This window comes from Pan troglodytes, chromosome 20, assembly GCF_028858775.2.
Source record: "Pan troglodytes isolate AG18354 chromosome 20, NHGRI_mPanTro3-v2.0_pri, whole genome shotgun sequence".
Taxonomy (NCBI): Eukaryota; Metazoa; Chordata; class Mammalia; order Primates; family Hominidae; genus Pan; species Pan troglodytes.
The window spans coordinates 50,253,097-50,310,653 of record NC_072418.2 but is presented as its reverse complement, the minus strand read 5'-3'; the positions used below and the strand labels follow the sequence as shown (position 1 = coordinate 50,310,653).

Below are 57,557 nucleotides of genomic sequence, written 5' to 3'. Positions count from 1 at the left end.
CCAGCTAATTTTTTGTATTTTAATAGAGATGGGGTTTCACCGTGTTGCCCAGGCTGGTCTCAAACTCCTGAGCTCAGGCAAACCACCTGCCTCAGCCTGATTTTTTTTTTTTGAGACGGAGTTTCACTCTTGTCGCCCAGGCTGGAGTGCAATGGCATGATTTCAGCTCATTGCAACCTCTGCCTCCCAAGTTCAAGCGATTCCCCTGCCTCAGCCTCCCCAGTAGCTGGGATTAAAGATGCCCACCACCACACCCAGCTAAGTTTTTGTATTTCTAGTAGAGACAGGGTTTCACTATGTTGGCCAGGCTGGTCTCGAACTCCTGACCTCAGGCGATCCACCCGCCTCAGCCTCCCAAAGTGCTGGGATTACGGGAGTGAGCAACCATGCCCGGCTCGGCCTGTTCTTTTACTTTTTTTATTACAGGAGTGAGCAACCATGCCCGGCTCGGCCTGTTCTTTTATTTTTTTATTGTGAGTGGGTCTTATGGTGCAGCCTGTGGTCCCACGTGAACACCAGTGCTCCCAGCCCCCCTGCACAACTCTCAAAGTGACCCAGGTGGATGGGCAAATTCAGGGTCCCCCTACTTCAAGGGGAAGGAGAGACTGAGGATGGACTCAAGAGAGAGCGGCTGCGGAGGTGCTAAGAACCTGCACCTGGAATCTGGAGACATGGGAGGTCCCTGCTGGCTCTAACGCCCCTCCTACCCAGGACCCCTCAGGCAGCACCCTGCAGCAGGAAGAAGGAAAGCTAGACCCTGGGGAGGACTAACGGGGCAGCTGCTGCTTTCTGGATGGGCAGGTGCAGGCCTAACAGTGTGTGTCAGCATGTGAGGCTTTATTCACAATCCGTGCTCCAGGCCCTCTGCACTGGGACAGGACCACAGGGCTAAGCCCAGGCTGGGGGTTCAGGCAAGAGTCCTGCCCCTAGTCCTGGGCTGGAGAGCAGGCCAGCTGCGGGGAGGTGGGCAGGGCTCCTGGCCCAGCTCACACGTGCTGCTTCCGGTGGCGCAGCACCTCTGTGGGTGTAAAGAGGAAGTCCTTCCCGCAGGCCTCGCAGTGGTAGGGCCTCTGCAGGACAGATGTCTTCTGGAGGGTTTCGGGGGCAGCTTCCTCAGCCCCTAAGGGAGGAAAAGGAGGAGGTTGTGAGGGGCGTGTTCCAGTGCACAGGTCTACCCGCACCCAAATGCCAGGCACCCGTGGGGCTCAGGTTCTCTCCTGGCCTTTGGAGAACTCAGTTTTGCCTCCTCCAGGAAGCCCTCCCAGATTAATAAAAATACACAGGTCTGTCTTTACTCTGCATCCCTGCCAGTGAGAGAGACAGAGAGAAAGACACAAGGAGAGACATGGAGACTGAGAGGCAGACACAGCCAGCCGGGGATGGGGGCATGTGGCCCCAGTGCTGTCTCCCCCACTGAACCCCAGTGTGTGGCATCCCTGGGTGACAACAGGGTGGAGGTGACCAAGGCAGAGAGAGCTGCAGGACAGAGAAAAATAACAAGAGACATAGCCACAGAGAGACAGAAACAGAGAGACAAAGACAGCAACACAGAGACACCACAGGGGACAGGCAGACAGAAAGAGGTGGCGCTCCAGGCTCTCCCTGCCTTGGGCTCCTGATCTTCAGGACAAGGCCTGTGTGTGGCACCAGCCAGGGCCAGCGGGTGGAGGTCGTCAGTCCTCGAAGCTCTAGCAAGTGCCCACACGCACAGGAGACCATCATGGGATGGGCAGACGGCTGGGCAGAGGTGGCCGGGTCCCCACAGTCCTGTGCTTACCTGGGGGCCCATCCTGTGGGGCCTGGGGGCAGGTGTTCTCATGGGCGATGCGCTCCAGGGGTGTGAGGGGCGCATGCAGGCCACAGTGGGGGCAGGTCCAGAAGGTTCGGAGACAGTCGCTGTACAGGTCTGTGTCATTCTGTGGCAGGCCAGCTGTCAGGGCTGGGCCCCCGCCAAGTGCCACCCACCACCCAAGTGCCCCTCCGGGACCTTCCCAGAAGCCCTCAGGGCCACGGGCCCCACTTGGGAACTATGTCCCTGGACTAAGGTGAAACGGGGTGGTGGGGTCAGGGGTGGGGTCTTCCTGAAATCCCACCTTCAGGGAAGGAGGGTTCATGCTTACCGTGAGGCAGTTGTAGGTGAGGAAATCAGTGACTGCGTAGCCCCCCTTTGTGGGGTGGGGGGACAGGGTGGAGCTGCCAAAGAGGCCAGGAAGATGGGGGGTGGCTGGGATGGTCTGGGGTCCCACATACATGTTCTGGGCTTCTAGCCCTGTGAGCCGCCGCAGGCTGTAAGGAATCTAAGGAAGGAGAGACAGACTCAGGGAGATGCCGCCAAAGCACCTGCATCCAGCTGTGCCTGAAGCCCTCCCTCGGGCTTTGCAGTTACGGGAGCCAAGTGCTTAAGCCAATCACAATTTGGCTGCAGACACACATGACCAGGGGTCTGTCTAGAATATACCTGATAACCCACCCCCATCTAAATTGCCCTCCCCAGGCCCCTCTTCTGCCCCTGTCACTGGTGGGACCCCATTCAGACCTTGAGTCTAACCTTCAAGTCTGGCCACCTCCCCCCTCCTCCTCCTAGCATGTCAGGCTTGGTCCCCTCTCCATGGCTCACTGGGTTCCTGCTCCTTTGTCCTCAAGCCCTTCTACTCCAGGAAGTCAGCCTGGATTGTACCCTTCTCCCCACCCCACCCACATGAAGTAGAACCAGGAGCAATTTCCACTCCCCACCTAAGAGTCAGGGGCTGGTTTCAAGTCTGCTCAGTTCAGTTCTTCCCATCCACAAGCAGACGTCTACAGCTTCCCTCTCACACCCTGCCTGTCCTTGACTGTTAGCAAGAGGGGATCAGCCACGCTTGCAGAAGGTGCTTAGTAAACAAGGCAGCAGTGGGTAGTGTGGCCTCTGGAACCAGGCTCCTGGGATCAAATCCTGGCTCCACCCAGACCAGTGGAGTGACCTTGTGTAAGTGACTGAACCTCTGCGGCCTGAAAACCCCCAAATGTGCCCATGTGGAGTGAATGGGAAGCCAGGCCTTCCCGAGGCTCAAGCCCAGTGACGGACACCCCTTCTGGCCATAGGCAGGCACGGGCACCCTGGTGGAGGGTACCTTGGATGCCGTGAATTGCAGGAGTTCCTTGCTCAGGGTGGCCACCTCCTTGGGGCTGACTGGCGTATCCTGCTCCTCCTCCTCCAGCTGCTGCTGGGCCTGGTGCGCCAGCTGCCGGTCCAGGGCACTTTCCCAGCGGGCACGGAGCCGCAGGGAAGCCGCCAGGAGTCGGATGGCACTTTCACTGTCTGCTAGCTGCAGCTCCAGCCAGCCATCGGCCACCAGGCGGGAGCAGTCACCATTGGTGTCCAAAGACCGGCTAAAAAGCAGGAGGGACTGAAAGAAAGGGGGCAGAAGACAGGGAGTAGGTGTGAGGGGCAGGGCGCTGTTGGAGACAGGCCCTGCCCGGCTGGGCTCCTGCCCACCCACCAGCCCTGTCTATGCGAGGCATCCACCTACCCGCCATCTACCTGCTGTACCAGGCACCCCTGCGGGTGCTGGGGATACGGCATGAACAAGGCAGCCGCTGAGTCAGGGAAGGGGGCTGGGGTGGCGGGGCGGCAGATGGGAGCGTGCTGGGAGAGAGACAGCTGCATTCTCAGGCAGGGTGGCAGAGGGACAGCAGGCACTCAGACACACACGACGTGCAGGGAGAGCCCAGACCCTGAGCACACGCTCCTCTGTGAGGACGGAAGTCAGTGCTGTAATTACCAGTGCTGTGGCTCATAAGATATTGGGGAAAATCCTCAGGGCTGGGGCCAGGGCAGAGGAAAGGGCAGGACTGGCCATGCGTGGATGGTTTGGGGACCGGGGATGGTACAGGAGGGCTCCATATACTGTTCTGCCTGCTTATGTGAATGTGAAGTTTCTCCATCTTCTTTTTATTATTATTATTAATTTATTTATTTAATTTATTTATTTATTTGAGATGAGTCTCACTCTGTTGCCCAGGCTGGAATGCAATGGCACAATCTTGGCTCACTGCAACCTCCACCTCCCAGGTTCAAGCGATTTTCCTGCCTCAGCCTCCCGAGTAGCTGGGATTACAGGCACGTGCCACCCGCCCGGCTAATTTTTGTATTTTTAGTAGAGATGGGGTTTCACCACATTGGCTAGGCTGGTCCCAAACTCCTGGCCTCAACTGATCCACACACCTCGGCCTCCCAAAGTGCCGGGATTATAGGCGTGAGCCACCATGCCTGGCTTATTATTTTTTGAGACAGTGTCTCACTCTGTCACCCAGGCTGGAGTGCAGTGTCAACAATCACAGCTCACTGCAGCCTCAATCTCCCAGGCTCAAGCGATCCTCCTGCCTCAGCCTCCCGAGTAGCTGGGATTACAGGCACACAACACCACGCCCAGCTAACTTTTTAAAATTTTTTGTAGAGATAGAGTCTCCCTATGTTGCCTAGGCTGCCTTTGAACTCCTGGGCTCAAACAATCCTCCCACCTCAGCCTCCCAAGGTGCTGGGATTCCAGGTGTGAGCTGGCCAGATTCTCTCAACAAGCAGTCCAGTGCAGGGAGAGAGCGCCTCAGGTAGCAGGTCTGTTCCGCTTCCTGCGGCCCGGCTGGTCGCCAATCCTCTATCCCTCGGCCTGCATGCTGCCTGCTTTCCCATGCTCACATGAGCACCTGGCATCACCCTTTTGGTTTGCTGTCCGCCTCTACCATCCTATCTGAGCCCCATGAGGGTGGGGAGTTTGGTTGACATTGACCACAGCTGCACCCCCGGCCCCAGAACACTAACAGTGCCTGGCCCACCAGACGGGCTCAAGGGAGGTGTGGACACGCACAGAAGTGACTGAGCTGAGCTGGCTTTTGTGGTGTTGGTGGCAATCGCAGTGTCAACAAAACCCTGAGGCTCTAGGAGCCTGCAGGTTCCTCTCTCCCCTCCACGTTCCCTGGGACCCAAGCCGGGGAGTGCTGGTAGTGAGCCGGGAGGCAGGAGAGGGCAGTGTGACCCAGGAGCTCTGGCTTGGCCACCTGTTCGCTATGTGACTTAGGTGACGTATCCCCGCCCCTGCCTGAGCTTCAGTCCCCTCTATAAAGGGAGACCCACAGGGCTGCGTGAGGACTCCGAGGCCAGGCTTAGGATCACAAAGACGCTCGAGGAGCACTAGGGGCAGGGCAGTGGCTGCCGTGGGGCCCATGGCTCTGCTGCCGGTGCCCATGCAAGGGCATCCATGATCTGAGTTCGGCCTCAGCCTCCACCGGGGCAGCACCCTCCTCTCCCTCCTGGCAGCTGCCAGCCCTCCTGGCTGGGACCCTGTCCCAGCTCTGCTGAGAAGTCCCCAGGGTCCTGTCTCCCTCGCCTCTCTGGCCTCATCTCCACACGCTCTCCCTTGCTGACTGCACGCCAGGCACATGTCTGCCTCGGAGCCTCTGTGCAGGCCACCCCACTGCCTGGAACACTCTGCCCCGAGATCCACACGCTCTCCTCTTTGGGTCTCTGCCTGGGGACACCAGGTGGCCTTATCTTGTACCACACCCTGTGTCCACCCTCACCCCCACCCTACTCTCCATTGCCCAGCACCACCCTCCCACACATCGCTCAGGGCATCACTGTGCTACTGCTGTCACTGTCCCCTGCCACTGGAGCCCGAGAGGGCAGGGGCTGGGCTTCATGCCTGGTTCCCTGCTGCGCCCTTGGCACCTGGCACAGCACCTGGCACCCAGCAGGCACTCGGCAGGTTAACTGTTGAGCAAGTCCATGAATGAGAGAAAAAGCAGCCACAGAAACGGCCCAAGGCTGACGCCTGCGGCCAGCCCAGGTGCCAGGTGGCCCCTCCAAGCCCACGCGGTGCCCCCACCCACCACCCTGGGCAACGCAGCTCTCATATCTGGGCATGGGGGCGGGGTGGGGCAGAGGCCCACCTGGAGGGCAGGGATGCGGACGCAGTTCACCAGGTACGGCTTGTTGGTCTCCAGCAGGGACACGAAGCTGAGGAGCTGGTGTTTGCTGCTCATCTTGTCCTTGTCGTCTGAAAGGTTGAGGAGGACCGCTCAGGCCCACCCTGGCCCACCTAGGCCCATCAGAAGCCCGCCTGTCCCACCCGGTCAAAGTACACATCGATAGAAAGAGTATGCTTATGGCATGGCTTTGGTGGCCTGGCTCAGACAAGAAGGTCAGCCAAATCTGAATGTGACTCCCAGCACGCAGCCATGCCTGCAGCGAGACACCCTTCCATGCACATGGGTGCCAGGGGGGCCTCCCTCTGCAGGACCCAGCTGGGAGCTCAGAGTCCATAGGACAGGCCCCCTGACCGGTGCTCACTCTCTGGGCACAGCCACACTGGCTTAGGTTGACTATCACCACCATGCGGAAGGTGAGGCCCAGCAGGGGTGAGTCACCCAAGGCTACCCAGGGAGGCCTGGCCCTGGAACTTCCCCTCCTGTGGGCCCCCGTCAATACCAGCCTGGGCCGGTGTGGGAGCCCCAGCCAGAGGGGCCCGGGAGTTCACGGTATCCCTGCCCCTCACATCCCGGATGGGGGTTCCTTCCGCCTGGGCTCACTGTACCTCGGCTTCCGTCGCAGTTGCTGGCCTCCAGCTCCTGTGCGTGCAGCACCTCGGGGATGCCAGCGAAGACGCAGGTGGGGTGCAGCACGGCGCCCTGCTTGGCCTGCGTGTGGAAAATCTGCGGAGGACAGACAGAAAGCACAAGCCCTCCTATCTGCTCTCTCCTAGCCCTCCTATCTGCTCTCTCCTTTGCCCAGGATGCCTCTCCTCCACCCTCTGGCCCAGGTCCCCTCCTCCAGGAAGCCCTCCCTGACTCCTCCAAATCTGGGGCAGATGCCCCCTGTGGGCTCCTATAGTGCTCTTGACTCCCCAAGCCCTGCCCACTCTGGGTTGTCTGGGGATGGGTCTGTCCTCCCACTGGGTTGTGAGCCCCATGGGGACAGAACCAGGGTTGTTTCAGTCACCACTGCATTCCCGGCACAGGACAGGCACTCAGGGTTCGTGTGTTGGAGGACAAAACATAGGATGGGGCAGAACAGGCCCCACCTGGTCTGAGTCCTTTCGGCTGCTGTTGAAGGCGTCGGGGACGGCCAGCTGCGGGTACAGGCCCCGGCCCAGCACCAGCTTCAGCAGAGCCAGCTGCTCGCGGCTCAGGTCCTGGGCTGAGCTGGCGGCGGCCTGCAGCTGCGCCAGGTCATGCCGAAGCTTGAACTTCACATCCTGGGGGGAGCACGGGGAGGCAGAGTCTTAGGGGACCTGAGGGGCTCCTACCATGATCCGCAGACCCCCAGGCTCTGCAGATACCTGGGACCAAGCACCGTCCATGGAAACCCGGCTCCTGAAATGAGGACAGGGCCATGTCCCCTGGGACCCCCCAGGAGAGGCCAAGGCCCACCTTGGTAAACCCCACCCACCTACCCCCACACCCCACAGCCCATGGCGCCCACCTGGATGTCCACGCCATCACTGGCCCCTGGGGGGGCTGGGCCAGCCCTGTCCTCGTCACTGGAGCCGCCGTCCTGCTCCTCCTGCAGCCGCAGCACCTTGCGCCTGCGCCCCGCGCCCTCCTCGTGCTGGCGTTTCAGCTGGTGCAGGGCCCGGCGCTCCCGGCGCTGCTGCAGCCGACTGTAGCTGTCCCCTACCGGCGCGGCCTGGGCCCCAGCCAGCAGCCCGTGGTCCTCCAACAGCTCCTAGGGGCAGGTGGGTAGGGGTGAGGGCCTCAGGGCAGGCTCAGTGGGCTCTGGACTCATGGAAATGGGGACCCTCCCAGTGGCAGGGCTGCTAGTGCCCAAAGGGGGCTGAAAACAGCCCCTCGCATGGTGCTGGGCATGGATCGCTGCTCCAGAGAGAGAGCTGTCCTCGCTGGTCGGCGGAGGGAACACCGGGGCCAGGGGCAGGAGGAGGCAGGCGGGGGCATCCAGTGCCTTTTCCCATAGCTGGCTCCAGGCTCTGCTGACTGCCCCACCTGCCCCTTGGGTCTGGGGGGCCCTGCTTTCCCACACAGCCCTGGTGGGCGTCCTGCAATAGTGCTTCTGAGTGTAGCCCTGGGGCATCTGGGCACATGCTGGGAATGCCAAGTCCTGGGCCTCATCCCAGAACGACCAAGTGGAGAGAGGAGGGGGCTCGGCGGGGTTGGCCATCTGGACCCAACAGACCCTCCAGCTGCCTGTGACCCATAAATCTGAGACCCCTGCCCTCCCCGTGCCCACATCTTGTCAACATTCCTCAAGTGACCCAATTTGGTTGGACCTTCTGTTTCCTGCTGAGCCCTGACCGATGGAGGACACAGGAGATTGTGCGTGCATGTGTGTCTGTATGTGTGCATGTGGGTGCAAAGGGCTCACACTTTCCATTAGATTCTCAAAGCATCTGGGGACCAATGAAGCCTGAACACTGCTCTAGCAGCCAGAGAGAACTCGGGACCCATGCTCAGAGCAATCGGGGCACCTGTGGTCCCCAATACCGGGACCCCAGAAATGGTACAGGAGGTGTCGGCTGGGTGACTGCACCCTCTGGGCCTCAGCTTGCCCATCTCCAACCAAACAGAATGGATTACACCAGGAACCCTTTCATTCTATTCTCAATCCATGGATACAACCATGGAAAAGGACCTAACAGCAGGTCTGTCTGCACTCAGATGGAGAACAGTATCTATGAAACAAGCTGCAGAACTGTGTGGGCACAGGAGAAACCCAAATCTTTTTTTTTTTTGAGCGGAGTTTCGCTCTTGTTGCCCAGGCTGGAGTGCAATGGCTCAATCTTGGCTCACCACAACCTTCACCTCCTGGGTTCAAACGACTCTCCTGCTTCAGCCTCCCAAGTAGCTGGGATTACAGGCACGTGCCACCATGCCTGGCTAATTTTTGTATTTTTAGAAGAGACGGAGTTTTACCATGTTGTCCAGGATGGTCACGATCTCCTGACCTCGTGATCCACCCACCTCGCCCTCCCAAAGTGCTAGGATTATAGGCGTGAGCCACCACGCCAGGCTGGCAAGTGCTATTTTTATCCTCTCTTTTTATCGAGGGGAAGCTGAGGCCCAGAGACAAGCAGTAACACACCCGGGGCCACGCTGTCAGAAATGGCAGAGCTGGGATTCGTGGCTGAGGTGTCTGGCTCCAGATGTGCCAGCCAACCACAACCGTAGGCTGCCTCCAACACCATGCCCATGCAGCCAGCTCAGCATCCCCAGTCCGGAGGGCGAGCTCTTCCCGAGGATGCTGCATGTCCACTGACTCGGTCCACCCCTCCAGGAAGCCCTCCTGGATTTCTGCTCCCTTTGCTCTGCCCAGCTGCCCCAACACCTGGTCACCGGGTGGTGGGGGAGGTGGGTGCAGGGTGGGATTCTGGTCTGACCACTGTCCGGGAAGGGGAAGCAGTGTTCTGGAGTGTGCTTACACGCGTCTGCCTGGGTGGGGCCGGCCTTACCCCTCCTCCCGAGCCTCACCTTGAACTGGCGCCGAAGGTTGGCCATCTCGTACAGTCGATGCTCCTCTATGCCCCGGCGGCGGCACCACTTGCGAGAGTTTCTGCTCCGTTCAGATTTCACCTGGGTGGAGGAGCAGACGCCAGGGTGTCAGGGCCTGGCCAGTGCGGGGAGGGAGGGGCTGACCGAGCACCCAGAGCCCCAAAATGGGCATCCCTCAGGGACACCTGCTCTCCTGCTTCCAGATCTCAGCCCCAGTGCCCCCTCCTATGGGAAGCCCTCCCAGACTACCCACAAACTGGGTTAGACGCCCTGCTGGGTTCTCCCAGCCCCCTGGACTCCCCATTCCAGCCCTCTCTGGGTTGTCACTGTCACATCAGTGGTCTGTCTCCCTGCACTGGGCTGTGAGCCCCAGGAGGGCAGGGCCAGGGTAGTTTTGGCACTGATGGGCCCCCAGCACTACACTACAGGGCCAGGGTTAGGGTGAGGACTCAAGGGACATATACTGGATCTCCAGATGCCTCCCAAGGAGCCTGGACTTTCTCCAGGTGGCACAGGTTTTCATCAGTGCTTCAGAAACCCCAGGCTCCTCTCAGCCCCGGGCCTGGGCACATGCTGTCCTGAGCCGAAAGCATGGATGATGGAGACATGGCCCTCCCCAGGCAGGCCCAGTCTGTGGAGGGCTCAGTGGTCCTCCCAGGGTGGGGCTGAGGGTGGGACACGAGGAGGAGCCACAGCCACAGAAGGCCTTGGCCCTGAGCAGGGTGACAGAGGGTCCCCACCACCAGCCTCACCTGCACCCAGGCGTTGAAGACGTTGAAGAGCGTGAAGGGGTCACCCTGGTCGCTCTCCAGCGGCCGCCGTGCTGCCGCGCACTCTGGGCTGCTCTGGGCGCTGCGGGTGAAGGGCGACTGGACGCTAAGCGCGGCTGCGATGGTGAGCACAGGCTCCACCAGGCTGAACATGGAGCCCAGGATCAGCATCTTCCCTGCAGCGGCGGACACGGGGTTGAGGCTCCTGGGTGCCAGGACAGGAGCAGCGCTCGCCCCTCGGGGCCCCAGCCTGCCCTTCCGCCTGCCCTCCTGCTCCCACCCCCTCCATCTTGCCCACTAAGGGTCTCGTGACCCAGATGGAGATTCAAACCCACGCGCTGTGCTTTCTGCTCACGTGGCCATGGGCAAGGGCCTCAGTTTCCCCATCTGTAGATTGGAGATGGCCAGTCCCTGCCTCCTTGGACACACAGGAGACACTGTCTAAGCGCTGACTACTCCTGTCACCAAGTTCCCCACTTTGCTATTTACAACCCACTCCCCCAGCGCTCTGATGCTTCCCTGGCTTGGTCTTTGCTCTAGGAGCTCATTTTGACCCATTGCGGTGGACGTCTCTCCTCCGCGCTAGAGTGTCACCTGTAAGTGAGTCCCTCTCGCTCTGCCCTGGCACAGGCAGGCACTGACTCCTGTGCCTATCACAGGATGAATCTTCTCCTGCAGCCTTTGTTTAGGTCAAGGTGGAAGTGGAAGAGGAAGAGGGGACAGAAGGCGAAGACATGGAGAAACATGGGGCAGGGGCTGGGAGAGGTAGGGAAAGGGGAGGAAGGACAGAGGGGAGGCCACAGACAGGAAAAGTGGCAGGAACCGTCTCCCAGGGTGGCCGAGTCTCACCTGGAGACAGGTGAACCCTGTCTCCATCTGTGAGCGCTCCACAGCGGGCATCTAGACATCCCCTGGTTCTGGGCGCCCAAGCTGACGCTGGACTTCTGGGGACTCCCTTGCCCACCTGTCCTGTAACTAGTGGTCTGTGTCATGTGTCTGACCCGCCCCCACTGTTGACCTTCGCTGACTTTCCATAGTGCCTGTCACAAAACTGGACTCAAGCAGATCACCTGAGGTCAGGAGTTCGAGACCAGCCTGGCCACCATGGTGAAACCCCATCTGTACTAAAAATATAAAAGCTGGGCATGGTGGTGGGTGCCTGTAATCCCAGCTACTCGGAAGGCTGAGGCAGGAGAATCGCTTGAACCCGGGAGGCGGAAGATACAGTGAGCAGAGAGAGCACCACTGCACTCCAGCCTGGGTGACAAGAGTGAAACTCCATCTCAAAAAAAAAAAAAAAAAAAAAAAGGCCAGGCATGGTGGCCCTCGCCTGTAATCCCAGCACTTTGGGAGGCCAAGACGGGTGGATCACCTGAGGTCAGGAGTTCAAGACCAGCCTGGCAAACCTGGTGAAACTCTGTCTCTACTAAAAATACAAAAATTAGCTGGGTGTGGTGGCAGGCGCCTGTAATCCCAGCTACTTGGGAGGCTGAGGCAAGAGAATCACTTGAACCCTGGAGGCGGAGGCGGAGGCTGCAGTGAGCTGAGATCTTGCCATTACACTCTAGCCTGAGTGAACAGAGCAAGACTTCGTCTCAAAAACCAAACAAACAAAAAAAGCTGGCCTCATAAAACAAAGGTGGCAGTAAAGCAGGGCTTGGGGCTGTACTGTGCAGGCCCTTGTCCTATTCCAGGACACCCCAGCTCTGTCACCAGGGACAAGTGGCCCCACCTCGCCGTGACGCTGCTTCCCCATCTGTAAACGGGGGAACAACAGCATTGGCCTCTCCTCAGGCTGCCAAGAGGGTGCTTTGTGTTTCACCCTGTGAAGCGTTCAGAACTCCACCTGGCACAGAGGATGCCCAGCACAGGGTCATCCGTGCCTCTCAGTTCCCACTGTGACCCTGAGCAGCAGTTCTCTGAGCCTCGTTTTCCCCACCGGGAAAGTGGGGGCACCTGCCCCCAGCCCTCAGGGAGATAATGTGTGTGAGGCATTTAGCATCACCTCCGATCAAAGCCAGGCTTCCCCATGCCCTCAGGAGCCTCCTGGGCCCAGCCTCAGTTTCCCCATCTACACACTGGGGGCGATCAGAGGCCATGCCCTCAGGAGCCTCCTGGGCCCAGCCTCAGTTTCCCCATCTACACACTGGGGGCGATCAGAGGCCCTGCCCTCAGCAGGTAAGGATGAAATAATGGAAAGTCCACAGAGCCTTTCACCGGCACACAGCAAGTGCTCACAGAACATTCTTGTGCTTCTCAGTTCAGATTCTCCCTGCTCTAGCCCTGTTTCCTTCCAAAACAAAAATGAGGCCGGGCACAGGGGCTCATGCCTGTAATCCCAGCACTTAGGGATGCCGAGGCTGGTGGATCACTTGAGGTCGGGAGTTCAAGACTAGCCTGGCCAATGTGGTGAAACCCTGTTTCTACTAAAAAATACAAAAACTGAGTGTGGTGGCACATGCCTATAATCCCAGCTACTCAGGAGGTTGAGGTGGCAGGATCACTTGAACCCGGGAGGTGGAGGTTGCAGTGAGCCAAGATCATGCCAGCAGAGTGAAACTCCATCTCTAAATAAATAAATAAATAAATAAAACAAAAATGAACCATCTTCTTAGCCTGGGCAGCCCTCCAAGTCCAGCGGATCCAGCCGCCTGCCCACACTGAAGCCCTGCTGTGCTGCAAGGATGGGGGGCTTTAATGGTGTTAACACACACATGGGTGGTCCTGCCATGGTGGGCCTCAGGCTGCTGGAAATAGAAAGTCTTGAGTCAGGAGAATCGGGCAAGATGAACAAGCCTCAGTCAGTGAGCTCCCCGGGAGGGGCGAGCATGACTCAGGAATGAGGGAGAGGAAGAGTTTTGACATCCTTGAGCCCGCAAGAGAGGGGTGTGGGGCAGAGCTGGGGACACGCTGTGCAGAGGAGAGAGGTGGGAGGGGTCTGAGCTGTGGAAAAGCCAAGACTTCTTTCTGCGTTTGGGGGATCTTGGGTACTCCACCTGCCTGTGCCTCCCAAGGGAGGCCCTGTCATGACCCCAAGTGCTGGGGAATCCAAGCGAGAGAGCCTGTCTTTCCTGTCACTCACGCACAACCAGGGCACTTTGCGTCACATTCTCTGAAACAGCCTTGCAAGCCAGACACCACAGGCCACACCCAGCCTCTGGTGGTGGCATCTGCAGCGTCAGGTGAGTGCCTGAGACACTGACGGTGCACACAAGAACGACAGGGTCAGAGGGTCTGCTGGCCCCAAATCCCTCAAGATTAACGCCCTATTCCTGATGACACAGCATGGGGACGAGGAGCACCACATCTGCTTGTGACTGGCTACTGAAGACCTGAGATCAGGAGGGCTGGGAACTGAAAATGGTCTCCATCGACCTCTGTGGACCCGCCCTTTCCAGATCCTCACAGAACCGCCAGGTCAACTGATCAATTTTCTGGCCACCTTCAGCCACTTAGGACCCAGTTCCACTTAAACACTTCCCATTTAATTCAAAGCTCCTCACCTGACCCAGGGCCAGAGGGACAGCTGTCCCCTCCCCTCCTTCAGGCCTCTGCCCAGATGTCACTGTTCAGTGAGGCCTCCCAGGACAGCCAATTAACACTGCTCCCAGCCCCCACTGTGCCCACCGTGCCCTGCATCCACCTGAGCAGCAATCAGCGGCTGACATTCCGTGTTTTCCCTCATTTATCTGCCCCTGTCCATCTCCCGTTACATGTGAGCTCCGTGAGGGCAGGAGTTTTGTTTTATTCACTGTTGTATCTCTGGCATCTAGACTAGGACCTGGCACAGAGCAGGTGCTCAAAAATTATTTAATGAATGGGCCAGGAGCTGTGGCTCACACCTGTAATCCCAGCAGTTTGAAAGGCCGAAGTGGGCAGATCACTTAAAAGTCAGGAGTTCAAGACCAGCATGGCCGACATGGTGAAACCTTGACACTACTAAAAAAACAAATATTGCCCGGGCGCAGTGGCTCATGCCTGTAATCCCAGCACTTTGGGAGGCAGGCAGAACACTTGAGGTCAGTAGTTTGAGATCAGCCTGACCAACATGGTGAAACTCCTTCTCTACTGAAAAAACAAATACTGGCCGGGCACGGTGGCTCAAGTCTGCAATCCCAGCACTTTGGGAGGCTGAGGTGGGCAGATCACTTGAGGTCAGGAGTTCGAGACCAGCCTGGCCAACATGATGAAACCCCGTCTCTACTAAAAATACAAAAATTAGCCAGGCGTGGTGGCGTGAGCCTGTAATTTTAGCTACTCATGAAGCTGAGGCAGGAGAATTGCTTGAACACAGGAGGTGGCAGTTAGCTGAGATCACACCACTGCACTCCAGCCTAGGCAACAGAGCAAAAACACTGTCTCAAAACAAAACAAAACAAAAATTAGCCAGGTATGATGGCGGGCACCTACAGTCTCAGCTACTCAGGAGGCTGAGGCAGGAGAATTGCTTGAATCCAGGAGGCAGAAGTTCCAATGAGCTGGGATCGCACCACTGCACTTCAGCCTGGGCAACAGAGCGAGACTCCATCTCAAAAAGAAAAAAAAACATATATATATGTGTGTGTATATATATATGTGTATGTATATATATGTGTGTGTATATATATGTGTGTGTGTGTGTGTGTGTATATATATATATATACACACACACACACACACACACACACATTCAATGGACCGGGAGCAGTGGCTCAAGCCTGTAATCACAGCACTTTGGGAGGTCAAGGCGGGCAGATCACCTGAGGTGGGGAGTTCGAGACCAGCCTGACCAACATAGAGAAACCCCAGCTCTACTAAAAATACAAAATTAGCCGGGCATGGTGGCGCATGCCTGTAATCCCAGCTACTCGGGAGGCTGAGGCAGGAGAATCGCTTGAACTCAAGAGGTGGAGGTTGTGGTGAGCCGAGATGGCACCATTGCACTCCAGCCTGGGCAACAAGAGCGAAACTCAGTCTCAAAAAAAAAAAAAAAAAAAAAGGATTTAATGAATGAATGATGAGACTGTTGGTTACATCTCCCACCTTCTCCCTCTCACTCCACTGCAGCCACACGGGGCTCCTCACTGTTCCCGTAGCAGCAGGCACGTGCCCCCACAGGGCCTCTGTACTGGCTGTTCCCACTGCCCGAACACCCTCATGCACCATCTGCACTGTCCAATACGGCCGCCTCTGGCCACACATGGCTACTGAGCAGTTGAACATGGCTGGTCCAAACCAAGATTTCCAAGACGTCGTATGGTAAAAAATAACATAAAATCTTGCAAAAATGTTTATATTGATTATGTTAAAATTGTGATGTTTTAGGTATATTAGGTTAAATCAGCTATTTTATCAAAATGAATCTCACCTGTTTGTTTTTGCTTTTTTTTTTTTTTTTTTTTTGAGATGGAGTCTCACTCTGTTGCCCAGGCTAGAGTACAATGGCATGGTCTCGGCTCACTGCATCACTGCAACCTCTACCTCCCAGGTTCAAGCGATTCTCCTACCTAACCCTCCCAAGTGGCTGGGATTACAGGCGTGTGCCACCAGACCCAGCTAATTTTTGTATTTTTAGTAGAGACAGGGTTTCACCATGTTGGCCAGGCTGGTCTCGAACTGCTGACCTCGTGATCTACCTGCCTTGGCCTCCCAAAGTGCTGGGATTACAGGTGTGGGCCACTGTGCCGGCCATGTTTCTCAACTTCTGCTGGCAAGCATGTTCCAGTATTTGCATGGCTCCTAGCCCTCATCTCCATTTCTCTGCACAGATGTTACCTTCCCCATGAGGTCTGCCTTATACATGAGGCCTGTATTACAAACTGCAACTCCCCATTCCCCAACCCCGTTGTTTCTTCTCTCCAGAACACTAGGCACCATCTGATCTACTATGCCTTTTCCTTATTGTCCTAATTTATTGCTGGTCTTCTTCACCAAAATGTCAGCTCCCTGAGGTCAGAGATTTGTGTCTGTTCTGTCCACTGCTATATGCCCAGCACCTAGAACAGTGCCTGGCCCAGTGAAGAGTGAATAAATGAACTGGACCCAGGGAAGAAACAGACTTGCCCCCAGGCCACTCAGAGAGTGAGCTGTGCCCATACCCGCTCCTGGGGCCCTGAGTGATCACGAGGGGGGTGGGTACTCACCAATAACAACGTCCACAGGCAGCTGGGCCAGCAGGGACCCAATGGGTGTGAGGGCCTCTGAGCTGTCCAGGGCCCCCTGGTCCCGGAGGTAGAGGATGGCGGTTTCCAGGCTGGCTGGTGGTGGGGGCTCGATGAAGGGGAAGGTTCGGGGGTCCCCCACACTCATGCTCTTCATCTAGAATGAGAAGCAAAACCCCCAAGATTGGGGAACACAAGAGCCACCGTGCAGCACAGGGGGGCTCAGAGATCACAAATTCATGATCTCTGAATTCCTAGTGTTGGCCGGGTGTTGTGGCTCACGCCTGTAATCCCAGCACTTTGAAAGGCCAAGGCAAGCGGATCACTTGAGGTCAGGAGTTCAAGACCATCCTGGCCAACATGGTGAAACCCCGTCTCTACTAAAAATACAAAAATTAGTGGTGGTGCATGACTGTAATCCCAGCTACTCGGGAGGCTGAGGCAGAAGAATCGCTTGAACCCAGGAGGTGGAGATCGCAGTAAGCCGAGATCGCGCCTCTGCACTGCACTCCAGCCTGGCAATACACCGAGACTCCATCTCAAATTCCCAGTGTCAGCCAGGCACAGTGGCTCATGCCTGTAATCCTAGCACTTTGGGAGGCCGCAGCAGGTGGATCACTTGAGGTCAGGAGTTTGAGACCAGCCTGGCCAACATGGTGAAACCCCATCTCTACTAAAAATACAAAAATTAGCCGGGTGTGGTGGCGAGTGCCTGTAATCTCAACTACTTGGGAGGCTGAGGCAGGAGAATTGCTTGAACCTGGAAGGCGGAGGTTGCAGTGAGCCGAGATTGCACCACTGCACTCCAGCCTGGGCCACAGAGTGAGATTCTATCTGAAAAATAAAATAAAATTCCCAATGTCAAGATCCACTGTGCAGAGGCAGGCAAGGAGGGCTGCTGTCTCTGTATCTGTCTGCCTAGCACATCTTGCCCCAGACTCTGACCATGGAGGAGAGGCACGTGACCTGAGCTGGACCAATCAGAATCCTTCCATGAGACTGGAGCCAGGAAGAGCATTCCCAGCATCCTCTCTGGTTGTGGCCAGGATGGAAGCCTATCTTATTAACCCAGAACTGCTGTGACCTTTGACTTTGTCCATTTTTTGGAAATGGGCCCATCTACAGCAGATGGAGAAATTCTTGGATTGTTCCTAAGTTAGACATGCCGCCTCATGAATGCACAAAATGGTAAGATCCCCCTTTCTGCCTACAATAGTTTCAGTTGTATTTCTCTCACTTACAACCAAAAGAATCCCAATTAATGCAGCAGTCCAGGCAGGCAGTAGATGGTGGGAGAATTAAGTGACAGCATATGTCCACCCCGGGGTCTGGCGTGGCATACGTAAGCAAACAGCACCTCTCTGGTGACTGGAAGAAAGAGAGGCTGGCAAGGCAGCTCATGTGACAGCCAGAGAGCGAGAAGGAAGCTCAGAGAACTCTGTTTGCCTGGCTTTGATCCGAGGGCACTAGAAGTTCTGGCGTCCACCTGCAAGCAGCTGCTGCTCCTTCCTCCCTGCTGACCAAGCCTTGATGCCGTCTATGAGTTCACCCAATACTCATTTAAAAACCTTTATAGGCCGGGCGCGGTGGCTCATGCCTGTAATCCCAACACTTTGGGAGGCTAAGGCAGGCAGATCACCTGAGGTCAGAAGTTCAAGATCAGCCTGGCCAACATGGTGAAACTCCCTCTCTACTAAAATTACAAAAATTAGCTGGGCCTGGTGGCACCCATCTGTGGTCCCAGCTACTCGGGAGGCCAAGGTAGGAGAACCACTTGAGCCTGGGAGGTGGAGGTTGCAGTGAGCCGAGATAACACCACTGCACTCCAGGCTGGGTGACAGAGTGAGACTCTGTCCCAAAAATAAATAAATAAATAAATAAATAACCTTTACATTAGAAGCTCAATTTAAAGAGGCAGGGGGCAGGGCCTGGGGTTTTTTAAATTCTCCAGGTGTTTCTAGTATGCAGTTGGGGCTGAGACGCTGCTCTGATCAACTCAGGCAATGCCACAACCCTAGACAATTGCGGGGCATAGGGTGAACACATATGACCCGGTTCTGCTGACAAGAGAGGATGAGAGACTGGCCAGAGGAGTCTAGAAAATGTTCCTGTGGCCTTAAAAATTAGACCCACAGAGAAGGGCAGTTCCTTCCTTCTGCCTCCGGATGGTAAAGGAGGAGGAGGAGGTGACGCCCACTGTGCCTGGAGCCAGCGGCCACTCACGAAGCAGGCTCTGACACCTGGTGGCCTCGGATGGAGCCCTGACTCTACTACTTGCCAGCTGTGTGACCTGGGGCAATATTTTCTCTCTCTCTGCATCCTTCTTCTGGTCCAAAAATTAGGGTAAGACTACCTACCCCATGGACTTTGTTTTTTTATGAGACAGGGTCTTGCTCTATCACTCAGGCTGGAGTGCAGTGATGCAATCAAGGCTCACTGCAGCCTCGAACTCCTGGGCTCTAGCGATCCTCCTGCCTCAGCCTCCTGCGTGGGACCACAGGTGTGTGCCATCACACTGGGCTAATTTTTAAATTTTTTCTAGAGTCAGGGCCTCACCGTGTTGCCTAGGCTGGTCTCGACTTCCTGGCCTCAAGCAATCCTCCTGCCTCAGCCTCCCAAAGTGCTGGGATAACAGGCATGAGTCACTCATTGTGCCCGGCAGCACTAGTATTTTTTTTTTTTTAAAGATGAAATCAAACAGAATAGAAAATAGTGTGCACCTCCTGCAGGAAGGCCACTGGTTTGTGCTACACCCGCACGTGAGCCTGTGGCAGACACCATCAGCTGCTCCCAACTTTCCTTTTCCTTTTGTTCCTAGGCACAAGGACTACACTTCCCAGCCTCCTTCACGGTTGGGCGTGGCCACGAGACTGAGGACTGACCAGGAGTGGTGAGTGCAAGGCAAGTGCACCATTTGCAGGCTCGACCCGCAAACCCTCCTGTACTCACTTCCCACACCCTTGACCCTTTGGCTGGCTGGACACATATGCAGGAAAAGCCCCTGGGGAGATTATAGAGCCACAAGAGTGAAGGACCCTGGGTCCCTGAATAAAGAAAATTGCCTGCCAACCTGTAAACCACCATTCCGCTGTTGGCCATTCGTGACCATGTGTATTTGTCATGGCAGTCTAACCTATGCTAAATTAACAAATGAGATACAAATCATGACATAAAATGTATTGAGAAACCCTGGTTTTAAAAGCCCTTTCCTGCTAGGTTTCCTGTTACAGCTGAAAGCATTCTGATTGAGTCACTGGTTCTTCCTTTGACCCTATGGAAATTTTTTTTTTTTTTTTTTGAGATGGAGTCTTGTTCTGTCGCCCAGGCTGGAGTGCAGTGGCGTGATCTCGGCTCACCGCAACCTCCACCTCCCGGGTTCAAGCAATTCTCCTGCCTCAGCCTCCCGAATAGCCGGGCTTACAGGTGCACACCACCACACCCGGCTAATTTTTTGTATTTTTAATAGAGACTGGTTTCACCATGTTGGTCATGCTGGTCTCAAACTCCTGGTATCAAGTGATCCACCCGCCTTGGCCTCCCAAAGTGCTGGGATTACAGGTGTGAGCCACCATGCCCAGCTGACCCTATGGATTTAAGGAACAATTCTCCCCTCAACAAGGGTTTTGACATTTGGAAGGGATGGGTTCCCCTCAGTGGCTTGGCTAGCCCTGTCCTTCCTGACCCTGACACTCTGGGGTTGGGTCCTGTGTAAATGCTTCCTGGCTGGCTGGGCACAATGGCTCATGGCTGTAATCCCAGTACTTTGGAATGCCAAGGTGGGAAGATCACTTGAGCTCAGGAGTTTGAGACCAGCCTGGGCAACATAGCAAGACCTGATCTCTACTAAAAATAAAAAAAGTTAGGCCGGGCGCAGTGGCTCATGCCTGTAATCCCAGCACTTTGGGAGGCCGAGGAGGGTGGATTACAAGGTCAGGAAATCAAGACCATCCTGGCTAACATGGTGTAACCCCATCTCTACTAAAAAAAAATACAAAAAATTAGCTGGGCCTGGTGGCACCCATCTGTGGTCCCAGCTACTCGGAAGGCTGAGGCAGGAGAATCACTTAAACCTGGGAGGCGGAGGTTTCAGTGAGCCGAGATCGCACCACTGCACTCCAGCGTGGGCGACAGAGGGAGACTCCGTCTCAAAAATAAATAAATAAATAAAAATTTAAAAGTTAGCCAAGCGTGGTGGTGTGTGCCTGTGGTCCCAGCTACTTGGGAGGTGGAGGTAGGAGGATCATTTGAGCCTTTAATATGGAGGCTGCAGTGAGCCATGATCACAGCACTGCACTCTAGCCTGAGTGACAGAGCAAGACGCTATCTCAAAATAAAATAAAATAAAATAAAAAAGGCCTCCCAGGTTCCTCCCTGTGCCAGCAGTTAGGATATAGTCCCCTTTCTGCCCGTGCCTCACCTGCAGCACCAACGAGTCCAGGGCCACCCTCCGAATTTCCGGGACGGGGTAGGGGGCGAAGGCATCATAGTCCGATTCGGCATAGAGGCGGAAGCAGACTCCGGGGCCCGTGCGGCCCGCCCGGCCCTTCCGCTGCTCTGCGCTGGCCTGACTAATCCAGAACTCCTGCAGCCGCTGCAGCTTGGCCTGCGGATCGTAGCTCATCTCCTTCACCTTTCCTGGATGGGAGCAATGAGGAAAGGGAGTCTGTGTGTGGCAGCCACGTGCGGCCGGCCACGCGCCTGGCTCTTGTTACTCGCCAACACCCTCACTTACTCCTTTATTCTGTTAATGCTAACTGAGGGCTTATTCTGCACCCAACTCTGACATTTTGTTCATTTATTCTTTCATTTCCTCACACATCTTTTTTTTTTCTTTTTTTCTTTTTTTTTTTTTTTTTTTTGAGACAGGGTCTCACTGTCTCCCAGGCTGGAGTGCAGTGGCTCAGTCAGAGCTCACTGCAGTCTCAACCTCCCAGGCTCAAGCGATGATCCTACTAGCTCAGCCTCCCGAGTAGCTGGGACTAAAGGTGCACGCCAACACACCCGGCTAATTTTTTGCAGCGACGGGGTTTCACAGGCTGATCTCAAACTCCTGGGCTCAAGCAATCTGCCTGCCTCAGGCTCCCAAAGTGATGGGGTTACAAGCGTGGGCCACTGCACCCAGCCTTTCACTCACACATCTTTTCATTTATTTTCCCAAGTCTTTGTTTCTTCAGAGGTTCACTTATCCAATAAATACTTATTAAGCACCTACTATATACCAGGCACTGCACTAGGCACTAGGGGAACAGCAGTGAGCTAAACAAAGGTCCTAGTCTCACAGGACTGAACAGAGCACCATATTTCCTCCAGTGTCAGAACAACCTTTTTTTACATTTTCTTTCTTTTCTTTTTTTGAGATGGAGTTTCGCTCTTATTGCCCAGGCTGGAGTGCAATGGCACGATCTCGGCTCACTCTGCCTCCTGAGTTCAAGCGATTCTCCTGCCTCAGCCTCCTGAGTAGCTGGGATTACAGGAACCCGCCATCATGCCCGGGTCATTTTTGTATTTTTAGTAGAGACGGGGTTTCACCATGTTGGCCAGGCTGGTCTTGAACTCCTGACTTCAGGTGATCCACCTGCCTCAGCCTCCCAAAGTGCTGGGATTACAGGCATGAGCCACAGCACCTGGCAGACATTATTTTTTTAATTTCTCTCTCTCTCTTTTTTTTTTAAACAGGGTCTCGCTCTGTTGCCCAGGCTTGAGGGCAGTGGCACAATCACAGGTCACTGCAGCCTCGATTTCCTGGGCTCAGGTGATTCTCCCACTTCAGCCTCCTGAGCAACTGGGACTACAAGCACGCACTACCATGCCTGGCTAATTTTTGTATTTTTAGTAGGGGCGGAGTTTCACCATGTTGTCCAGGCTGGTCTCAAACTCCTAACTTCAAGTGACCTGCCTGCCTTGGCCTCCCAAAGTGCTGGTATTACATGTGTGAGCCACCGCACCCAGCCGGGACGGCCTGTCATTGTCATTTTTCAGATGAGCCAACCGATACATGAAGTGTCAGTCACATGACCCCAGCCACACAGCCAGCACTAAACCTGGCCAGGCAGGCTCCAGTGTCTCCAAACACTATGCTATGCTGACTTCCCAGAGAACATTCCAGTCAGGAAGACAGAAAGTGAGCAAACAGAGCAGCACATAAAATAGAATGCCGGGCTGGGCGTGGTGGCTCACGCCTGTAATCCCAGCACTTTGGGAGGCTGAGGCAGGCAGCACTTGAGGTCAGGAGTTCGAGACCAGCCTGGCCAACATGGTGAAACCCCATCTCTCCTAAAAATACAAAAATTAGCCGGGCGTGGTGATGCATGTCTGTAATCCCAGCTACTTGGGAGGCTGAAGCAGGAGAATCACTTGAACCCGGGAGGCAGAGCTTGCACCATTGCACTCCAGTCTGGCAACAGAGCAAGACTCCATCTCAAAACAACAACAACAACAACAAAAAACAGAATGTCAATCCCCCTCATATGACAAGCAACAGTGGATGGAGGAGGGGGATATCTCTTAGACAGAGTGGACAGTATGGGCCTCTCTGACGGGTGGACGTTTATGCGGGCCCTGAAATGAGGTGAGGGCGTCACCTGTGTGGATACCTGGAGAAAGACAGCTCTCAGCAGAGAGAACAGTACAAAGGCCCCACGGCAGAAGCAGGCTTGGAAGGTGTGAGAAAAATTAAGATGTTGCCATTGGTCCATGGCCCCACACATCGTCTTCCAGCATCCCAATTCTGGAAATCCAAAATCTGAACTGCTCGAAAATCTGAAATGTTTTCACCACTAACGTGACCCTCCAATGAAATGCTCACTGGAGGATTTCAGATTTCTGGATTTGACATACTCAAATAATAAAATCGATACAAATATTCCAAATTCAAAAAAACCCGAAATTCCAAACACTTCTGGTTGCAAGCATTTTGGATATGGGAAAGTCAACTGTACTTCCCAATCCAAGCTGGTGCGCCCCTGCCACACACACACACCTCCGGACCCCATGCTCCTAAGTCCTTGGGGGTGGTGGGTAGGGGCTCATGGTGGTCCTTACCGGAATCTACTACGAAGCGGATCCCGTCAATGGTGACTGAGGTCTCAGCAATGTTGGTGGAGAGGATGCATTTCCGGACTCCAGGGGGTGCCACATCAAATACCTGGGAGGAAGGGAGGGGGTGGTGTCAGGAACTAACTCAGCCCCGACTAACCTATGTGTCCAATTTCTTGCCCACCCCCGTGTCAGCAGCTTCCCTGGAACCCTTTCCTCCTTCAGAGACCTCCCTTTTGGAGATGGCTCACCATCCACCCCATCACCTGGGCCATCCTGGGCCCTCCCCCACCCTCAGACGGAGTCTTGCTCTGTCGCCCAGGCTGGAGTGCAGTGGCGTGATCTCGGCTCACTGCAACCTCTGCCTCCCGGGTTCAAGCAATTATCTTGCCTCAGCCTCCTGAGCAGCTGGGATTTACAGGTGCCCGCCACCATGCCCGGCTAATTTTTGTATTTTAAGTAGAGACGGGGGTCTCACCATGTCAGCCAGGCTGGTCTTGAACTCTTGACCTCAGGTGATCTGCCTGCCTTGGCCTCCCAATGTGCTGGGATTACAGGCATGAGCCACCACACCTGCTCCCCCGACCTGAACATCTTGAACTTTTTTTTTTTTTTTGAGACAGGATCCCACTCTGTGGCCTACACTGGAGTGCAGTGGCATGATCACAGCTCACTGCAGCCCTGACCTCCCGAGCTCATGCGATCCTCCTACATCAGCCTCCCAAGTAGCCGGGATTATAGGCACATGCCACCATGCCCAGCTAGTTCTCTTTCGTTTTGTAGAGACAAGGTCTCACTGTGTTGCCTAGGATGGTCTCTAACTCCTGAGCTCAAGTGATCCTCCTGTCTCAGCTTCCTGTGCTGGGATTATAGGCGTGAGCCAACGTACCAGGCCATCTGGAACTTTTCTTGAAATCCTTTCCTCCTCCGACAGCCCAGCCCCTGCCCTGGTCCAGGCCTCTCCTCGCCCACTCTGATCCTACTCCAGCTTCCCCTCAGATCTCTGGCCTGTAGACTCACATGGCAGCCAGAGGGATCTGCTGAAGCATAAACTGGCACTGCCCCCACTAGGGGAGGATCGCTTGAGCTCAGGAGTTTGAAACCAGCCTGGGCAACACAGTGAGACCTCTTTGCTACTAAAATTCAAAAAAAAATTAACGGAGGCCGGACACAGTGGCTCACACCTGTAACCCCAGCACTTTGGGAGGCTGAGGCAGGCAGATCACTTGAGGTCAGGAGTTCGAGACCAGCCTGGCCAACATGGCGAAACCCCGTCTCTACTCAATATACAAAAGATTAGCCGGACGTGGTGGCGGGTGCCTGTAGTCCCAGCTACTCAGGAGGCTGAGGCAGGAGAATCGCTTGAACCCGGGAGGTGGAGATTGCAGTAAGCCACGATCATGCCACTGCACTCCAGCCTGGATGACAGAGTGAGACTCTGTCTCAAAAAGAAAAAAAAATTAATGGAGTTTAGTGACACACACCTATAGTTGCTACTTGGGAGACTAAGGAGAGAGGATCACTTGAGCCCAAGAAGTCAAGGCTGCAGTGAGCCCTGATCGTGCCACTGCACTCCAGCCTGGATAACAGAGCAAGACCCTGTTTCAAAAAAAAAAAAAACTGTTTTGGAACACAGCCTCACCCACTCAGTTTATGGCTGCTTTCATGCTGCAACAGTGGGGCTGAGTAGCTGTGACAGACAGAGAGCCCATGGTCGATAGGACTGACATCATCTACTCCGACCCTTCATAGAAAGTTTGCCGACCTCTGGTTTAGAGCATGGGCTCCGGGGCCAAACTACCTGGGTTCGCAGCCTGGCTCTGCCACTAGGTGGCTACGACTTTGCACAAGTACAGCCTCCGGGCCCTGTGTTTGTGGAGTTACACAAGTCCTGTGCGCAGCCACCCCTGACTCATGCAGACCCCCCGCCTGCCCCACTCGGGCTTCCTGTGATACCTTGTCCTGGTCGGCCACAGACAGGGCGCTGTGCAGTGGCAGTACCACCCAGCGCTGGGTGTGGCTGGCATAGGTCTGGGCAGCCTCCAGCACGGCGCTGATCTCCGCCATGCCGCTGAGGAAGACGAGGAGGTCACCCCGCTCCTCAGGCGGGTACTTGTGGTCAATGGACTCCAGCACCCTCAGGAAAGGCCGCGGGTCCAGCTTCTCTGACTTGGACGTGGTCGGCTCCGCCTCCTGCGGCTGGTACACAACCTGAAAGGAGACAGCCCCAGGTAGAAGCACACCCTGTCCCTCCAGCTCAGAGCAATGGGCTGGGGAGGCTGCAGGCTGACGGGGGAGACCACAGGCTAACGGAGAAGACACAGTGCAACAGGTCCAGGCTGGTGGGCAACTCTGTTCCATGTGGTCATTCAGGGATCCAGGCTTCTCCTTTCTCATTATGCCACCATCTCATTGGGCAGGATTTCTCAAAGTCAGCAAGATTGACATTTCAGTCTGGATAATTCCTTGTTGTGGGGGCTGTCCTGTTCATTGTAGGATATTTAGCAGCATCCCTGGCCCCTACCCACTAGATGCTAGTAGTCTTCTCCACTGCTTGTGACTATTAAAAATGTCTCCAGACATTGCCATATGTTCCCTCTGGGGCAAAACCACCCCTAATTGAGAAACAGTCAGGTGATAGACAGCACACTCCAGCTAGATAATTTCTGAAGGATGTAATAAAAAGACAAAGTAACAAAGCAACTGCAAGGCTTGTGGGGTGCTGGCAATGTTTGACTTTTCTAAACCTGGGTGCTAGCTACGCAGATGTATGTAACTGGTGAAAACTAATTAAGCTATATACTTACAATGCATGCATTATCTTATGTTTAGAGTAGCTTCAACAGGAAAAATATTCTAGGTGATGAAACCAGGATTAAAAACCTAGAAATCAGGTTGGTTGGCTGACCAGGAGAGGACCCTGAGCCTGAGCCAGGTTGGTTGGCTGATTTCCCGGCATAGTTGGCTCACACCTGTAATCCTAGCTCTTTGGGAGGCCAAGGCGGGAGGATTGCTTGAGCTCAGGTATGCGTGACCAGGCAGACAACATAGCAACACGTCGTCTCTACTAAAAAAAACAAAAAACAAAAAACAAAAACCCTAGAAAATATTTCTCAGGAAGCAGCCTCATTCTTTTTGAGACAGGGTCTCGCTCTGTCACCCAGTGGCATGATCTCGGCTCACTGCAGCCTCCACCTCCCAGGTTCAAGCAATTCTCCCACCTCAGCCTCCTGAGTAACTGGGATAACAGGGGCGCACCACCACTCGAGCTAATTTTTGCATTTTTAGTAGAGACGAGGTTTTACCTTGTTGGCCAGGCTGGTCTCAAACTCCTGACCTTAGGTGATCCACCCGCCTCGGCCTCCCAAAGTGCTGGGATTACAGGCATGAGCCACCACACTCGGCTCGCACTCTCTCTCTCTCTCTCTTTCTTTTCTTTCTTTTTTTTTTTTTTGAGATGGGATCTTGCTCTGTTCCCAGGGTGGAGTGCAGTGGAGCGATCTTGGCTCACTGCAACCTCGACCTCCAGGTTCAAGCAATTCTCCTGCCTCAGCCTCCCAAGTAGCTGGGATTACAGGCGTGCATCACCATGCCCAGCTAATTTTTGTATTTTTAGTGGAGATGGGATTTCACCATGTTGGCCAGGATGGCCTTGGGCTCCTGACCTCGTGATCTTTCTGCCTTAGCCTCCCAAAGTGCTGGGATTACAGGCACCAGCCACTGTGCCCGACCCATTCTTTCTTTTTTTATGGCTGCTTAGAAGGCAAATTGATGGGCATCTGGAACCAGAAATCACAAGAGACAATGAAGTTCTTCCTGTAAGTCTTGACTATATAGACAAGGATAACTCACTAGGACAGTGTTTCTCAATTAGGGGTGGTTTTGCCCCCCAGGGAACATATAGCAATATCTGGAGACATTTTTAATAGTCACAACCAGTGGAGAAGACTACTAGCATCTAGTGGGTAGGGGCCAGGGATGCTGCTAAATATCCTATGATGCACAGGACAGCCCCCACGACAAGGAATTATCCAGACTGAAATGTCAATCTTGCTGACTTTGAGAAATCCTGCCCAGTGAGATGGTAGAGTAATGAGAAAGGAGGAGCCTGGATCCCTGAATGACCACATGGAACAGAGTTGCCCAACAGCCTGGACCAGCCACACTGTTATATGAGAGAAATAAACTTCTCTTATTTGAGACTTTACATTTTTGGGTCTTTTTTTTTTTTTTGAGACAAAGTCTCACTCTGTCACCTAGGCTGGAGTGCAGTGGCGCGATCTCGGCTCACTGCAAGCTCCGCCTCCCAGGTTCACGCCACTCTCCTGCTTCAGCCTCCCGAGTAGCTGGGACTACAGGCACCCACCACCATGCCTGGGTAATTTTGTTTTTGTGTTTTTAGTAGAGATGGGGTTTCACCATGTTAGCCAGGATGGTCTCAATCTCCTGACCTCGTGATCCACCCACCTCGGCCTCCCAAAGTGCTGGGATTACAGGCATGAGCCACGGCGCCCAGCCATTTTTGGGTCTTCTTGTAACAGCTTTTACTCTAACAAGCACTTAGCACTCTAACCAGCTGATTATGAATGCTCAGAAAATGGTAGCTTTAAAAAGAGAGAACATCTTTAAATAAAAGAGATGGGAGATACAGCAGCAGAGAGAAGAGGCATGTCCAGGTTTGGACAGAGACCAGGTTGGAGGTCTGGGGATGTGGGAGGAGGGGGAAGTACTCACCGTGATGGGGAACAGCCTCCCAGGCACCTGTACCACAGGGGCATTGCTGAAATAGCTGGAGAAGAGCGAGATGTTGATGGTGGCCGACATGAGGATGACCTTGAGGTCAGGCCGCGTGGGCAACAGGCGCTGGAGGACGCCCAGGAGGAAATCGTTGTGGAGATGCCGCTCATGGACTTCATCCACAATCAGGACCTCATACTGGGGCAGGCTGGGTTCCCGCTGGATTTGTCGCAGGAGCAGCCCCACTGTCAGGAATACAATCTTGGTGGCCGCCGAACGTGTGCTCTCAAAGCGGATCTGGTAGCCGACCTGGGGTGGGAGAAAGAAAGGATCAGGAGAGGACCCTGAGCCTGCGTACCAGCCCCTGGCCCTGCCCAAATTGAAAATCTAAGCAGGCCGGGTGCGGTGGCTCACGCCTGTAATCCCAGCACTTTGGGAGGCAGAGGCGGGCGGATCACCTGAGGTAGGGAGTTCGAGATCCGCCTAACTAACATAGAGAAACCCCATCTCTACTAAAAATACAAACAAAATTAGCCGGGCATGGTGGCGCATGCCTGTAATCCCAGCTACTTGGGAGGCTGAGGCAGGAGAATCACCTAAACCCGGGAGGCGGAGGTTGCAGTGAGCCAAGATCGCACCATTGCACTCCAGCCTGGGCAACAAGAGTGAAACTCCATCTCAAAAAAAAGGAAAAGCAAAAAGAAAATCTAAGCAAATACCATGCCTACCCATCAGACTCTGGAGTCCAACAGCTTGGGTTTGAATCTCACCTCTGCCACTTAGTGCCAACTGACCTTGGGCAGGCAATGCCATCCCTTATAGTTCTCCTCCTAGATGCTGTGAGAATTCCATGTGACAATGCACAGAAAGTATCTAGCACTGTGCCTCATGTATATATAATATTAACTATATAGCAATAACCTTTTCTTGAGTCCCTGCTATGTGCCAGGACATTATATGCCACTCTAAGTGCTTTATGTATATCAACCCATTTCATCCTCATGACCACCATGAGACAGAAGGACTATTATTGGCCTTCCAAGATGGCAGTTTGCATTGTAGTGATCGTCAAGAATTACCCTCGCAGCCCAGCGTGGTGGCTTACACCTGTAATCCCAAAACTCTGGGAGGCCGAAGTGGGTGGATCACCTGAGGTCAGGAGTTTGAGCCCAGCCTGACCAACATGGTGAAACCCCGTCTCTACTAAAATTACAAAAATTAGCTGGGCATGGTGGCGGGTGCCTGTAATCCCAGCTACTCAGGAGGCTGAGGCAGGAGAATTGCTTGAACCCGGGAGGCAGAGGTTGCAGTCAGCCAAGATCGCACCAATGCACTCCAGCCTGGGCCACAGAGTGAGACTCCGTCTCAAAAAAAAAGTGATGAGCCTTTAGGACATTTCCCATTGTTTTGCTGTTAAAGTGCTACACTGGTTAATGCTAGCTCCTTTGTCATGTAGACCACAGACAAGCCACTCTGTGGATAAAGTTCTAGAAGAATCATCGCTGGGTCCAAGGGTAAGTGCTTCATTTTTATTGATACTGCCATATGGACAAGCAACCTATTCCCCCAAGGTCACGCTGGAAAAATCGGAAACCTGGTGCGTCCCACTCACCTGTGAGCCATACTGACTGAGGCTCTCAAAGCCTACACGCTTGGCCAGTGAGATGCAGGCGATCCGCCGGGGCTGGGTGCACGCCACATGACTGAAGCCAGCAGCCAGCAGGTACTGGGGCACCTGAGTGGACTTGCCACAGCCGGTGTCACCGGCCACTACCACCACCTGGTGCTCCTTCAGCGTCTGCAGGATGCGGTTCCCATACTGGGCGATGGGGAGGGCTGCCCGCTCACGCTGCAGCTTGGCCAGACGCCCAAATGCCTGCTTCTGGCCAAAGTCCAGGTAGTGCAACAGGGCTCGGCGGAACTCAGCCACTCTCTCCGCGGGCAAGTGCCTGCCCAGTCCCTGAGAGCCCCGCGTGGCAGGGCCAAGAACAGAGAGGTTGATGCGGTAACGTGGGTCGTAAGTGCGAGGTAGGTCGGCCAGCGCTGGGATGCTGTGCTTGGGCTGTCCAGGGTCTTTCTCCTCCTTCCTGGAGGTCTTGAGATTCTGGAATCTCTGCAGGCGTTCAAAGAAGGTCCAAAACTTCTGACATTCCTCAGAACCCTGACGGATGTAATCCTCTTCACGGAAGAAGGCATCTTCCAAGAGGCGACGCGTCTCTGGACAATTCCAGTTCCATTTCTCCAAGGCCTCTTCCTCGCTGGGAGCCCGGTGGTGGTCTCGGCGATCCTTGCCCTCCCTTGTTCTAGGAGGAGGCATGTTACTAATCCACAATAGGAGTCTCAGTTCTGATCATCCAAAACAAATATTCTCATCCATTCCCCACCTGCAACAATTTAAGAGGCCAGTGCCTGCAATAGAGAACTACTTTCTCTTCAAAGAGCTAATTTTTCCTCCTGGTCACGGCACAGGACCACCACAGATGATAAAGTGGCCAGAGGCCTGCTTGAGCTGGTGACACAAAGGGTACCTCATGACATCTGCAGTGATCTCTGGGATGGACACAAGTTCATTCTGGGTTTTCAGGCCCTGGATTCTTAAGAGAGAGAACAGAAGACATTAATTCTCTTTTGGGAACATTGCTTTTTTTGGTTTTGTTTTGTTTTTTTCTTTTTGAGGCAGGGTCTCACTCTGTTTCCCAGGCTGGAGTGCAGTGCCGTAATCATGGCTCACCACAGCCTCGACCTCCTGGACTCAAGCAATCCTCCCGCCTCAGCCTCCCGAGCAGCTGGGACTACAGGCACATGCCACCACACCCAGCTAATTTTTTACTGTTTGTAGAGATGAGATCTCACTATGTTGCCCAGGTTGATATCAAACTTCTGGGCTCAAGCAATTCCCCCACCTTAGCCTCCCAAAGTGTTGGGATTACCAGTGTGAGCCACCATGCCCAGCCCATTTTTAGAAACATTACTAACAGCCTGTTTCTTAAGCACTGAACTAGAAAAAGGAGGTAATGAATATGACTACCAGAGTCCTCACAGATGGCCATGATCACATGATCTCTCATGTGACACACACATCATCAGACTGTGACAATCCAGTGATGGGGACTGTGATAACAGAATCCTAGGGAGCTGTGGGACACCAAAGGAGGTTCCTCCTCCTTCCCATGCTTGGGAATCAGGGAAGGATCCTGGGAGGAGGGGATGTTTCACCTGAGACCTAAAGGAGAGATGTAGGTCACATGGCCAACCAACAGCAGAACCTTGTCTCCACAAGCAGTAATAGGAGAGAGGTGTGATATAATGAAAAGAATAAGGCAAGGGTTCTTCACCCGGGGTCCAGTGAGATTCAGAACATTGAGATAAAAGGCAAAATTTTGCAAGTGTTATATGTAATTTTTGCCTGCCTGGCACAACCCTTTACTTCTTTTCTGAGGACAGTATCCACCTTCCTTTGGACAACAGCCCTTCCTCGATTCTACATGGTTCTGAGGGCCTTTAAGACAAAGAACCCCTATTAGGTAGGCAAGTAACAAAGACCTGGCCAATCTTAGTATTCTACTCCCCCTCTAACCAAGGATTGGCCTGAGAAGCGGACACATGATCCAAGAACGGCCAATCAGGGCCCTTTTGTGGAATTTACACTGGGTTGCTAGGACAGAAAAGCTCTCATTTTATCCATCATAATCAGGCAAGTATGATATAAGCCTGGAGCTGTTTGTGGTAGCTCTGGAACATGACAGAGTCTTTCCTAAAATCTATCCTAGAGAAATAACTAGATACAGGCACAAGAATGGTCACTGTGCACCACAGGGAGAGGTGAAAGAGGGAGAGGAAGAGAAGCTTGGCAACATCATTTAGGTCTTGAAGCTTAGTTCCCTTCAACCCCCCACTTCTCAGCTACACCAGAAAATGCCTTTTTGCTTACAGTTGGAGTCTTTTTTGTTTTGAGATGGAGTCTTGCTCTGTCACCCAGGCTGGAGAAAAAAAATTAGCCAGGTGTGGTGGCGGGCACCTGGCTACTCGGGTAGTCCCATCTACTCGGGAGGCTGAGGCAGGAGAATCACTTGAACCCTGGCGGCAGAGCTTGCAGGAAGCCAAGACTGAGCCACTGCACTCCAGCCTGGGCAACAGAGTGAGACTCTGTCTCAAAAAAAAAAAAAGAAAGAAAGAAAGAAAATGAGAGCATTCCTCTGAGGCTAGAAACTGCTTACGCATGCTGGGCCCCACTGACAGCATCCCGCTCCTCTCAAGGTATCTATCTTTTTTGGCTTCTAGGTTGTCTGCATCTTCTAGTTTCTGTATAACTGTGTCTCTGACCATCTTTTGGTCTCTTGGCCTATTTGCCCTGGGCTCATGGCCTTCAGTGGGTTTGTTTCCCCCTCTGTCTCCTCCATCTCTCTGCACTCCATCTTCAGGCCTCTGTCTCTTTTTCAATCCGTCTTGTTCATCACCCTCATCTCTCTTCCCTGTCCTAGTCAGCTCGCATCTCTCTTCACTTATGAGTCATTCTGTAGTCTGATTTTTCTCTGTAATCCAACTCTTCCTTTCTCCATCTCTCTTCAGTTCTCCATTTGACTTTCTCCATCTTTCTCATTAAAAAAAAAATGCTTTTTCAGGCCGGGCATGGTGGCTCACGCCTATAATCCCAGCACTTTGGGAGGCTGAGGCAGGCAGATCACCTGAGGTCGGGAGTGCGAGACCAGCCTGACCAACATGGAAAAATCCCGTCTCTACTAAAAAAACAAAATTAGCCAGGGTGGTGGCACCTGCCTGTAATCCCAGCTACTCTGGAGGCTGAGGCAGGAGACTCGCTTGAACCCAGGAGGCAGAGGTTGCAGTGAGCCGAGATCGCACCACTGCACTCCAGCCTGGGCAACAAGAGCGAAACTCCATCTCAAAAAAAAAAAAAAAATTCATTTTTGTTTTTTTGAAACAGGGTCTCACTCTGTCACCCAGCCTGAAGTGCAGTGGCACAATCACGGCGTACAGCAGCCTCGACCTCCCAAGCTCAAGTGATCCTCCCACCGCAGCCTCCCAAAGTGCTGTCGATGACAGGAGTGAGTCACCACGCCCTTTCTCATTTTCTGTTTGAATCTTTTTTTCCTCCCTTTTGTCCTTCCAGTATTCACTCTCCATCACCACCTCTCTCCATTTCCCCATCTAATACTTTATCTCCCAATATCAGAAGCTTTAATAATAGCTCATGCTTACTTACTCACATTAACACACAGACCTATCCTATCTGCATGATCTATTCCTATCCCACACCTATGTACATACACACACACACTTTTCTCACGACTGTCAGGCACTATGATCACCCCCTATTTTACTGAGCAATAGAGAGGCTAAGTGAGTAGCCGAGTGTTAGATGAGGCACTCAAATCCAGGGGTTCGGGCTCCACTCCCTCGCTTTTCCATTTCTCAGCATCATTCTCCATTATCTCCAGCTTTTGTGGGGTTCTCCCTACTTCAACTGTCTCCATCCTTCCGTATCTCTCGGTCTCCCCCGTGATTCAGTGTCTCGTTTCTCCATCTAAATTCCATTTTTTCTGTTTCTAGTGTCCACGATCAGTTTCCGACTTTTCCCTCCACTCCCCAAGTTCATGGGCGACCACGCCTCTCGGCCTCGTGGGCTCTAAGACTCTCGCTGGAACCCATCGGCACTCTCGCCCACGCTCTCTAGTTTTCAGCTTCCCTCCTCTCCCAACACCCTCGTCTTTCAGTCCCTCAGTTTCTCGAAGCTTCTTTACGTGCCTCCATTTCTTTCGGTCTCTGGCCTGTCGCCCAGGTTCTCCCAGGGACGCTCAGGTGCCATCTCCGTCCGCGTTTGCCGGCCCTTCGGCTGTCTCCTACATTTCTCCTCATCTCGAGACTTCCCTCGCCCCTGGACTCGCACCCCAAACTACCCCCAAGCGGCCCAACTCCGACAGCCATCGCCGCCACAACCCGGTACACCCGTCCCGCCCCCCTCACTTACCACACGCCGCGAACGCCTTAACTTCCGGTCCCAAGAGCGCTAGTCTTGCGCCTGCGCACACAGCCATCTCGTTCTGACCCCGCCCCGCCACCACAGAAGAGCCAATCGGAAGCTCTGGGCTGCCCAAGACCCATCTTGCGCCTGTGCACAGCACGCTTCCGCCCCGCCTCGCTTGGGGCGGAGCCTCGAGTGATTGCGCCCTCTAGAGGCCAGTAGAGGCATTGCGGTACAGACTTGCAAGCACCTCCTCCCCGGCCCCGCCCTCTCCTCCCCAAGCATAGCCACGTGCGCCTCAGCTCCGGGACGCCGGGGTTTTAACCCAAAGACAGAGCTGGTCTGGGGCCCAGGAACTTTTTTTTTTTCTTTTGAGACATGGTCTCACTCTGTCTCCCAGGCTAGAGTGCAGTGGCGTTATCTCAGCTCACTGAAATCTCCGCCTCCCAAGTTCAAACCATTCTCCTGCCTCAGCCTCCCGAGTAGCTGGGATTACAGGCGCGCACCACTACCCCAGGCTGATTTTTGTATTTTTAGTAGAGACGAGGTTTCACGATTTGGGCCAGGCTGGTCTCCAACTCCTGATCTCAAGTGATCCGCCCGCCTTGGCCTCCCAAAGCACTGAGATTACAGATGTGGGGCATCTCACTCAGCCTCTACCTCTTTTCTTTCTACAACCCCATTTTCTGTTACCTTTCTCTGCAATAAACTCAATCACACACATTCAGGAAGGCCCCCAAGTATAGAAACAATCTCATTAGCCAGCAATGCACCCTCTCTTTTATTAACTGAAAGAAGAAACAGCTGGGCACGGCGGCTCACGCCTGTAATCCCAACAGTTTGAGAGGCCGGGGTAGGTGGATCACCTGAGGTCAGGAGTTCCACACCAGCCTGGGCAATATGGCCAACCCCTGTCTCTACAAAAAAATACAAAAGTTAGTCGGATATGGTAGTGTGTGCCTGTAGTCCCAGCTACTCAAGAGGCTGAGGTGGGAGGATCGATTGAACCTAGGAGGCTGAGAGACTGAGGCTGCAGTGAGCCATGATGGTACCACCGCACTCCAGCCTGGGTGACAGAGCCAGACTGTCTCAAAAAAAGAAACAAGTTTTGTTTTTTTTTTTTTGAGACGGAGTCTCGCTGTCGCCCAGGTTGGAGTGCGGTGGCGCAATCTCGGCTCACTGCAGGCTCCGCCTCCCAGGTTCCCGCCATTCTCCTGCCTGAGCCTCCCGCATAGCTGGGACTACAGGCGCCCGCCACCACGCCCGGCTAATTTTTTGTATTTTTAGTAGAGACGGGGTTTCACTGTGTTAGCCAGGATGGTCTCGATCTCCTGACCTCGTGATCCGCCCACCTCGGCCTCCCAAAGTGCTGGGATTACAGGCATGAGCCACCGTGCCTGGCCAGAAAAAAGTTTTATGTCTAAAAAAAAGAAGGACTCTAAAGTTTTTGGCCTGAGCATTTGGAAATATGGAGTCACCATCTACTACCATCAGGAAGACGTGGGAGAGAGGCTAGAGAGAAAATCCGAAGATCTGTTTTCAGCATATTGTTTGAGTTATGCATTGGACATCAACTGGGGATGTCAAGTGGAACGTTGGATATAATTATCAAGCCTTTGGAAAACAACTTAGAGATAGAGAAGCCAATTCATACATTATTATCAAAAGAAGAAGAATAAATGGACTAAGCATTCTGCTTAAAATTTCCAAACAAGGCCAGGTGCGGTGGCTCACGCCTGTAATCCCAGCACTTTGGGAGGCCGAGGCAGGTGGATTACCTGAGGTCAGGAGTTCGAGACCAGCCAAGCCAACATGATGAAACCCCGTCTCTACTAAAAATATTAAAAATTAGCCGGGCATGATGACGGACACCTGTAATCCCAGCTTCTCGGGAGGCTGAGGCAAGAGAATCGCTTGAACCCAGGAGGTGGAGGTTGCAGTGAGCCAACATCGCATCATTGCACTCCAGCCTGGGCAACAAGGAGAAACTCTGTCTCAAACAAACAAACAAATAAATAAATAAATAATCCAAACAATAATTATAATTTTTAAAAAAGGAAAATTGGAGGAAATGAACAACAAATGGAAATCAACAAGAAAGCCACAGTCTATCAACCATAGGATTGTATAGCAAGCTTGAGACTAGTTCTTAGAGAAATTATTAATAACTTGGTTCTTTGAAAACTTAAGGAAATCAATATTTCTATGGTAAAAAAAACAAATAGCAGAAATAAACTTTAGAACAAAAAAAGGGAAGTTATAACAAAACAGATGGCTTTTTAATAATCAAAGGTATTTTATGTAACATTGCACAGACTTACATTTGAAAACTCCCGTGAAATGTATTCCAGTTCAAAAAAGAAGGGCTAATGATCTACAAAATGAAAACATTTCAAAAACCACAAAAGATGTTTTGTAAAAGTTATCAAAGAATGCTCCTAAGTGGCAACTGGTCCCAATAGATTAATGGGAGGATTTTGCAAACTTTAAGCCCCAAAGTGGGGTTTTAGCCCACGAGGGTTCTTGGCTTTGCCCAGAAAAGAATTCAAAGGTGAGCAGGGGCAAGGCAGGGGAAAACAGCTTGCTTTCTTTCCTTCCTTCTTTCTGTCTTTGTGTCTTTCCTTCTTTCTTACTTTTTTTTTTTTTTTTAGACGGAGTCTTGCTCTGTCACCCAGGCTGGAGTGCGGTGGTGTGATTTCGGCTCACTGCAAGCTCCGCCTCCTGGGTTCACGCCATTCTCCTGCCTCAACCTCCCGAGTAGCTGAGTCTACAGGCTCCCGCCAACACGCCTGGCTAATTTTTTGTATTTTTAGTAGAGACAGGGTTTCACTATGTTAGCCAGGATGGTCTTGATCTCCTGACCTCAGGTGATCCACCTGCCTTGGCCTCCCAAAGTACTGGGATTACAGACATGAGCCACCACGCCCAGCCTATACCTATTTTTAGCCTATACCTATTTATATAGGTATAAAAATAGCCTATACCTATTTTTAATTACATGTAGATTAAGGGGCAGTTTATGCAGAAATATCTAGGGAAGGGGCAGTAACTTCTGGGTCATGGGGTCATTGCCATGGAAAGGGGCAGTAACTCCTGGGTGTGTTGCCATGGCAATGGCAAACTGACATGGCACACTGGTAGGCGTGTCATAGAAAGTTGCTTCGGGCCAGGCGTGGTGGCCCACACCTGTAATCCCAGCACTTTGGGAGGCCGAGGTGGGCAGATCACCTGAGTCAGGAGTTCAAGACCAGCCTGGCTAACATGGCGAAACCCCATCTCTACTAAAAAATACAAAAATATTAGCTGGGCATGGTGGCATGCGCCTGTAGTCCCAGCTACTCGGGAGGCTGTGGCAGGAGAATCACTTGAATCCGGAAGGTGGAGGTTGCAGTGAGCCAAGATCGTGTCACTGCACTCCAGCCTGGGTAACAGAGCAAGACTCCTTCTCCAAAAAATAAAAATAAATAAAAATAATAAGTTGCTTCAGCCTCCTCCCTGTTTTAGCTGGTCCTCAATTTGGTCCAATATTCGAGCCGAGCCCCATCTCCAGAGTTGAGTCCTGCCTCCTACCTCAAAGGAACTGTATAAATTGTTCCACAACAAATTTTATTTTACAAGACAGCCTTGGTCTTAATTCACGCATGATAATTCAGAGTAAAATACTAAGTAATAAAATATCAGGCCGGGCGTGGTGGCTCATGTCTGTAATCCCAGCACTTTGGGAGGCCGAGGCGGGCGGATCACCTGAGGTCGGGAGTTAGAGACCAGCCTGGCCAACATGGAGAAGCCCCGTCTCTACTAAAAATAAAAAAAAAAAACATTAGCTGGGTTTGGTGGCACACGCCTGTAGTCCCAGCTACTGGGGAGGCTGAGGCAGGAGAATCGCTTGAACCTGGGAGGCGGAGGCTGTGGTGAGCCGAGATGGTGCCATTGCACTCCAGCCTGGGCAACAAGAGTGAAACTCCGTCTCAAAAAAAAAAAAAAGTGATACCAATGCTTTCTGACTGAGCTCCTGTCTACCCTGAATCCAATAGATCCTAAGAGTTAGGCAGGTATATCGTCACCCCTGTCCAGCCTGAAGAAGTCACAGAAGTTGGATCTTCCTCCCTCTACAACCCTTAGGATTAAAGGTTCTCTTATAAAAGGGAGTGGGGAAATGTCAGAGGCATGTGAACCAGAGTGACTCCATCTTGAACAGGAGCTGGGTGAAATAAGGCTGAGACCTATGGGCTGCATTCCCAGGAGGTTAGGTATTCTAAGTCAAGGATAAGGCCGGGAACGGTGGCTCATGCCTGTATTCCCAGCACTTTGGGAGGCCAAGGTGGGTGGATCACCTGAGGTCAGGAGTTCGAGACCAGCCTGGCCAACATGGTGAAACCCTGTCTCTACTAAAAATACAAAAATTAGCCAAGTGTGGTGGCAGCGCCTGTAATCCCAGCTACTCGGGAGGCTGAGGCATAAGAATCGCTTGAACCCGGGAGGTGGAGGTTGCAGTCAGCCGAGATCATGCCACTACAATCCAGCCTGAGTGACAGAGCAAGACTTCATCTCAAAAAAATAAAATAAAATAAAATTTAAAAAAATTAGTCCAGTTGTTACCCTTGGGGAATTTACAGTTTAGCTGGGACCTTGTGTTCCAGAGACTCACAGAAAGGAAGAGCCCATTCTTTCTGGAAGGAGCATAAATCAGGGAGGGCTTCCTGGAGGAAGTGACATTTGAGGGACGCCTTGAAGGAAATTATTGATGATGAAGAGCAAGAGCATTGGAGTCAAAACTGGGATCAAATTCCAGCTGTCTGGTGTTCTTGCTGTGTGATCTTGGGTAAATGACCTCCCCTCCCAGGACCTCAGCTTATAAAATGAAGCATGCCACCCTATCTCCCTGGGCTGTTGTGAGAATGACCTTAAAGGAGAACCTATGTGTGAAGTGCTGTTCTGGAGTAATGACTGCAGACACAGGTATCACTACTATGTTATTTATTTATTTATTTAGCGGCAGGGTCTGGCTCCGTCACCTAGGCTAGAGTGCAGTGATGAGATCACGGCTCACTGCAGCCTCAACCTCCCAGGCTGAAGCAATCCTCCCACTTCAGTCTCCCTAGTAGCTGGCACTACAGGCATGTGCCACCAAACCAGGCTAATTTTCTTTTTTTTATTTTTGTAGAGATGGGGTCTTGCTCTGTTGCCCAGGCAGGTCTCCAGCTTCTGGGCTCAAGGGATCCTCCCGACTGGGCCTCCGAAAGTGCTGGGATTACAGGCGTGAGCCACCATGCCTGGCCTACCATGTAATTTAAAAGATCTGAGCAGGTAGAGTTCAAAAGTAAATTCTAGAACAGCATTTTGTAACAGAAATCTCTGTTATGATGGCAATGTTCTATAGCTGTGCTGTCGAATATGGCAGTCACCAGCCATATGTGGCTACTGAGCACTTGAACTATGGCCAGTGTGCCCGAGGAACTAAATTTGAAATGAAAATTTATTCTTTCTTTCTTTTTTTTTTCGAGATGGAGTCTCATTCTGACATCCAGGCTGGAGTGCAGCGGTGTGATCTAAGCTCACTGCAAACTCCACTTCCCGGGCTCAAGCAATCTACCTGCTTTAAGGAGGATTGAAGCAGGATTCAAGCAACTCCCTCCTCAGTAGCTGGAACTACAGGCACGCCCCACCACGTCTGGCTAATTTTTGTATTTTTTGTAGAGATGGGGTCTTGCTATGTCACCCAGGCTGGTCTCAAACTCCTGGGCTCATGCAATCCTCCCGCCTCGGCCTCCCAAAGTGCTGAGATTATAGGCAGGAGCCACCATGCCTGGCCAATTGATTCGAATTTGAATAGCCACAGATGGCTCTTGATTGTTGAACTGCACATCGTAGATCAGAAGGACATTCCCGCCAGTGGCACAGCTTCAGGAAAGATGCAGAAGCGTGAATATAGCCCGAAGGGTGTGTATTAGCTTCCCACGGCTGCTGTAACAAATCACCCCAAACATAGTGACTTAAAACAATACAAATGTATTTTCTTAAAGGTCTGCGGATCAGAGGTCTAAAAGTGTCAGGAGGTCTGTGTTCCTTCTGGGAGCTTCAGAGAGAATCTGTTTCCTTGTCTGTTTCAGCTTCTGGAAGCTGCCTGCATTTCTTGGCACCTCCTCACGTCACTATGACATCTGCTTCCGTTGTCACCTCCTGCGACTGACCCTGACCCTCCTGCCTCCCTCTTAAAAGGACCCTTGTGACTCCATTGAGCCCACCCAGACAATCCAGGATAACCACCCCTTCTCAAGATCCTTTACTTAATCTCACCTGCAAAGTCCCTTTTGCCATGGAAGGTCACCTCTTCACAGGTTCAGGGGATTAAGATGTGGACATCACCGGGGGTCATGATTCTGATTGCTACAGGGTCTGAGAAGCTAGAGAGTAAGTGTGTCCAGTGATGGAGAGAAGCCTTGAATGCCGAGCTAAGGAGCCTGGACTTGGCCTTTCCTTCAAAATAGATGCATGACCTGTCAACCTCTCACCACCTCAGCTCTGTTACCCTGATTCAAATCGCTATCACCTCCTGCTTGGACCATTACAGTAGCCTCCTCTCTGGGATCTTCACTGCCCCTACACCATACTCTCACCTCCACCAGCAACCAGAGGGATCCTATAAAAATCTTTCGGCCGGGTGTGGTGGCTCACGCCTGTAATCCCAGCACTTTGGGAGGCTGAGGTGGGTGGATCACCAGGTCAGGAGATCAAGACCATCCTGGCTAACAAGGTGAAACCCCTTCTCTACTAAAAATATAAAAATTAGCTGGGCATGGTGGCGGGCGCCTGTAGTCCCAGCTACTCAGGAGGCTGAGGCAGGAGAATGGCGTGAACTCAGGAGACGGAGCTTGCAGTGAGCCGAGATTGTGCCACTGCACTCCAGCCTGGGCGACAGAGCGAGACTCCATCTCAAAAAAATAAATAAATAAATAAAATCTTTTATTTTTTTATTTTTTGAGACAGAGTCTCACTCTGTCACCCAGGCTGGAGTGCAGGGGCTCGATCTTGGCTCACTGCCACCTCTGCCTCCCAGGTTCAAAACGATTCTTCTGCCTCAGCCTCCCAAGTAGCTGGGACTACAGGCATGCGCCACCATGCCCGGCTAATTTTTGTATTTTTAGTAGAGACAGGGTTTCAGCATATTGGCCAGGCTGGTCTTGAAGTCCTGACCTCAAGTGATCTACCTGCCTCAGCCTCCCGAAGTGCTGGAATTACAGGCGTGAGCCACCGCAAATGGCCCTATATATCTTTGTTTATAGTCTGTCTTCCTCCACTAGAATATCAGCTCCCTGAGGGCAGGATTTGTGTCTGTTTTGGTCACTGCTATATCTCCAGTGCCTAAAAAGGCCTTGCACATAGCAAGTGCATGATGGATATCTGTTGAATGAAGGAAGGAATAAAATGAAGACATCATTGAGCTCCTGGATCCAGCTATGCCTGAAGCCAGTCTTGTGAAATGAGATAAGAAGATACACACCCACAGTGTCTCTCCAGCCTACACCTCCATCTCCGAGACCAGGTCATGGCTGGTGGATTTCTTGCTGTCCACACTTTCATCCCGGCCCTGGGACTCCCTCAGGGCCCAGTGACAGGCAGCTGGCAGTGACCGGCGGAGTTGAGCCCTCCCAAAATACAGGAAGAGCATGGGATTGAGGCAGCTGTGAGCGAGGGCAAGGCCCACGATGAGGGGTTCAGCCCGCAGGGCCCTGGCCAGGAGTGCGGAGTTCGGGGCCGCCACAGTGAGTACCAGCCCCAGCAGGTGGTAGGGTGCCCAGCAGACAAAAAACCCCACCACAATGGCTGTGCCCAGCGGCCAGCAGCGTCGGGCTGCCCGGCACAGGAGGGCGCTGTGGCAGCTGGCCACGGCCACCAGGGGCCCCAGGAAGCCAAAAAGAAACCGGACGGCAGTCACTGCATTCTCGGTGCTGGAGGAGCCGCCGTAGTCCACCACACACTGCAGCCGGGCTGGGAAGTGCTCCTGGTGCAGCCGGCGGTAGATGGTGGAGGGCACGGTGAGCAGCAAGGCCAGTGTCCAGGCTGCCCCACAGGCCACCTGCACCCCGCACGCCCGCTGAACCGTAGACCACCAGGCAGGCCCGAGAGCCAGGCAGCAGAGGTCGGCACTGAGAGCTGCCAGGAGCAGGATGCTGGCATACATGGTCAGCAGGATGATAGAGGGCAGCGCCCGACAGCCCACTGCACCATACGGCCAGTGGCCTCCACGGGCAATGGGCACTGCCAGGATGGGCAGAGACAAACAGCACAGCAAATCCGCCACGGCCAGGTGGAGCAACCAGGTGGCACCCACCCTCCGGCGGGCCACCTTCCCAGCCACCCAGGCCACCATGGCATTGCCCGGCACCCCCACCAGGAAGATGGCGGCATACAGTGGGAGCGGGGCCACGCGCAGCGGGTCGATGGCCAGGCAGGCGTCATCCAGGCAGTCCACAGGGCGGTCCGAGAGGTCGCTGTAATCCCCATACTCGTAGCTGACAGAATCATTCCCCATTCAGGCTCCTGGTGTCTGGGCAGGAGAGAAAGACGATGAAAACTCAGAGGAGGAAACTCCACGGCCCTGGAGATCTAGGGTGTCCATCAGCCTGGCCCACCAGCACCTTGCAAACTGGAATATTGCATCATAAGGACTCCAGTGCTTTAGAATATTGGAATTCTAGGCCGGGTGTGGTAGCTCACACCTGTAATCTTAACACTTTGGGAGGCCAAGACAGGTGGATCACTTGAGGTCAGGAATTCAAGACAGGCCAACATGGTGAAACCCCGTCTCTACTAAAAATACAAAAATTAGCTGGGTGTGGTGGCAGGCACCTGTAATCCCAGCTACTTGGGAGGCTGAGTATTTCTTGAACCCAGAAGGTGGAGGTGGCAGTGAGCTGAGCTCACACCACTGCACTCCAGCCTGGGAGACAAAGTGAGACTCCATCTTAAAAAAAAAAAAAAAAAATTGGAATTCTAGAACTTAGTGTTGTTAGAAGTGGCATCTTGGAATTCTAGAATATTACAATGCCAGAACCCTAGTACATTGGAATATTGGGGCTGGGCACGGTGGTTCAGGCCTGTAATCCCAACGGTTTGAGAGGCCAAGGTGGGAAGATCACTTGAGGTCAGGAGTTCTAGACCAGCCTGGGCAACATAGGGAGACCCCATCTCTACGAAAACTTCTTAAAACATAGCCAGGCATGGTCATGCGTGCCTGTGATCCTAGCTGCCGAAAAGGCTGAAGTGGGAGAATCATTTGAGCCCAGGAGATTGAGTGAGCTTGATCATACCCCTGCACTCCAGCCAGGATGACAGAGTGAGACTCTGTCTCAAAAAAGAAAAAAAAATAGGAAAAGAAAGAAAGAAATGAGCAAAATCCAAAATCCACAGTATTTTAGAAGATAATAAATGCTATGGGAAAAATATCACACAGGGAAGCTGGCTGTGTTGGAGTTGTACAGGCATGGTCAGGGAAGGCTTCTCGAGAAGGTGACATTTGCATAAAAATCTGAAGGAACAGTGGGAGAGATGCATCGAGATCTGGGGGAAGAGTGTTTCAGGCATCGAGAACAGCCAGTGCAAAGGCCCTGAGGTGGGAACATGACGGTCATGTCCAAGAACAGCAAGGAGCCCAGTGTGGCTGGAGTGGAATCTGCCAGAGGGAGAGGGTGGGAGGCAATAGCAGAGTCATCAGGGGCCGGGCACAGTGGCTCACGCCAGTAATCACGGGAATTTGGGAGGCCAAGGCGGGTGGATCACCTGAGGTCAGGAGTTTGAGACCAGCCTGGCCAACATGATGAAACCCCATCTCTACTAAAAACACAAAAATAACCTGGAGTGATGGTGGGCGCCTGTAATCCCAGCTACTCAGGAGGCTGAGGCAGGAGGGATCACTTGAACCAGGGAGGCGGAGGTTGCTGTGAGCTGAGATCATGCCAGTGCACTCCAGCCTGGGCAACAAAGCAAGACTCCATCTCAAAAAAAGAAAAAAACAAAACAAAACAAAACAAATAAAAAACAGTTATCAGGGGCCACGGCATGTAGGGCCACGTGGGCAACGCAAGGACATCATCATTTATTCCAAATGAGACAGGTGCTATAGGAGGGTGCTGAGCAAGGAAGCGACATAATCTATCATAGCAATAATTTATTTTTTTTGAGACAGAGTTTTGCTCTGTTGCCCAGGCTGGAGTGTGGTGGCATGATCTCGGCTCACTGCAACCTCCGCCTCCTGGGTTCAAGCAATTCTCCTGCCTCAGCCTCCCAAGTAGCTGAGATTACAGGTACATGCCACCACACCTGGCTAATTTTTGTATTTTTAGTAGAGATGGGGTTTCACCACGTTAGCCAGGCTGGTGTCGAACTCCTGACCTCAGGTGATCCACCTGCCTCAGCCTCCCAAAGTGCTGGGATTACAGGCGTGAGCCACCATGTCCGGCCACAATAATATTATTACTATATTATTACTATTTTTTGAGACAGGGTCTGGCTCTGTAGCCCAGACTGGACTGCAGCGGCACTTTCCCAGCTCACTGCAGCCTCCATCTCCTGGGCTCAAGCAACCCTCCACCTCACCCTCCCAAGTAGCTAGGACTACAGGTGCACACCATCATGCCTGATTTATTATTATTATTATTATTATTATTATTATTATTATTATTATTTTGGAGGTCATCTGGTTTCACCATGTTGCCCATGCTGGTCTTGAATTCTGGGGCTTAAGCAACCTGCCTTGCCTCAGCCTCTCAAACTGCTGGGATTACAGGCATGATTGCCACTGTGCCTGACAATAATAATAATAATAAAATTATTATTGGAAGCCACTGTTTCTTGAACACTTTGTGTTTTGTGTCAACTTTTTTTTTTTTAGGGACAGATATTGCTCTGTCACTCAGGCTGGAATGCAATGGCACTATCTTGGCTCACTGCAGCCTCGAACTCCTGGGCTCAAGTGGTCCTCCCACCTCAGCCTCCTAAGTACGTGGGACTACAGGTGTGCACCACCACACCTGGCAAATTTATATACATATATATATATATATATATATATATATATATATTTTTAGAGACAGGGTCTCGCCGTCTTGCCAAGGCTGGAGTGCAGTGGTGCAATCACGGCTCACTGCAGCCTCAAACTCTGTGCTCAAGCGATCCTCCCACCTCTGCCCCATGAGTAGCTGGGACTACAGGCAGTGGCCACCACACAGCTTTAAACACCGTATCACTGAAACCTTATTTTATTTTATTTTATTTATTTATTTATTTTTTTGAGACGGAGTCTCACTCTGCTGCCCAGGCTGGAGTGCAGTGGCGCTATCTCAGCTCACTGCAACCTCTGCTTCCTGGGTTCAAGCAATACTCCTGCCACAAGCCTCCCGAGTAGCTGGGATTACAGGCGTGCACCACCATGCCCGGGGCTAATTTTTTATATTTTTAGTAGAGACGGGGTTTCACCATGTTGGTCAGGCTGGTTTGGAATTCCTGATCTCAAGTGGTCTGCCTGCCACGGCCTCCCAAAGCGCTAGGATTACAGGCATGAGCCACCGTGCCTGACCTCACTGAAACCTTATAATAACTGTCTGAATTTGACACTATTGTTATATTTATTCTACAGACAAGGCACAGAGAAGTTAAGTAATTTACCTAAGATCACTCAGCTAAGTAGGTAAAATTTTTTTTTTTGAGACGGAGTCTCGCTCTGTCATCCAGGCTGGAGTGCAGTGACGCAATCTCGGCTCACTGCAACCTCCGCCTCCAGGGTTCAAGCGATTCTCCCGCCTCAGCCTCCCGAGTAGCTGGGATTACAGGCACCTGCCACCATGCCCAACAAATTTGTGTATTTTTAGTAGAGACGGGGTTTCATCATATTGGCCAGGCTGGTCTCGAACTCCTGACCTTGTGATCCGCCCACCTCAGCCTCGCAAAGTGCTGGGATTGCAGGCATGAGCCACCGCGCCCAGCCCTAAGTAGGTAAATTTCAAAGTGTGTTAGTCCCCGCTGCAGAACCCCATGCCCTAGAATACTACCATCTCCAAATCTCAGGCTCTGGAGAGCTGGCAGGCAGTACAGCAAGTGGCCCTGAGCAGCCCTGGCCTCCATGACTGTGGGTGTCAGTTGCAGCTGGCTGTGCCTATTTCCTCATCGGGGAAACAAGAGTCATTGAGGTGAACCTACCTCTCTGGTTTTGGGAGTCCTTGAGGAGTTAAGATTTGTCCAGCATGTGGCACACAGGCTCCGGTAGACAAAGCTGTGGGTAGCACAGGACCCAGGCAGGAGTCCCCACCCCCACACCCCCACAATGTCAGAGTGACCTGGCCCTGCGGCTCTCTGCTATTATGGGTTGGCTGGCACTGCTCAGCACTCCAGCTGGTGTTGACGCAACAGGAAGGACAGAGAGGAAGTTGGGGCACTCCCCTCCCCCATGCCAGGTAGCAGTGAAGAGTCCAGGCCACTTGGTGTGTGTATTTGGAGTCTGGCATTCCACTTTCGTATTATTTTTATCCCTAGAGTAAAAGGTGTGCAGAATTTAGCCAGTTGCAGTGGCTCACACCTGTAATCCCAGTACATTGGGAGGCTGAGTTGAGGAGGAAGGATCGCTTGAGGCCAAGAGTTCAAGACCAGCCTAGGCAACACAGTGAGACCCTCTGTCTCTACAAAAAATTTAAAAATTAGCCAGGCATAGTGGTTCGTGCCTGCAATCCCAACCTTTTCTAAGACTGGGGTGGAAGATCATATGAGTCCAGGAGTTTGAGGCTGCAGTTAGCCATGATCGGGCCACTGCACTCCAGCCTGAGCAACAGAGTGAGACCCTGTCCCAAGAAAGAAAGAAAGAAAAAGAAAGAAAGAAAGAAAGAAAGAAAGAAAGAAAGAAAGAAAGAAAGAAAGAAAGAAAGAGAGTACAGCATTTAAAAACTGAACCCCCCCCCCAGCCGGGCACAGTGGCTCACACCTGTAATCCCAGCACTTTGGGAGGCCGAGGCGGGCGGATCACTTGAGGCCAGGAGTTCGAGACCAGCCTGAGCAACACGGTGAATGAAACCTGGTCTCTACTAAAAATACAAAAATCAGCCAGGCATGGTTGTGGGCTCCTGTAATTCCAGCTACTCGGGAGACTGAGGCAAGAGAATCGCTGGAACCCGGGAGGCAGAGGTTGCAGTGAGCCAAGATCATGCCACTGCACTCCAACCTGGGCGACAACAGCGAAACTGCATCACAAAAAACAAACAAACAAACAACAACAACAAAAACCCTCAAATTCCTACCAGCTGTGTGGCCTTGGGCAAGTCACCTAAACTATCTGTGCCTCAGTAAAATGGGAATGATAATATACCTGCCTTAGGGGGTGTCGTAAGAATTCAACAAGTTAGAAGGGTAGAGCTGAGTGTATAGCGCTGGTTTTCAGTGGGTGTCATACGTATGCTAGCTGCTGTTATCACTGTCCACACGCATCCTCTCACCCCGCAAAGACTCCACCCTTCCTGGCCCTTGTTGATTACAATCCAGAAAACGAAAACTTTCTTTTTTTTTTTTTTTTTTTTTTTTGAGACGGAGTCTCACTCTGTCGCCCAGGCTGGAGTGCAGTGGTGCGATCTCGGCTCACTGCAAGCTCCACCTCCTGGGTTCGCATCATTCTCCTGCCTCAGTCTCCCGAGTAGCTGGGACTACAGGCGCCCACCACCACGCCCGGCTAATTTTTTGTATTTTTAGTAGAGACGGGGTTTCACCGTGTTAGCCAGGATGGTCTCAATCTCCTGACCTCATGATCCGCCTGCCTCGGCCTCCCAAAGTGCTAGGATTACAGGCGTGAGTCAACATGCCCAGCCCAATCCAGGAAACTTTCTGTGCATATAATTTGCCCAGCTGTAAGCCCAAAGCAATGGTATCGTAGATGGCATTTCCTTTGTAACGTCTTAACCAGAAATGGGAGCTTTCAACATACGTTGTTCCATTTCTTCATCTTTTCCACTTAACGTGCCTGATACCTGTTTTCCTGTCTATCTGTACAGATATCAACCCCATTCATCCTCAAAGCATCAAAAACAGTCCACTGTCTGCCCAAGTGGTGCTTATTAACTAAAGGCCATTCAATAACAATGGTAAGGAGAATAATGAGAAACAGGGCCAGGTGCAGAAGCTCACACCTGTAATCCCAACGCTTTGGGAGTCCTAGGCAGACGGATCACTTGAGGTCAGGAGTTTGAGACCAGCCTGGCCAACATGATAAAATCTCATCTCTACTAAAGATTAAAAAAAAAAAAAATTAGCTGGGCCTGGGGGCGAGTGCCTGTAATCTCAACTACTCAGAAGACCGAGGCAGGAGAATCCCTTGAAGCTGGGAGGTGGAGGTTGCAGTCAGCTGAGATCACACCACTGCACTCCAGCCTGGGTGACAGAGTGAGACTCCATCTCAAAAAAAAAAAAAAAATGGATTTGGCTTAGATGATTTTGTCTTGCTGTTGGGTAATGTAAGTGTTCTGAACACATTTGAGGTAGGCTATGCCCGTGAGGTCAAGGCTGCAGTGAGCCAAGATCGCACCACTGCACTCCAGCCTGGACAACAGAGTGAGATCCTGTCTCAAAAAAAAAAGTAGGCTATGATGTTCAGTAAGGTAGGTGTATTAAATCCAATTTGATTTACAATATTTTCAACTTATGTTGAAAATGTTGGGGGCTTTTGTTTTGTGTTTTTGTCTTGTTCGGTCACCCAAGCTGAGTTCAGTGGTTCAACCTCGGCTCACCACAGCCTCTACCTCCTAGGCTCAACTGATCCTCCTGCCTCAGCCTCTGGAGTAGCTGGGACTACGGGTGCACGCCATCATGCCCAGCTAATTTTTTTTTTTTTTTTTTTTTTTTTTTCTGTATGGACAGCTCTTACTCTGTTGCCCAGGCTGATCTCAAACTCCTGGGCTCAAGAAATCCTCCCACCTCAGCCTCCCAAAAGTGCTGCCATTACAGGCGTGAGCCACTGTGCCCAGCCTTACGATGGGTTGATAGAGATGGGACCCCATTGTAAGTCAAAGAGCGTCTGTACTTATATCTAGCTTTTAAATCATAGGTACCCTTCTTATTATTTCATAATAATTAAAATAATACATGGCTTTTATTGAGCACCTATGACCTACAAGATATAACCCTCAACACAAACCCTTGAGGTCAATATTATCATCCTCATATCCCACAACATCAGCTCCTTCCGGCCTAGGGTGCCGCTGTGCCCCTGGCATCTGGGACAGAACCTGGCACACAGCACAGGCATGGTCGATATTTGGTAAGTGAAAGGATAAAAGAGTAAACTGAGGCACAGAGAGACTAAGTGGTCACTTAGGTTTCTTTTGTTGTGATTGCAAGCACCCTCACGTGTGCCTCTTGGTGCACGCCTGTCTGTGCATCCAGTCTTGCTGGGTTCTCTGCTCTGGAAAACCCTGGAGCAGAATCAAAGAAGGCTGGCCGGGCGCAGTGGCTCACACCTGTAATCCCCAGCACTTTGGGAGGCCCAGGCAGGTGGATCACGAGGTCAGGAGATCGAGACCATCCTGGCTAACATGGTGAAACCCCATCTCTACTAAAAAATACAAAACATTAGCTGGGCATGGTGGCAGGCGCCTGTAGTCCCAGCTACTCAGGAGGCTGAGGCAGGAGAATGGCGTGAACCCGGGAGGCGGAGGTTGCAGTGAGCCGAGATCGCACCACTGCACTCCAGCCTGAGCAAGACTCCATCTCAAAAAAAAAAAAAAAAAAAAAAAGAAGTCTGAACATTCTTTATTCCTGAACATCCATCTTCTAGGATTCCTCCCTCACGACCCAGCAATCAGCCTCCTTCCCAGAAAAGAACACATATGCTCACCAGAATACATGTGCCAGAATGTTCACAGCAGCCCAAGATGAGAAACCGTCCAAATAGCCACCCACAGCAGAATGGATAAACACATCATGGGGTGTTCACCCTGTGGAATATTCTACACGATGAGAATGAACAAACACCACACAAGAATGTGGACAGATTTTGTGATAGAACATTGAGGGGGCCAGGCACGGTGATTCACGCCTGTAATCCCAGCACTTTGGGAGGCCAAGGTAGGTGGATCACCTGAGGTCAAAAGTTGGAGACCAGCCTGGCCAACATGGTGAAACCCTGTCTCTACTAAAAATACAAAAATTAGCTAGGTGTGGTGGCGTGCACCTGTAATCCCAGCTACTCAGCAGGCTGAGGCAGGAGAATCACTTGAACCTGGGAGGCGGAGGTTGCAATGAGCCAAGATCGCACCACTGCACTCCAGCCTGGGAGACAGAGTGAGACCCTGTCAAAAGAAAGAAAGAGAGAAAAGGAAAGAAAGAGAAAAGAATTGGAATCGCTGAGTTAAAGGGCTTGCTTGCTACGCATGCTACAGTTTGGTGGATCTACCAAAAGCTGCAGGAATTCCTGCAGGTTTGAGAGAGGCTGTTTCCCATACACCTGTGTGTGAAAAGCCATTTGGGCAGGGCACAGTGGCTCACGCCTGTAATCCCAGCACTTTGGGAGGCCAAGGCCGACAGATCACCTGAGGTCGGGAGTTCGAGACCAGCCTGACCAACATGGAGAAACCCCATCTCTACTAAAAATACAAAATTAGCCAGGCATGGTGGCATGCGCTTGTAATCCCAGCTGAGACAAGTGAATCGCTTGAACCTGGGAGGTGGAGGTTGCGGTGAGCCGAGATGGCACCATTGCACTCCAGCCTGGGCAACAAGAATGAAAACCTGTCTCCAAAAAGAGAAAGAAAAAAAATGCTTAGATCCTTTGACACGAGCTTTGCTGCTGGGCTGCCCAAGTTAATTCCAAGAGCCCAGGACTGTGACGTGCGTTCCAGTGTGGCTGTAATAAGACTGCACTTCTCAAACTCTAGTTCTGCTTCCCAGATTCTGAAAGTAATGATTCCGAGAAGCCAAGATCATGCAATCTCTCTCTCTCCCTCCTTCCCGCCCTTGTTGCCTCCATCCTTACCGTCTCTTCCAAGAGTGTCCCCACGTGAGTCAAACGCCACTTGGGAGCCCAATCCGGGCCCACAGCCAGGACCCAGGAGGTCTGGGGTCTCTCCCTGCCGTGTCTGGCAGCTGGTAGAGTCCTGGAAATCCGTCCTGTTTGCCAGGGCTCCTGTCGGATGCTGCTGAGCACTGCCACCTCACCGGTCCCAGTGAATCTTTATAAGCAGTACAAAATAGGAGTGGCCTTGTCTCGCTCTCAGGGTGTGTTTGTCCTGTCTTCTTCCCGTGACTCACAGAACCCAAAATTACGGGGTGGCTGGCAGGGCAGGAGAGGGCTCCATTGGGTGGAGGGCTGATCCCAAGTCCCCAACCCTAGTCTCAAAGTCCCACCTTCCTGGAAGCCAGACCTGCATGCGGTTTGCTCTTTAACGCCTTAGAGGTCTTGGCCTGGATTCTGTTTGCCCACAACATGCCAGCTGCCCCCAGCCACCTCCAGGCCTTTAACTGTGTTCAACCCCTCCCTTCTGCAGCCTCAGGACAGACAAACATCCCTCCCTCCTCCTCGGCTCTGAGGAAGACAGCCTGGGGTCACATTCTCCACAAAAAGACCACAGCAGCTGAGCGCAGGGCCCAACGCCTCAGTGGTAGAAAAAGCACAAACAACTCCTTTCTTGGGCCTCAATTTTCCATCTGTAGAATGGGAAGATGTTGTTGGCCATAGCGATGCTTTACTTTTTTTAGAGATAGCGTCTTGCTCTGTCGCTCAGACTGGCGTGCAGTGACAACATTATGCCTCACTGCAGCCTCAAACTCCTAGGCTCAAGTGATCCTCCCACCTCAGCCTCCTGAGTAGCTAGGACTACAGGCATGCACCAACGTACCTGGCTAATTTTTTAAAATTTTTTGTAGAGGTGCGGCCTTGCTGTGTTGCCCAGCCTCAAGCCATCCTCACACCTTGACCTCCCAAAGGGCTGGGATTACAGAAGTGAGCCACAGCCGTGATAGCAATTCTTAACCTCTTCCAGAATATCACAGTGGCTGAGAACAAGAACTCAAGGGCCAGAATGATGAGATTCATATTCCAGGTCGACACACCCTCATCAAAGTTCAGGGCCTCAGCCCCTCTGAACCTCAACTTCCTCATCTGTGCAGTGGATGTTTGCTATGAGCGTTGGATACATTTAAAACGCACAGAACTGGCTGGGCGTGGTAGCTCACGTCTGTAATCCCAGCACTTTGGGAGGCCGAGGCAGGTGGATCACTTGAAGTCAAGTGTTCAAGACCAGCCTGGCCAACACCGCAGAACACCACCTCTACTCAAAATACAAAAATTAGCCAGGCGTGGTGGTGCGTGCCTGTAATCCCAGCTACTCGGGAGGCCGAGGCAGGAGAATCATTTGAACCCAGGAGGCGGAGGTTCCAGTGAGCCGAGATCTCACCATTGCACTCCAGCCTGGGCGACAGAGTGAGACTCTGTCTCAAAAAAACAAAAACAAAAAAACCGGAGCAGTGCCTGGCACATAGTATACGCTAGGCTCACGCAACAGCAACAAGACTGTAACCTGAATTCTTAAAGTACACATACCACGCAGGCTTAGCAAGAGGAAGTGGCTCCAACCCCAACTTTGGAACCTCTTTATTCAGCAGTTCTTTCTGTTTGTGCTTTTCTTGTGCGTGCTTTAGGGATTCAAGGGATATATTTACACACTTCTTTTGTTATTGTTTTAGAGAATGAAATCACTTTGCTAGAGGAAGTTGTTCGTGAGACAAGGAGCTGGGACTCACTGACCCAGGGCTTCCTCCACTCTGTTTCCCTGACTAGGTGACCCTGCATTGGCTGACCCTCACCCCGGACCCTCAGAGAGGAAAACATCCCCCAAGTCCTCTCCCCTCCTCTTCTGTCCCGGGAGGCCCCCTCCTTGGGAGAGGAGGGACATCCTGCCAGCCCCAATCTCCTGTGGGAATCTGCCCTGGCCTGAAGAAGAGATTAAGAGGAAAGAAACCGAGGTGGAACCTTCCCTTTATCAGCTCAAACTTTCTTTTTTTCTTTTTTCTTTTTTTTTTTTTTTGAGACGGAGTCTGTCTCTGTTGCCCAGGCTGGAGTGCAGTGGCGTGACCTCGGCTCACTGCAAGCTCCGCCTCCTGGGTTCACACCATTCTCCTGCCTCAGCCCCCCGAGTAGCTGGGACTACAGGCACCCGCCACCACGCCCAGCTAATTTTTTTTGTATTTTTAGTAGAGACGGGGTTTCGCCGTGTTAGCCAGGATGGTCTCGATCTCCTGACCTCATGATCCGCCCGCCTCGGCCTCCCAAAGTGCTGAGATTACAGGCGTGAGCCACCACGCCCGGGAGCTCAAACTTTCTTTAACTTGAAAAGTTAACGATGGTCTGTTCCTCAGATGCTTCATCTTGATAAACTCCTGATACAGCCACTAAGTTTCTCAACATACATTTCTTAGAATTACAGCCGGGCAGGATGGCTCACATCTCTAATCGCCACACTTTAGGAGGCCGAGGTGTGAGGACTGCTTGAGGCTAGGATTTTGAGACCAGCCTGACCAACATAGTGAGATGCTGTCCCTGGGGGAAAAAAATATATTTTTTTAATCCAGGGTCTCACTCTTCACCCAGATTGGAGTGCAGTGGTGTGATCACAGCTCACCGCAGCCTTGACCTCCTGGGTTCAAGCAATCCTCCCACCTCAGCCCCTAAAGTAGTTGGGACTACAGGCTCAAGCCACCACACCCAGCTAATTTTTTAAAAAACTTTTTGTAGAGATGGGGTCTGTCTCTGTTGCCTAGTCTTGTCTCCAATTCCTAGGCTCAAGCAATCCTCCCACATTGGCCTTCCAAAGTGCTGTGATTATGTGTGCTAGCCACAGCATCTGCCCCCCTAGAATTTGTTTTAATTAGCCAGGCGTGTTGGAGCGAGCCTGTAGTCCTGCTACTCTGGAGGCTGAAGTGGGAGGTGGAGGCTGAGGAGGGAGGATCGCTTGAGCCCAAGAGCTCAAGGCTGCAGTGAACTGTGAATGCACCACTGCACTCCAGCCTGAGCAACAGAGAAAGGCCCTGACTCGAAAAAATAATTTAAAATTTAAAAAAAATTGCCAGTCATGGTGGCTCATGCCTGTAATCCCAGCACTTTGGGATGCCAAGGTGGGTGGATCACCTGAGGTCGGGAGTTCAAGACCAGCCTGACCAACATGGAGAAACCCCGTCTCTACTAAAAATACAAAATTAGCTGAGGTGGTGGGCGCCTGTAATCCCAGCTACTTGGGAGGCTAAGGCAGGAGAATCACTTGAACCTGGGAGGCGGAGGTTGCGGTGAGCCGAGATCGCGCCATTGCACTCCAGCCTGGGCAACAAGAGCGAAACTGCGTCTCAAAAAAAAAAAAATTTAAGTGTCTTAGATTTGAGGCTGGGCGCAGTGGCTTACTTCTGTAATCCCAGCACTTTGGGAGGCCAAGGCCAGTGGATCATTTGAGGTCAGGAGTTCCAGACCCACCTGGCCAACATTGTGAAACCCTCTCTCTACTGAAAATACAAAAAAAAAAAAAAATTAGTCAGGCTTGGTTGGGGAGTACCTGTAATCCCAGCTACTCAGGAGGCTGAGGCAGGAGAATTATTTGAACCTGGGAGGCGGAGGTTGCAATGAGCCAAGATGGTGCCACTGCACTCCAGCCTGGGCGACAGAGCGGGACTCCGTTTCCAAAAAAACAAAAACAAAACAAAAATCTTAGATTTGGGAAGGCAAAGATTTTCTGGTGTCCCTGGAGCTGAGGGCTGTCACTTGGAGGTCTGGGGGTTGCTATGGGCCAAGAACAGGGTCTCTACAGGCCTCGGAAGGCAGGAGGGGGGCCAGTGTGTACGTGCAGGGGATTCTCTCTCAGCCACCCTGTGAAAAGCCGAGCACCACCCCCTCAACTCACCAGCCATTTCCTCCTGGGAGAAATTTTGAATCAGAACATCCTACAAGGATTTTTTTTGCTTCTTTTTTTCTTTTTCTTTTCTTTTTTTTTTTTTTTGAGACAGAGTCTTGCTATGTCGCCCAGGCTCGAGTGCAGTGGTGTGATCTTGGCTCACTATACCCTCTGCCTCCCAGGTTCAAGCAATTCTCCAGCCTCAGCCTCCTGAGTAGCTGGGATTACAGGCACCTGCCACCATACCCAGCTAATTTTTGTATTTTTAGTAGAAACGGGGTTTCACCATGTTGGCCAGGGTTGTCTCAAACTCCTGACCTCAAATAATCCACCTGCTTCAGCCTCCGAAAGTGCTGGGATTACAGGTATTAGCCACCACATCCAACCATCCTAAAAGGTTCTTAAGTCAATCCATATGAAATTATCATTTTTCAGCCGGGCGTCGTGGCTCAGGCCTGTAATCCGAGCACTTTGGGAGGCCGAGGCAGGTGGATTACGAGGTCAGGAGATCGAGACCATCGTGGCTAACATGGTGAAACCCCGTCTCCACTAAAAATACAGAAAATTAGCCAGGCATGGTGGCGGGCACCTGCAGTCCCAGCTACTCGGGAGGCTGAGGCGGGAGAATGGCGTGAACCTGGGAGGCGGAGCTTGCGGTGAGCCGAGATCGTGCCACTGCACTCCAGCCGGGGCGACACAGCAAGACTCCGTCTCAAAAAAAAAAAAAGAAATTTTCATTTTTCTAGGTCAAAAAGGTTGAATTTCTTTTTATTTTTCTTTCTTTCTTTTTTTTTTTTTTCAAAAGAGACAGGGGTCTCACTATGTTGCCCAGGCTGGTCTTGAACTCCTGGCCTCAAACAATCCTCCCACTTTGGCCTCCAAAAGTGCTGAGATTACAGGCATGAGATACCATGTCAGGCCACAAGGTCAAATTTCAGCAAATCTGTAGAGTTAGAATGTACCTGGGTGGTCGCCAGGGGTTGAAGGCAAAGAATGGGGAGTGACTGCTTAATGGGTACTGGGTTTCCTTTTGGGGTGATGAGAATGTTCTGGAACAAGATAGCGGTGATGGATGCACAACACTGCAAATGCATGAAATGCCACTAATGGTAAATTTTATGTTATGTGCATTTTCCTACAATTTTTCTTTTACTCGTTTTTTTTGTTTTTGTTTTTGTTTTTGTTTTTGTTTTTAGACAGAGTCTTGCTCTGTCACCAGGCTGGAGGGCAGTGGCTCCATCTTGGCTCATTGCAACCTCCACCTGCCTGCTGTGTCCAAGCGATTCTCCTGCCTCAGCCTCCTGAGTAGCTGGGACTACAGGCACGCGCCACTACGCCCAGCTAATTTTGTATTTTTGGTAGACTCGGGGTTTCACCATGTTGGCCAGGATGGTCTCGATCTCTTGACCTAGTGATCCACCCACCTCGGATCACTCTGTCACCCAGGCTGGAATGCAGTGGTGTGATCTCAGCTCACTGCAACCTCTGCCTCCTGGGCTCAAGCGATCCTCCTGCCTCAGCCTCCCAAGTACCTGGGACTACAGGTACATGTCACCACACCTGGCTAATTTTTTTTTTTTTTTTTTGTAGAGATAGGGTATCACTATGTTGCCCAGGCTGGTCTCGAATTCTTGGGCTCACGTGATCCTCCCACCTCAGCCTCTCAAAGTGTTGGGATTACAGACATGAGCCACTGTGCCATGGCACCACAATTTTTCAAAAGCAACAAATAAATAAATTGTTACACACACATCCCACCCCAAAAGGACTGAATCTTGGCAATTTCGTAGGGTTCAATCTAATGGAATTACAGGGCTTAACAGGATGAGTGACTAAGATGGGGAGGACCATAGACTTTTTCTCTTTTGAACAATATAATATGAAACAATATTTATGTGATATTTGATGCATAGGAGAGAATGTCTTAACATATATGAGAGTCATAAAACACAGTCACGGCCGGGCACGGTGGCTCACGCCTGTAATCTCAACACTTTGGAAGGCCGAGGTGGGTGGATCACGAGGTCAAGAGATTGAGACCATCCTGGCCAACATGGTGAAACCCTGAAACTAAAAATACAAAATTAGCTGGGCGTGGGGCGGTCACCTGTAATCCCAGCTACTCAGGAGGCTGAGGCAGGAGAATCACTTGAACCCGGGAGGCAGAGGTTGCAGTGAGCCGAGACTGTGCCATTGCACTCCAGCTGGGTGACAAGAGCAAAACTCTGTCTCAAAAAAAAAAAAAAAAAAAAATTAGCCGGGCATGATGGCAGGTGCCTGTAATCCCAGCTACTCGGATGGCTGAGGCAGGAGAATCGCTTGAACCTGGGAGGCAGAGGTTGCAGTGAGCCAAGATCGCACCACTGCACTACAGCCTGGGTGACAGAGCAAGACTCTGTCTCAAAATCAATCAATCAATCAAAGACTCTAGAGACTAGAATATTGGAATCACAGACTCTTAAAATGTTGGAATCATAGACTATTGAACCTAACAGATCCTACAATGTGAGTTACA

The 57,557-nt window shown here is 52.3% G+C and overlaps 2 protein-coding genes across 5 annotated transcripts; both read right to left on the bottom strand.

Annotated features, from left to right (window-relative positions):
* Positions 1-458: 458 nt before the first annotated feature.
* Positions 459-34,177, bottom strand: DHX34 (DExH-box helicase 34). The gene is made up of 17 exons (XM_016936332.4): positions 34,146-34,177; positions 29,772-30,753; positions 28,157-28,468; positions 25,379-25,633; positions 23,429-23,531; positions 20,805-21,022; positions 16,370-16,544; positions 10,230-10,423; positions 9,457-9,558; positions 7,457-7,699; positions 7,056-7,229; positions 6,570-6,687; positions 5,926-6,032; positions 3,111-3,386; positions 2,121-2,297; positions 1,778-1,916; positions 459-1,120 (listed from the first exon to the last, which is right to left on the bottom strand). The coding sequence occupies exons 2-17, from the start codon at positions 30,474-30,476 to the stop codon at positions 987-989; spliced, it is 3,432 nt and encodes a 1,143-aa protein (XP_016791821.2). The 5' UTR covers positions 30,477-30,753; positions 34,146-34,177; the 3' UTR covers positions 459-986.
* On the bottom strand, positions 30,671-51,316 carry C5AR2 (complement C5a receptor 2). 4 transcript variants are annotated; one of them, XM_009435911.4, is made up of 3 exons: positions 46,335-46,467; positions 41,641-42,687; positions 30,671-30,753 (listed from the first exon to the last, which is right to left on the bottom strand). In XM_009435911.4, exon 2 carries the CDS (start codon positions 42,670-42,672, stop codon positions 41,659-41,661), a length of 1,014 nt encoding a protein of 337 aa, XP_009434186.1. In that variant the 5' UTR covers positions 42,673-42,687; positions 46,335-46,467; the 3' UTR covers positions 30,671-30,753; positions 41,641-41,658. The 4 variants fall into 4 exon arrangements, with proteins under 4 accessions (XP_009434186.1, XP_001168890.1, XP_063656867.1 ...); XM_001168890.6 differs by lacking the exons at positions 30,671-30,753; positions 46,335-46,467 and adding an exon at positions 51,142-51,316 and having other exon boundaries at positions 41,552-42,687; XM_063800797.1 differs by lacking the exons at positions 30,671-30,753; positions 46,335-46,467 and adding an exon at positions 50,005-50,083 and having other exon boundaries at positions 41,552-42,687.
* Positions 51,317-57,557: the final 6,241 nt, after the last annotated feature.

Excerpts from the sequence above, each read along its gene's own strand:
- DHX34 (XM_016936332.4), bottom strand. The coding sequence starts at position 30,476 with ATGCCTCCTCCTAGAACAAGGGAGGGCAAGGATCGCCGAGACCACCAC. Across the intron at positions 25,634-28,156 it reads GGAGGCTGTTCCCCATCACG|GTTGTGTACCAGCCGCAGGA; the intron begins GTGAGTACTTCC and ends GTCTCCTTTCAG. Across the intron at positions 23,532-25,378 it reads CTGTGGCCGACCAGGACAAG|GTATTTGATGTGGCACCCCC; the intron begins GTATCACAGGAA and ends CCTTCCTCCCAG.
- C5AR2 (XM_001168890.6), bottom strand. The coding sequence starts at position 42,672 with ATGGGGAATGATTCTGTCAGCTACGAGTATGGGGATTACAGCGACCTC.